The sequence below is a fragment of the Triticum aestivum genome, chromosome 2A, assembly GCF_018294505.1.
Source record: "Triticum aestivum cultivar Chinese Spring chromosome 2A, IWGSC CS RefSeq v2.1, whole genome shotgun sequence".
In the NCBI taxonomy this organism is placed as follows: Eukaryota; Viridiplantae; Streptophyta; class Magnoliopsida; order Poales; family Poaceae; genus Triticum; species Triticum aestivum.
In genome coordinates, this window is record NC_057797.1 from 540,835,691 (window position 1) to 540,907,779 (window position 72,089).

Below are 72,089 nucleotides of genomic sequence, written 5' to 3' on the forward strand. Positions count from 1 at the left end.
GGGGAATCAATCACGGAGGGCTCTTACATCAACACCATAGCCTCTCCGATGATGTGTGAGTAGTTTACCTCAGACCTTCTAGTCCATAGTTATTAGCTAGATGGCTTATTTTCTCTCTTTGGATCTCAATACAAAGTTCTCCTCGATCTTCTTGGAGATCTATTCGATGTAACTCTTTTTGCGGTGTGTTTGTCGAGATCCGATTAATTGTGGGTTTATGATCAAGATTATCTATGAACAATATTTGGTTCTTCTCTGAATTCTTATATGTATGATTTAATTATCTTTGCAAGTCTCTTCGAATTATTAGTTTGGTTTGGCCTACTAGATTGATCTTTCTTGCAATGGGAGAAGTGCTTAGCTTTGGGTTCAATCTTACGGTGTCCTTTCCCAGTGACAGCAGGGGCAGCAATGCACGTATTGTATTGTTGTCGTCGAGGATAAAATGATGGGGTTTATATCATATTTCATGAGTTTATCCCCCTACATCATGTCATCTTGCTTAATGCGTTACTCTATTCTTATGAACTTAATACTCTAGATGCATGTTGGATAGCGGTCGATGTGTGGAATAATAGTAGTAGATGCAGAATCGTTTTGGTCTACTTGTCTCGGACGTGATGCCTATATACATGATCATGCGTAGATATTCTCATAATTATGCACTTTTCTATAAATTGCTCAGCAGTAATTTGTTCACCCACCGTAATACTTATGCTATCTTGAGAGAAGCCACTAGTGAAACCTATGGCCCCCGGGTCTATCTTTTATCATATAAGTTTCCAATCTATTTTATTTCGCAACCTTCACTTTCAATCTGTATCATAAAGATACCAAATATATTTATCTTATTATTATTATCTATATCAGATCTCACTCTCGTAAGTGACCATGAAGGGATTGACAACCCCTTTATCGCGTTGGTTGCAAGGTTCTTATTTGTTTGTGTAGGTACGAGGGACTTGCGTGTAGTCTCCTACTGGATTGATACCTTGGTTCTCAAAAACTGAGGGAAATACTTACGCTACTTTACTGCATCACCCTTTCCTCTTCAAGGGAAAACCAACGTAGTGCTCAAGAGGTAGCAAGAAGGATTTCTGGCACCGTTGCCGGGGAGATCTACGCACAAGTCAAGACATACCAAGTACCCATCACAAACTCTTATCCCTCGCATTACATTACTTGCCATTTGCCTCTCATTTTCCTCTCCCCCACTTCACCTTTGCTTTTGCCTTTTCTTCGCCCTCTTCCCGTATGTATTTTTGTTTGTGTTTCCACGTGCCTTCTATTTTCTTGCATCTTTGCTCGCTAAAAATCTATTGATATGGATCCACTTAAAGTGTTCTACTTGGATCATCTTTGGTCCTTATGCGCTCGTGCTGAAACCCCAACTAGCCTAGTTGATGGGAAATCTTTAGATGAGCATGCTCATTTTGTGCGTCACCGTTTGTTTGAAAAAGGGAAACTCTTATGGGATCAAATAAACAAATTGATGTGTTATGCTTGGAATCTTTGTGAAATTTGTGATTTTACTTGTTGCTCTAGGAACCCTAAAAACACCTTCCCTACCTATGTGAGTTTAATGAAAATGAAATCTTATCTTCTTATGCAAAGGGTGTTTATAGTTACTACGATATCGAATAAATTGAAGAATTTGTTGCTTTTAAGGGTGCTTATTAAGTTGCTTCTTTGATTGAAAAGCATGATGTTACTCTCTACGAATCTGAAAATCTTTACATACTTAAATATTGCTATGAAAATTATGCTCATAATGTCTATGTCAAAGAATTTATTGAAAGAATGACCGCTGCTTTGGAAGAAAATAATGATATGCATGAATCTATAGATAATTATGATTCCAATGATTTGATTGAAATATCCCTTGATGAACATGATGCTTGCTATTCTTGTGGCCATGATGCCAATATTTATGAAGATGAATTTGCTATAGTTCCTTATGTTAAACATGAGATTGTTGCTATTGCACCCATACTTGATAGTTCCTTCGATGAAAAGCATGATTGTAATGATGTTATTATAAATTCTCTTAATGACAATTGTGTTAATGATATGCAAAACCTCAAGCTTGGGTATGCTAGTTTTGCTATGACTACTATTTGTTGCAATGATCATGATTGGGGTGATTCTTCTTTTGATCTTAAAAATTTATTTAATCCCCATGATGAATATGAGATTGATAATAGTGTTTGCAATATTATTGTAAGTGGGTTTGGAAGAGTGACAACTTTAGATCCCACATATTTGGAGAATGTTTAATCTTATGAAGTTTTTGATAAAATGAGAGAAAAAGAGAGAAGGGGCAATGCTACTATCCTTTTACCACACTTGTGCTTCAAAGTAGCACCATGATCTTCATGATAGAGAGTCTCCTATTGTGTCACTTTCATATACTAGTGCGAATTTTCATTATAGAACTTGGCTTGTATATGCCAACAATGGGCTTCCTCAAAATGCCCTAGCTCTTCGTGAGCAAGCAAGTTGGATGTACACCCACTTAGTTTCTTATGATGAGCTTTCATACATTTATAGCTCTAGTGCATCTGTTGCATGGCAATCCCTACTCCTCGCATTGACATCAATTGATGGGCATCTCCATATCCCGTTGATTAGTCGCGTCGATGTGAGACTTTCTCCTTTTTTGTCTTCTCCACACAACCTCCATCATCATATTCTATTCCACCCATAGTGCTATGTCCATGGCTCGCGCTCATTTATTGCGTGAAAGTTGAAAAAGTTTGAGAATACTAAAGTATGGAACAATTGCTTGGCTTGTCATCGGGGTTGTGCATGGTGGGAGCATTGTGTGTGACAAAAATGAAGCATGGCCAGACTATATGATTTTGTAGGGATGATCTTTCTTTGGCTATGTTATTTTGAGAGGACATAATTGCTTGGTTAGTATGCTTGAAGTATTATTGTTTTATGTCAATATTAAACTTTTGTCTTGAATCTTGCGGATCGGAAAGTTCATGCCACAATAAAGAAAATTACATTGAAAAATATGTTAGGTAGCATTCCACATCAAAAATTCTGTTTTTATCATTTACCTACTCGAGGACGAGCAGGAATTAAGCTTGGGGATGCTTGATACGTCTCCAACGTATCTATAATTTTTGATTGTTCCATGCTATTATATTATCAATCTTGGATGATTTATATGCTATTTTATATGATTTTTGGGACTAACCTATTAACCTAGAGCCCAGTGCCAGTTTCTGTTTTTTCCTTGTTTTTGAGTTTTACAGAAAAGGAATACCAAACGGAGTCCAATTGACGTGCCAATTTTTGATGATTTTTTATGGACCAAAAGAAGCCCCCGGAGTAAAAGAGTTGGGCCAGAAGAGTCACGGGCCGTCCACGAGGGTGGGGGCGCCCTACCCCCCGGGCGTGCCGCCCTATCTCGTGGACGACTCGGGCACCTCCCTGACTTCTTCCCGACGCCAAAAATTCCTATAAATACAGAAACCTCCAGAAAATAACTTAAATCAGGAGTTCCGCCGTCGCAAGCCTCTGTAGCCACCAAAAACCAATCTAGACCCGTTCCGGCACCCTGCCGGAGGGGGGAATCCCTCCCCGGTGGCCATATTCATTATCCCGGTGCTCTCCATGACAAGGAGGGAGTAGTTCACCCTCGGGGCTGAGGGTATGTACCAGTAGCTATGTGTTTGATCTCTCTCTCTCTCTCCTGTTCTTGATTCGGCACGATCTTGATGTATCACGAGCTTTGCTATTATAGTTGGATCTTATGATGTTTCTCCCCCTCTATCTCTTGTGATGAATTGAGTTTTCCCTTTGAAGTTATCTTATCGGATTGAGTCTTTAAGGATTTGAGAACACTTGATATATGTCTTGCATGTGCTTATCTATGGTGACAATGGGATATTCACGTGATCTACTTGATGTATGTTTTGGTGATCAACTTGCGGGTTCCGTGACCTTGTGAACTTATGCATAGGGGTTGGCACACGTTTTCGTCTTGACTCTCCGGTAGAAACTTTGGGGCACGCTTTGAAGTTCTTTGTGTTGGTTGACTAGATGAATCTGAGATTGTGTGATGCATATCGTATAATCATACCCACGGATACTTGAGGTGACATTGGAGTATCTAGGTGACATTAGGGTTTTGGTTGATTTGTGTCTTAAGGTGTTATTCTAGTACGAACTCTAGGATAGATCAAACGGAAAGAATAGCTTCGTGTTATTTTACTACAGACTCTTGAATAGATCGATCAGAAAGAATAACTTTGAGGTGGTTTCGTACCCTACACTAATCTCTTCGTTTGTTCTCCGCTATTAGTGACTTTGGAGTGACTCTTTGTTGCATGTTCAGGGATAGTTATATAATCCAATTATGTTATCCTTGTTGAGAGAACTTGCACTAGTGAAAGTATGAAGCCTAGGCCTTGTTTCAACGCATTGCAATACCGTTTTCGCTCACTTTTATCATTAGTTACCTTGCTGTTTTTATATTTTCAGATTACAAAAACCTATATCTACCATCCATATTACACTCATATCACCATCTCTTCCCCAAACTAGTGCACCTATATAATTTACCATTGTATAGGGTGTGTTGGGGACACAAGAGACTCTTTGTTATTTGGTTGCAGGGTTGTTTGAGAGAGACCATCTTCATCCTACGCCTCCCACGGATTGATAAACCTTAGGTCATCCACTTGAGGGGAATTTGCTATTGTCCTACAAACCTCTGCACTTGGAGGCCCAACAACGTTTACAAGAAGAAGGCTGTCTAGTAGACATCACACGACGGCGTGATGATGGTGATGATGAAGTTACTGACGCAGGGCTTCGCCTAAGCACTACAACAATATGACTAAGGTGGAAATCTATGGAGGGTGGCACCGCACACGGCTAAACAATTAACTTGTGTGTCTATGGGGTGCCCCCTGGCCACGTATATAAGGAAGCGAGGGAAGAGGTGGCCGACCCTAAGGGGGGCGCCAGGTGTGGGGAATCCTACTAGGACTCCCCAGTCCAAGTAGTCTTCCCCTCCTCTTTCCTATTCGGAGTAGGAGAGAAGGAAAGAGAGGGAGAGGGAGAAGGAAAGGGGGGCTGCACCCCCACCCCTTATCCAATTCGGTTTGGGCAGGGGGGGCACGCGCCGCCTCTTGGCCCTTCTCCCCTCTCTCCACTAAAGCCCAATAAGGCCCATTACTTCTCCCGGTGAATTCCCGTAACTCCCCGGTACTCTGAAAAATACCCTAATCACTTGGAACCTTTCCGATGTCCGAATATAGCCTTCCAATATATCGATCTTTATGTCTCGTCCATTCCAAGACTCCTCGTCATGTCTGTGATCTCATCCGGGACTCCGAACAACCTTCCGTACATCAAATCACATAACTCATAATACCAATCGTCATCGAACGTTAAGCATGCGGACCCTACGGGTTCAAGAACTATGTAGACATGACCGAGACTCATCTCCGGTCAATAACCAATAGCAAAACCTAGATGCTCATATTGGTTCCTACATATTCTATGAAGATCTTTATCGGTCAAACCGCATAACAACATACGTTGTTCCCTTTGTCATCGGTATGTTACTTGCCCGAGATTCGATTGTTGGTATCATCATACCTAGTTCAATCTCGTTACCGGCAAGTTTCTTTACTCGTTCCGTAATACTTCATCCCGCAAATAACTCATTAGTCACATTGCTTGCAAGGCTTATAGTGATGAGCATTATCGAGAGGGCCCAGAGATACTCTCCGATACACAGAGTGACAAATCCTAATCTCGATCGATGTCAACCCAACAAACACCATCGGAGACACCTGTAGAGCATCTTTATAATCACCCAGTTACGTTGTGATGTTTGATAGCACACTAAGTGTTCCTCCGGTATTCGGGAGTTGCATAATCTCATAGTCACAGGAATATGTATAAGTCATGAAGAAAGCAATAGCAATAAACTAAACGATCATTATGCTAAGCTAACGGATGAATCTTGTCCATCACATCATTCTATAATGATGTGATCCCATTCATCAAATGAAAACACATGTCCATGGCTAGGAAACTTAACCATCTTTGATTAATGAGCAAGTCAAGTAGAGGCATACTAGGGACACTCTGTTTGTCTATGTATTCACACATGTACTAAGTTTCCGGTTAATACAATTCTAGCATGAATAATAAACATTTATCATGATATAAGGAAATATAAATAACAACTTTATTATTGCCTCGATGGCATATTTCCTTCAGTCTCCCACTTGCACTAGAGTCAATAATCTAGTTCACATCGTCATGTGATTTAACACCAACAGTTCACATCTTTATGCGATTAGTTCACATCTCCATGTGACTAATACCCAAAGGGTTTACTAGAGTCAATAATCTAGTTCACATCGCCATGTGATTAACACCCAAAGAGTGATCGTGTTTTGCTTGTGAGAGAAATTTAGTCAACGGGTCTACCACATCCAGAGCCGTATGTATTTTGCAAATTTTCTATGTCTACAATGCTTTGTACGGAGCTACTCTAGCTAATTGCTCCCACTTTCAATATGTATCTAGATCGAGACTTAGAGTCATCCAGATCGGTGTCAAAACTTGCATCAACGTAACTCTTTATGATGAACTCTTTGTCACCTCCATAACCGAGAAACATTTCCTTATTCCACTAAGGATATTTTTGACCGTTGTCCAATGATCCATTCCTGGATCACTATTGTACCCCCTTGCCAAACTCATGGTGAGGTACACAATAGGTCTGGTACATGGCATAGCATACTTTACAGAACCTATGGCTGAGGCATAGGGAATGACTTTTCATTCTTCTTTCTATTTTATGCCATGGTCGGGTTTTGAGTCTTTACTCAACTTCATACCTTGCAACACAGGAAAGAAATCCTTCTTTGACTGTTCCATTTTGAACTACTTCAAAATATTGTCAACGTATGCACTCATTGAAAATATATCAAGCGTCTTGATCTATCTCTATAGATCTTGATGATCAATATGTAAGTAGCTTCACCGAGGTCTTTCTTTGAAAAACTCCTTTCAAACACTCCTTTATGCTTTCCAGAAAATTATACATTATTTCTGATCAACAATATGTCATTCACATATACTTATCAGAAATGTTGTAGTGCTCCCACTCACTTTCTTGTAAATACAGGCTTCACTGCAAGTCTGTATAAAACCATATGCTTTGATTACACTATCAAAGTGTATATTCCAACTCGAGAGGCTTGTACCAGTCCATAAATGGATCGCTGGAGCTTGCTCACTTTGTTAGCACCTTTAGGATCGACAAAACCTTCTGGTTGCATCATATACAACTCTTCTTTAAGAAATCCATTAAGGAACGCAGTTTTGACATCCATTTGTCAGATTTCATAAAATGCGACAACTGCTAACATGATTCGGACAGACTTTTAAGCATCGATATGAGTGAGAAAATCTCATCGTAATCAACACCTTGAACTTGTCGAAAACATTTTGCGATAATTCGAGCTTTGTAGATAGTAACACTACTATCAGCGTCCATCTTCCTCTTGAAGATCCATTTATTCTAAATGGCTCACCAATCATCGGGCAAGTCAATCAAAGTCCATACTTTGTTCTCATACATGGATCCCATCTCAGATTTCATGGCCTTAAGCCATTTCGTGAAATCTGGGCTCATCATCGCTTCCTCATAGTTCGTAGGTTCGTCATGGTCTAGTAACATGACTTCCAGAACAGGATTGCCGTACCACTCTGGTGCAGAACGTACTCTGGTTGACCTACGAGGTTCGATAGTAACTTGATCTAAAGTTTCATGATCATCATCATTAACTTCCTCACTAATTGGTGTAGGCATCACTGGAACCAATTTATGTGATGAACTACTTTCCAATTCGAGAGAAGGTACAATTACCTCATCAAGTTCTACTTTCCTCCCACTCACTTCTTTCGAGAGAAACTCCTTCTCTAGAAAGGATCCACTCTTAGCAACAAAGATCTTGCCTTCGGATCTGTGATAGAAGGTGTACCCAATAGTTTCTTTTGGGTATCCTATGAAGATGCACTACTCCGATTTGGGTTTGAGCTTACCAGGCTGAAACTTTTTCACATAAGCATCGCAAACCCAAACTTTAAGAAATGACAGCTTAGGTTTCTTGCTAAACCACAATTCATATGGTGTCATCTCAATGGCTTTTTAGATGGTGCCTTATTTAATGTGAATGCAGCTGTCTCTAATGCATAACCCCAAAACGATAGTGGTAAATAAGTAAGATACATCATAGATCGCACCATATCTAATAAAGTACGGTTATGACGTTCGGACACACCATTACGCTGTGGTGTTCCAGGTGGCATGAGTTGCGAAACTATTTGACATTGTTTCAACTGAAGGACATACTCGTAATTCAGATATTTCGTCTCCGTGATCAGATCGTCAAAACTTTTTTTTCTTGTTACGATGATTCTCCACTTCACTCTGAAATTATTTAAACTTTTCAAATGTTTCAGACTTGTGTTTCATTAAGTAGATATACTCATATCTGCTCAAATCATCTATGAAGGCCAAAAAATAAATATACCTGCCGCGAGCCTCAACACTCATCGGACCGCATACATCGGTATGTATTATTTCCAATAAGTCAGTGGCTCACTCCATTGTTCCGAAGAACGGAGTCATGGTCATCTTGCCCATGAGGCATGGTTCGCAAGCATCAAATGATTCATAATCAAGTGATTCCAAAAGTCCATTAGCATGGAGTTTCTTCATGCGCTTTACACCAACATGACCTAAACGGCGGTGCCACATATAAGTTGCATTATCATTATTAACTTTGCATCTTTTGGCTTCAATATTATGAATATGTGTATCACTACGATCGAGATTCAATAGACCATTTATATTGAGTGTATGACCATAGAAGGTTTTATTCATGTAAATAGAACAACAATTATTCTTTGACTTAAATGAATAATTGTATTGCAATAAACATGATCCAATCATATTTATGCTCAACGCAAACACCAAATAACATTTATTTTAGGTTCAACACTAATCCCGAAGGTAAAGGGAGTGTGCGATGGTGATCTTATCAATGTTGGAATCACTTCCAACACACATCGTCACCTTGCTCTCAACTAGTCTTTGTTCATTTTGTAACTCTTGTTTCAAGTTACTAATCATAGCAACTGAACCAGTATCACATATATACTTTTGTTCACTTTGCCATCCTTCTTGTCCGCCAAATATTTGGAGCAGCTCCGCTTCCAATGACCATTTCCTTTGCAGTAGAAGCACTCAGTTTGAGGCTTGGGTCTAGCTTTGGGCTTCTTCATGGGAGTGACAACTCGCTTGTCATTCTCTTTGAAGTTCCCTTTCTTTCCCTTGCCCTTTTACTTGAAACTAGTGGTCTTGTCAACCATCAACATTTGATGCTTTTCTTGCTTTCTACCTTCGTTGATTTCAGCATCACGAAGAGCTCAGAATCGTTTTCGTCATCCCTTGCATATTATAGTTCATCACGAAGTTCTAGTAACTTGGTGACAGTGACTAGAGAACTCTGTCAATCGCTATCTTATCTGGAAGATTAACTCCCACTTGATTCAAGCGATTGCAGTACTCAGACATTCTGAGCACATGCTCACTGGTCGAGCTATTCTCCTCCATCTTGTAGGCAAAATATTTGTCAGGGGTCTCATGCCTCTTGACTCGGGCATGAGTCTGAAATACCAATTTCAGCTCTTGGAACATCTTATATGCTCCGTGGTGTTCAAAACATTTTTGAAGTCCCGGTTCTAAGCCGTAAAGCATGGCGCACTAAACTATCAACAGTCATCATACCGAGCTTGACAAACATTCATAACGTCTGCATCTGCTCATGCAATAGGTCCATCACCTAGTGGTGCATCAAGGACATAATTCTTCTGTGCAGCAATGAGGACAATCCTCATATCACAGAGCTAGTCCGCATCATTTCTACTAACATCTTTCAACATAGTTTTCTCTAGGAACATATCAAAAATAAAACACGGGAGCTATACGCGAGCTATTGATCTACAACATAGATATGCAAATACTATCAGGACTAAGTTCATGATAAATTAAAGTTCAATTAATCATATTACTTAAGAACTCCCACTTAAATAGACGTCCCTCTAATCATCTAAGTGATCACGTGATCCATATCAACTAAACCATGTCCGATCATCACGTGAGATGGAGTAGTTTTTAATGGTGAACATCACTATGTTGATCATATCTACTATATAATTCACGCTCGACCTTTTGGTCTCAGTGTTCCGAGGCCATATATGCATATGCTAGGCTCGTCAAGTTTAACCCGAGTATTCTGCGTGTGCAAAACTGGCTTGCACCTGTTGTATGTGAACGTAGAGCTTATCACACCCGATCATCACATGGTGTCTCGGCACAACGAAATGTCGCAATGGTGCATACTCAGGGAGAACACTTATACCTTAAAATTTTAGTAAGGGATCATCTCATAATGCTATCGTCGTACTAAGCAAAATAAGATGCATAAAAGATAAACACCACATGCAATCAAAATATGTGACATGATATGGCCATCATCATCTTGTGCCTTTGATCTCCATCTCCAAAGTGCCGTCATGATCTCCATCGTCACCGGCATGACACCATGATCTCCATCATCTTGATATTTATCAACGTGTCATCACATGGTCGTCTCGCCAACTATTGCTTTTGCAACTATTGCTATCGCATAGCGATAAAGTAAAGCAATTATATGGCGTTTGCATCTTATGCAATAAAGAGACAACCATAAGGCTCCTGCCAGTTGCCGATAAATTTAACAAAACATGATCATCTTATACAACAATTTATATTTCATCACATCTTGACCATATCACATCAGAACATGCCCTGCAAAAACAAGTTAGACATCCTCTACTTTGTTGTTGCAAGTTTTACGTGGCTGCTACGGGCTTAGCAAGAACTGTTCTTACCTACGGCATAAAAACCATAACGTAGTATAGTGATTGCTTTTTGATCTTCAGAAAGAACCATGTTCATTGAAACCGATTCAACTAAAGTTGGAGAAACAGACACCCACTAGCCACCTGTGTGCGAAGCATGTCGGTAGAACCAGTCTCGCGTAAGCGTATGCGTAATGTCGGTCTGAGAAGCTTCATCCAACAATGTCGCCAAATCAAGAAACAACTAGTGACGGCAAGCAATATGTATATACTCACGCCCACAACTCCTTTGTGTTCTACTCATACATATAACATCTACGCATAGATCTGGCTCGGATGCCACTGTTGGGGAGTGCAGTAATTTCAAAAAAAATCACGCAAGATCCATCTAGGTGATGCATAGCAACGAGAGGGGAGAGTGTTGTACATGTACCCTCGTAGGCTGAAAGCGGAAGCGTTATGACAACACGGTTGATGTAGTCATGCGTCTTCACGATCCGACCGATCCTAGCACCAAAGATACGGCACCTCCGCGATCTGCACACGTTCAGCTCGGTGACGTCCCACAATATCTAGATCCAGTTGAGCTCGAGGGAGAGCTTCGTCTGCAGGACGGCGTGATGACAGTGATGATGAAGTTACCGATGCAGGGCTTCGCCTAAGCATACAATGATATGGACGAGGTGGAAATCTATGGAGGGGGGCACCGCACACGGCTAAACAATCAACTTGTGTGTCTATGGGGTGCCCCTGGCCACATATATAAAGGAGGGGAGGGAAGAGGTGGACGGCCCTAAGGGGGCGCGCCAGGTGTGGGGAATCCTACTAGGACTCCCCGGTCCAAGTAGGATTCCCCTCCTCTTTCCTATTCGGAGTAGGAGAGAAGGAAAGAGAGGGAGAGGGAGAAGGAAAGGGGGGTTGCGCCCCCACCCCTTGTCCAATTCGGTTTGGGCAGGGGGAGGCGCGCGCCACCTCTTGGCCCTTCTCCCCTCTCTCCACTAAAGCCCAACAAGGCCCATTACTTCTCTCGGTGAATTCCTGTAACTCCCCGGTACTCCAAAAAATACCCTAATCACTCGGAACCTTTCCGATGTCCGAATATAGCCTTCCAATATATCGATCTTTACGTCTTGGCCATAACAAGACTCCTTGTCATGTCTATGATCTCATCCGGGACTCCGAACAACCTTCGGTACATCAAATCACATAACTCATAATACCAATCGTCATCGAACATTAAGCGTGCGGACCCTACGGGTTCGAGAACTATGTAGAAATGACCGAGACTCATCTTCGGTCAATAACCAATAGCAAAACCTAGATGCTCATATTGGTTCCTACATATTCTAGGAAGATCTTTATCCGTCAAACCACATAACAACATACGTTGTTCCCTTTGTCATCGGTATGTTACTTGCCCGAGATTCGATCATCGGTATCATCATACCTAGTTCAATCTCGTTACTGGAAAGTCTCTTTACTCGTTCCATAATACTTCATCCTGCAACTAACTCATTAGTCACATTGCTTGCAAGGCTTATAGTGATGAGCATTACCGAGAGGGCCCAGAGATACCTCTCCGATACACAGAGTGACAAATCCTAATCTCGATCTATGCCAACCCAACAAACACCATCGGAGACACCTGTAGAGCATCTTTATAATCACCCAGTTATGTTGTGACGTTTGATAGCACACTAAGTGTTCCTCTGGTATTCGGGAGTTGCATAATCTCATAGTCATAGGAATATGTATAAGTCATGAAGAAAGCAATAGCAATAAACTAAACAATCATTATGCTAAGCTAACGAATGAGTCTTTTCCATCACATAATTCTCTAATGATGTGATCATGTTCATCAAATAACAACACATGTCCATGGCTAGGAAACTTAACCATCTTTGATTAACGAGCTAGTCAAGTAGAGGCATAGGGACACTCTGTTTGTCTATGTATTCACACGTGTACTAAGTTTCCGATTAATACAATTCTAGCATGAATAATAAACATTTATCATGATATAAGGAAATATAAATAACAACTTTATTATTACCTCTAGGGCATATTTCCTTCATATTGCTAGGTTGCACTACTTACTTTTCTTACTTGATACAACATAGGAGGGCTAGAAAACATCAATAGTGTTGTGTGACCTTTCAAAAAATAAGCTATGCACACAAGGTGCAGGCCTGTAACCCTTTTATTTCATTTATTAAGGGGAGGATTGGACATACATTTGTGGTGGCGGGTGCTCGCTAACACATCATGATGGCTCGGAGGATTTTTGTTGAGGTGGTTCTGCTGGACCTTGCAAGAGGAAATGTGACGGGAAAGCTTTTGCAATGTGGAGATCAGATGTCGGTGTTGGATAAGAGGATGTTGCAGCCGATGTGAGATCCTGCTTTGCTCATTGCAGGATTATACACAAGGGCCAAGATTGATGCGAGGATGATGGTTGGTGCCTCGCAAAAAAAGGATGATGGTTCGTGACGAGCATCAATCAAATATGTTGGAGGAATTCCAGCTACCATCACATGAACTTCTTTGGGGCCAAGCAGCAAGACTATGATTAAGGGGTCTATGCTTTGCTGCCTCCATTGTGGATTCTCTACATTCTGAGCATTTCACATTTATTGGGTCTTTTGTTGTGCAACACGGTAAGTATTGCCTGTCTCAGGCTAGTCATAGTGGGGAGTAACTTAGACTAGTAACATACATATGTTACTAGTCCATGTTACCACCCTTTGATAACCCACAAGTATAGGGGATCGCAACAGTTGTCGAGGGTAGAGTATTCAACCCAAAATTATTGATTCGACACAAGGGGAGCCAAAGAATATTCTCAAGTATTAGCAGCTGAGTTGTCAATTCAACCACACCTGGAAACTTAATATATGCAACAAAGTGTTTAGTAGCAAAGTAATATGATAGTAGTGGTAACGGTAGCAAAAGTAATATTTTTGGTTTTATATTGATTGTAAAAGTAGCAATGGAAAAGTAAATAAGCGAAGATCAATATATGAAAAGCTCGTAGGCAATGGATCAGTGATGGATAATTATGTCAGATGCGATCAATCATGCAACAGTTGTAACATAGGGTGACATAGAACTAGCTCCAGTTCATCAATGTAATGTAGGCATGTGTTCCGAATACAGTCATACGTGCTTATGGAAAAGAACTTGCATGACATATTTTATCCTACCCTCCCGTGGTAGCGGGGTCCTATTGGAAACTAAGGGATATTAAGGCCTCCTTTTAATAGAGTACCGGACCAAAGCATTAACACATAGTGAATACATGAACTCCTCAAACTACGGTCATCACCAGTAAGTATCCCAATTATTGTCACTTCGGGGTTAACGGATCATAACACATAATAGGTGACTATAGACTTGCAAGATAGGATCAAGAACTCACATATATTCATGAAAACATAATAGGTTCACATCTGAAATCATGGCACTCGGACCCTAGTGACAAGCATTAAGCATAGCAAAGTCATAGCAACATCAATCTCAGAACATAGTGGATACTAGGGATCAAACCCTAACAAAACTAACTCGATTACATGATAAATCTCATCCAACCCATCACCGTCCGACAAGCCTACGATGATTACTCATGCACGGCGGTGAGCATCATGAAATTGGTGATGGAGGAAGGTTGATGATGACGGTGGCGACGGATTCCGCTCTCCGGAGCCCCGAACGGACTCCAGATCAGCCCTCCCAAGAGAGTTTAGGGCTTGGCGGCGGCTCCGTATCGTAAAACGCGATGAATCCTTCCCCCCTATTTTTTTTCTCCCCGAACACGAATATATAGAGTTGGAGTTGAGGTCGGGGAGCACCAGGGTGCCCACGAGGCAGGGGAGCGCCCCCCACCCTCGTGGACAGGGTATGGGCCCCCTGGCCTTGATTCTTTTGCCAGTATTTTTTATATATTCCAAAAATAATCTCTGTTGTTTTTTAGGTCATTCGAAGAACTTTTATTTCTGCACAAAAATAACACCATGGCAATTCTGCTGAAAACAGCGTCAGTCCGGGTTAGTTCCATTCAAATCATGCAAGTTAGAGTCCAAAACAAGGGCAAAAGTGTTTGGGAAAGTAGATACGACGGAGACGTATCAACTCCCCCAAGCTTAAACATTTGCTTGTCCTCAAGCAATTCAGTTGATAACTGGAAGTGATAAAGAAAAACTTTTACAAACTCTGTTTGCTCTTGTTGTTGTAAATATGTAAAGCCAGCATTCAAGTTTTCAGCAAAGATTATGAACTAACCATATTCACAATAACATTTAGGTCTCATATTTACTCATATCAATGGCATAATCAACTAGCGAGCAATAATAATAAATCTCAGATGACAACACTTTCTCAAAACAATCATAATATGATATAATAAGATGGTATCTCGCTTGCCCTTTCTGAGACCACAAAACATAAATGTAGAGCACCTTTAAAGATCAAGGACTGACTAGACATTGTAATTCATGGTAAAAGAGATCCAGTCAAGTCATACTCAATGTAAACTAACGATAATACATGCAAATGACAGTGGTGCTCTCCAACTGGTGCTTTTTAATAAGAGGATGATGACTCAACATAAAAGTAAATAGATAGGCCCTTCGTAGAGGGAAGCAGGGATTTGTAGAGGTGCCAGAGCTCGGTTTGAAATAGAGATGAATAATATTTTGAGCGGTATACTTTCATTGTCAACATAACAACCGAGAGATCTCGATATCTTCCATGCTACACACATTATAGGCGGTTCCCAAGCAGAACGGTAAAAGTTTATACTCCCCCGCCACCAACAAGCATCAATCCATGGCTTGCCCGAAACAACGGGTGCCTCCAACTAACAACAATCCTGGGGGAGTTTTGTTTGCAATTATTTTGATTTGATTTGAGCATGGGACTAGGCATCCCGTTGACTAGCCATTTTCTCGTGAGTGAGGAGCAGAATCCACTCCTCTTGAGAATAACCCGCCTAGCATGGAAGATACAGACAACCCTAGTTGATACATGAGCTATTCGAGCATATAAAACAGAATGTTTATTTGAAGGTTTAGAGTTTGGCACATACAAATTTACTTGGAACGGCAGGTAGAGACCGTATATAGGAAGGTATGGTGGACTCATATGGAATAACTTTGGGATTTATGGAGTTGGATGCACAAGCAGTATTCCCGCTTAGTACAAGTGAAGGCTAGAAAGAGACTGGGAAGCGACCAGCTAGAGAGCGACAACAGTCATGAACATGCATTAAAATTAATCAACACTGAATGCAAGCATGAGTAGGATATAATTCACCATGAACATAAATATCGTAGAGGTTATGTTGATTTTGTTTCAACTACATGCGTGAACATGTCCCAAGTCAAGCCACTCGAATCGTTCAAAGGAGGATACTACCCTATCATACCACATCACAACCATTTTAATAGCATGTTGGCACGCAAGGTAAACCATTATAAACTCCTAGCAAATTAAGCATGGCATGAGCAACTATAATCTCTAATTGTCATTGCAAACATCTTTCATTCATAATAGGCTGGACCAGGAACGATGAACTAATCATATTTACAAAAACAAGAGAGGTTGAGTTCATACCAGCTCTTCTCATCTCAATCAGTTCATCATATATCATCATTATTGTCTTTCACTTGCACGACCGAATAGTGTGGATAATAATAATAGTGCATGTGCATTGGACTAAGCTGGAATCTGCAAGCATTCAATCAAGGGAGAAGACAAGGTAATATGGGCTCTTTGTTAGATAAAAAATAATGCATATGAGATCCACTCAACATTTTCATTAAGGTCTTCTCCTCTCGACCCCCAAAGAAAAGAAAAGAAACAAAACTATTTACACGGGAAAGCTCCCAGCAAGCAAAAGAAGAACGAGAAATCTTTTTGGGTTTTCTTTTTAATTACTACTACTACAGGCATGGAAAGTAAACTAACTAAAAGCTACAACTATTTTTTGGTTCTTCTTAAAGTTTTTCAAACACACAAGAAGAAAGCTTAAAAAGAAAAATAAACTAGCATGGATGATACAATGAAAAAGTATGAGCGCCGACAATCGGCATGAGTGTGTGAACATGAATGTAATGTCGGTGAGAAATACATACTCCCCCAAGCTTAGGCTTTTGGCCTAAGTTGGTCTATGCCCATGGATGGCCTAGTGGATATCCGAAGTTGAAGCTGGGGTCGTACTGAGATGCATCATCTACTGCATGAAGAGCTGTAGCTTGGAGGCGAGCTGCCTCCGTCCTCCTCTCATACTCGTTTGCCTCCTCCCTGGTTATAACATATCTCCTTTTTGCCTGAAAGTCAAAGAAAGTAGGAGCAGGGAGAGCGACGTGATAGGTGCATCGTCTGTCAAAGATTAGTCGGTAATGGAGGAATTGATCGTTCCTCTCAACAAACTGATGACGAACCATAGCATTATAATCTAAATAAGCAGGAGGAAACTCAATATCATCTCCGCGGTATCTCAAGAAAATCAGCTAAACGGGTTGCATAAATTCCACCGAAGAAATCTCCATTAATACTACTATTATGCAACCTACGTGCAACAATGGACCCCAAGTTATATTGTCTATCTCCTAATACAACACTCTTGAGAACACTTGGGTCGGGAACACACATGTGACATGCTTCATCCTTACCATTAATGCATCTACCTATAAAGAGAGCAAAATAATGCATGGCGGGAAAATGAATGCTCCCTATGGTAGCTTGTGTTATTTATCTAGATTCCCCCACATTGATACTAGCAAGAAAATCTTTATATTCAGATTTGCGAGGTTCACTAACATTACCCCACTATGGGAGTTTATAGGTAGTATTAAAATCTTCTAAGTCCATGGTATAAGATTTATCATAAAGATCAAACAGGACGGTTTGAGAATTGCGTAATGATGTAAATTTAAATCTTCTCACAAAGAAATCAGTGAGGTAGTAGTACTGAGGGCACTTATCTGCCACGAAGCCCTCAAGTTCAGCGTTACGCACATACGCTTCAAATTCCTCCTTAATTCCTGCCTGGACCATGAAATTTTCTGACGGCCACTCACAAGGCCGCACTTGAGCTTCTCTTCGTAGTTCATGGTCCGACTCGCGTATCGCGGGCCTGGGTCCTTGATTCCTTGAGAAACCACCTTGGTACATTTTCCTAAACATATTTCTTCCTCTGAAAAATTTCTGAAATTTTTAGTAACTTGAAATAAAAGTGAACCAAACTCAACAAGATTGGTAGCAACTACTCCTACAAGTGTCTAGAGGCTACATCATGCATTGAAATTACTTTTGACCACATAAAATTGACATGCAAGCTCAAGAACAGGGTCACCTAAGCAGCAAAATTTTGCAATAAATAAAGCACGAGAACAAAAACTAATTGGACCATTGGAGGAGTCACATACCAAAGAACAATCCCCCAAAGCAGTTTTGCTAATGGAGCTTTGAGCAAGGGGATCGAAAATGGCAGCAAGATGGGCAAGAACTCGGGTTTGAGCTGGTGGATGGTTTTTTCTGAGCAAGACGAAGTGTGTGGGTGCAAGAATAAGTGGAGGGGACCCACGTGGGGTCCACGAGGCAGGGGGCACGCCCAGGGGGTGGGCGCACCCTCCACCCTCGTGGGAACATGGTGGGTCCCCCTTGTGTGTTCTCAGTGCCAATAATTATTAAATATTCTGGAAAAATCGTATTTCATTTTCCGGGCATTTGGAGAACTTTTATTTTCGGGGTATTTTTTTATTGCAAGGATAATTCAAAAAACAGATAGGAAAATACTTTTTTGGTTTATTTAATATAAATAACAGAAAGTAAAAGGAGAGTACAGAAAGTTGTGCCTTCTAACTTCATCCATCTCATGCTCATCAAAAGGAATCCACTAGCAAGGTTGATCAAGTCTTATTAACAAACTCATTCCGAATCGCATGAAACCGGAGAAATTTTGAATAACACTAGGTTACCTCAACGGGGATATGCACGTCCCCAACAATAAGAATATCACATTTCTTCTTGACAGTAGGAAGAGGAAATTCAAAACCTCCAATAGTAATTGTTGAAATTTTTCCAATAGAATTGATACTGTGGACTTGAGGTTGTTTCCTCGAAAAGTGTACCGTATGCTCATTACCATTAACATGAAAAGTGACATTGCCTTTGTTGCAATCAATAACAGCCCCTGCAGTATTCAAAAAGGGTCTTCCAAGAATAATAGACATAATATCGTCCTCGGGAATATCAAGAATAACAAAGTCCGTTAAAATAGTAACGTTTGCAACCACAACATGCACATCCTCATAAATACCGACAGGTATAGCAGTTGATTTATCAGCCATTTGCTAAGATATTTCAGTAGGTGTTAACTTATAAAATCAAGTCTACGATATAAAGAGAGAGGCATAACACTAACACGGGCTCCAAGATCACATAAAGCAGTTTTAACATAGTTTCTTTTAATGGAGCATGGTATAGTTGGTACTCCTCGATCTCCAAGTTTCTTTGGTATTCCACCCTTAAAAGTGTAATTAGCAAGCATGGTGGAAATTTCAGCTTTCAGTATCTTTCTTTTATTAGTAACAATATCCTTCATGTATTTAGCATAAGGGTTCATTTTAAGCATATCAGTCAAACGCATACGCAAAAAGATAGGTCTAATCATTTCAGCAAAGTGCTCAAAATCCTCATCATCCTTTTTCTTGGATGGTTTAGGAGGAAAAGGCATGGGTTTCTGAACCCATGGTTCTCTTTCCTTACCGTGCTTCCTAGCAAACAAAGTCTCTCTTATCATAAAGTTGATTCTTTGATTGTGGGTTATCAAGATCAACAGCAGGTTCAGTCTCTACATCATTATCATTGCTAGGTTGAGCATCAACATGAACATCATCATTAACATTATTACTAGGTTCATGTTCATTACCAGATTGTGTTTCAGCATCAGAAATAGAAATATCGTTGGGATTCTCAGGTGTGTCTACAACAAGTTCACTAGAAGCATGCAAAGTCCTATCATTTTCTTCTTCTTCCTCTTAGAAGAACTGGGTGCATCAATAGTAGTTCTCTGAGAATCTTGCTCAATTCTCTTAGGGTGGCCCTCAGGATACAAAGGTTCCTGAGTCATTTTATGTGACAGCCTGGTTTTTGCCCTCTCTCTTTTGCTTGATTTTCTTTTGGATTCAATTTGAAACTTGGAGTTTTTGAATCTTTTCATATGGATTTAAACACTTGGGTACCCTTGGCTTTCACCCAAGTGCTTCATTTCCCTCCCTTATCATCATTTCCCTTCTGATCCACCCCAAAATAATCTTTGCAATATTTTTCTTAAATGAAAAATATTCATTTCTCTCTCAAAAACCCTAGCTAGATCACTATGCTCCAAAGCAACCCTAATTTTTATGGCTCAGAAAAATCTGAGATAATTCTCAAATATTCTTTGAACCCTAGAGCACCTTCCTGAGCAAAAATATTTCACCACTTTTTGGAACATTTTTGCTATAGAAAATATTTTCCTATTCTGGACAGAAATGGTGGTTTCTACATCAACTACCATTTTACTTGCTCCATTGTGCCTAGTTTTTCTTGTGCATCTTCACCTTAGTAACTCATGGCTAACCTCTAAAGCACAGCCTCCAACTCCCAACCATTTGACCTCAGTAACCTCTCAAAGTTATTGACCAGAAACTTACCTGGCATGTAAAAACTTCTCTACTGCACCTGGATCCAAACCAAAGCATGGTAACCTCTCAATCTACCACGAACAACACACCAGACATGAAGTTTAGGCTTAGCTCAGCCTGATGTCATAGTCCACGCGGTAACCGCGTTCGTCCAGGGGTGCTGGCATGCGTGTCGATGCGCTCTCAGTGCCGCCCAACGCTCTATTCGCGCGTGCTCGCTTCCCCCGCCTGCTGTAGCGCGCCAAACTTCGCCACCATCTTTGTCTCAACGTCCTTAACTCCTCCCTGGCGCTCGCCGACGCCGGAGCTCGCCGCAGTGAGCACGGGCGTGGTCCGACCAACCCAGCAGTGCGGTGCGCATTGTGCTCGTCGCCTTCCCCTCGCTCCTGTGCCCGTCCCCGCTCGCCCACAGTTCGGGCGCGAGCTGCGTTGCCTTCTCCCCCTCTCACTGTCGCCGCTCGTCGCCGGGCGCCGTGGACAGGTGTCCACCAGCGGAGCCCGAACCCCCCTCTCCGCTCGCTTATAAATGGAGCCGCCCCCAGCCTCCTCGAGCACCATCCACCACTCCCACACAACCCACAAGCGAGTAGGAAGCCGTAGCCCGGCCGGGCAGGCCGCGGGCCGCCGTCCTCGAGCTCGAGCTCACCGGCGATCCCCTCTGCTCGCCACGGTAGCTCCAACCCATCCCAGGCAAGGGCAACACTTCCAGGGCCTCCGCCTCTCTCCGGTGAAGCCATCCCGTCCACCTGGAGCCCCTGGAGTTGCCTCTGCTCGCCGTCTTCTTCATCTCCGGCGACCATCGTGTTCTGCCTCCGCTTGTGAGGTTGATTTTGACGCCGTCCGACCACCCCTAGCCATGCTACGGGTACGGGCAGGTGCGCCACCGTCCCCTCTCTCTATCCCTCCCTCTCGTTTTGGCCAAGGAGTCCTCGTCGCTGACGAGAGGTCCGGCGGAGCTGCAACTCCCTCTGTTTCCTTCTTCCCCTCCTTCTCACCTGACTAGCGGGGCCCGCTAGTCAGCCACTCTGTACACGCGTGAAGCGGTACGAGTGGTGGCGCCCTGAGGCTTTACGCCTTCGACATAACCCCCCATTCTGTTTATTTAAATTCAAACTTAATTCAATTCCAGAGAGCTTCAAACAGCCATAACTTTTCAACCATAAGTCCAAATGAATTGATTCTTTTTGCATATTGTTCTTTGCAAAGAAATCTAACAGATCACCAAAAATGAGATTTTTCTGAGCTGTTTAGAATTTCTGGTGATTTTCAGAAGAGTTCTTGATATTTTCTTCTTGTGTTTAAAATTATTTTTAGAGGGTGAGGCTTGTCTTGAGGATCACCAGAAGGCTTGTGAACCTCATCTACACTAAGGCAAGTCACAGCAACATTTTCATGGTGCCATTTTCAATATTGATGATTTTCTTACTTGAATGATATGCTTAATCCATGCATTTAAATAACTATTATGTTATTTATATTCTGTTAAGTGTGTGTTGGTATTATGCTTGATTTACAGAACCTTGAAACTAGCTTAGTTGGTAAAGAAGCTAAGAGATCATTGTGGTAATGATAAAATGATTTGTTATGCATGTGGATAATGGATTAAAGTTATTTTCTTACATAAATAAAAATGGTTAAATTTGCTACAAAATATCCTGTTAAGTGCTTGTTTAGCCAACTTACCTAATTTACAGAATGTTTGAACCTAACTTGATTGGTAAAGAAATTAGGACTTGCTTGCTATGATGATAGTAGAAGCTTTGCTATGCATGTGAGAAATTAATAGGAGTTATTTTCTTGCATGAGAAAATAATATTGCTTGCTGCAAAATAATGGTTAAAGTAAGACCAGAAAAGTAATATAAGTTGTTGATGCTTATGTTTAGTGTGAATATGGTTGACATCAGTCATTTTCGTATTATGTGATGCATGTGTAGTATTGCATTTCATGGCATGCTATGACACCGGTCATTCTCCTTTTAAGATGAACCTGAATATAACTCAACCTAAATATATCGTTGACTGGATCATGGTGCCGCTGAATCGAGATTTTCCCAATGCAGCCACATTTGCCTTCATGGGAAGGCCTTGATTTGGTCCATTGACATGCTTCTGGTCGGTGCCTCCAACTAGGGAAGGTTATGGGTGTGCTTACCCTGGCCCGGTAAGCAGGCATAACCTTGTGTGCCCCTGGTTGAGATTTTTGGTACCGGTCCCCGTGAGGGAAGTTTTGGACACGACGGTGGTTGGTGTGTCTTTGGTAGACACGGGGCCACCCAGGACTAGCCCGTTGGGGATTGGGTCGGAGTGGCCGGGAGAGTGTCATGGCAATGGATTGGTTTCATCGAAATGTCGTTGGTCCACCTGAATGGGAGTGCGAGGCCATGGGTTCCGAGGTGTGGGTACAGTGTGCTACCTCTGCAGAGTGTATAATCTATCGATAGCCGAGTCCATGGTTACGGACAACTCGTAGTAGGTCCCACCATGAGTCAACGTTTAATAAACCTGCACACTAAAGTTATGATCATTGCACTGATAATGATGGCTGAAAGACCATCGGGATGTTCGAGACCATGATGGTGGTTTGGTGGGGATCGCCGTAAGGATCACGAGTTACTTTGGTGGTGATCGCCGTAAGGATCACGAGTTACTTTGGTGGTGATCGCCGTAAGGATCACGAGTTACTTTGGTGGTGATCGCCGTAAGGATCACAAGTTACTCTGGTTAAAACCGCGATGGTGGTTTGGTGGTGATCCGAGAATGATCACGATTGGTAAGGCGGTACCGAGGGATGTTTATCCCAGGAGCATGAGCACAGCATGTTGGAATATTATTGCATTATTAATTGGTTAAATATCATGATATTGTTTGTCATTATGATTATGCATGTTGTGAGCTTGCAAGTACATTCAATGTACTGACCTGGCGTGTCATGCCAGATTTCAGGAAAGTCGCGTTGGAAAGGAGCACTGCTCGAGTCTAGATCGTGTCCACATTGGTGTCCCTGTGATATGGAGTTTCCACTACGACGTTGTTCTGCGCCGCGTAGTTGTTATGATCGAGGCCCCTTTATGTTCACTAAATAATGTACATAATGTTCAGCCGCACCATGCATGCCGCTCGGCCTCGACATCTGTTGTAATATAAACTCTAAGCCGCTAGCATCAATAAAGCGGTTGTCTTTCTGTACCAAGATGTTGTGTGTTGCCAGAAGACATGGTCTCTGGGCTAGCAATGCAGGGTAAACCGGTCGCTCTGAGCCGGGGTGCCACAACGCTTGGTATCAAAGCCACGCTGCTTGTAGGCCACGCTAGACTATGACGTGTAACTAGACATTAGATACGAGTTTAAGTTGAGTGTCGGTAGCAATTGTAGCTGGTTGTTGCATTGCATGCACTAGATTTATATTTTTATGCTAACATGTTAATGGTTGTGAGTGTAGATGGCTCCGGTGCCGTATCCGTGCCAGCTGCAGCTGATGCCGTACACGTCACCGCACCTTCTTCGCAACGTGTGGCATCGGCTGTACCCCCTCGGAGACGATCCAGTCTATCGTGTGTATCGGGAGCGTCTAGGAATGCAAAACCATCTAGTCTATCGTGTGTATCGTTGTAGCTGATTCAGTGTATGAGTATCACGCAGTGGTTACTCTGCGCACTAGTTCCGATTCCGGCTCTACCGCTTCTCAGGCTGTCCAGTTTGCTGCATTCGAGGTCCTTGTTGAGCTTTGCTACAACGAGATCTGAATGCAAAACCATCCAGGTTTCTTTTACTACCCTTCTCTGCATGATAATGGTAATGTCCGTTTCCAGATCATTGATCCGGAGTCTAATAGCGTTGCTAGACACCTTGCTCGTTATGTCACTGCTAGCTATCTTATGATCCACGAGCTGTCTCAAGAGCTGACTCGTGTTCGTAATGCTTTAGCCGCTGCTTTGGTCACTACTAGATCTACCACTACTCCATCTTCTCTAGGATTTACTCCCTATATTCCCGCCAGTTCTAGTCCCCCTGTTTCACCGGTTACTCCCCCGAGTAGCTCAGGCACTTCGACGGTGAGCCCTCTCCGTACTCTTGCCGAGTGGGTTTCACTTATATCTACTCCTGTAGCCCCGATGCTTCATCCTGCCCCTGCCCCGGAGGGAGAGCCCTCGAGGCAGCGTCGTCGTGTTACCTTTAACCCGGAGGTTACCGTTAACCACGTCAGTTCAGGATCCGAGTCCGCTTCAGGGGAGGACACCGCAGCACCAGCAGAGTAGTAGTACCTTGGAGTATTCGCAGTCGTCAGAATAATGTACGGATGTAGCCATACGAGTCATGATGTTTCGTTGCATGTATGAGAGTAGTTGAACCTGTCATGTTGTTTATCTTTCATGTACGAGTCTATGTATAATTATGTTGGGGCTTTATTCGCCGTATTTTCTTCGCTCTTTTGTTTTCTTATGGGATTTGTCGCTGGCTTTTCCCCAAATTTACTCTTGGATGTTTCTCATCTCGATTGCATTGTCTTGGGAAAATCCAAAATAGGATGACAAAGGGAGGTAGTAATAGAAACGTCCATGAGGGAACTCATGTTCGTCGTTCCGCACGACAGGCAGGACATTCTCCCGAGCCGTACGTCCCGCCACCGCCTCCACCGCCAAATCCACCCTCCACCGAGCAAAATCTGCGTATGTTTGAAGAAAGAAGGAACAATGATCTGCTTGAAATATTAAGAAGTGTGCAAACTATGGTTGGACGGAATGGAAATCAGAATGGTCGTTACTCCAAGCTATCAGACTTTCAAAGGACCAAGCCACCCAGTTTCAGTCAGATTGTTGACCCATTGGATGCCGACGATTGGTTGCGTACCATTGAGAAAAAGCTTGAGATTGCTCGCACTGAAGAAAACGATAAAGTTCCATTTGCAACTCATTACCTTGAAGGCACTGCTGCCATATGGTGGGAAAATGCAAAGGTCATGTGGCCTGCTGATGAAGAAATCACCTGGGAAAAATTTAAGGATCAGTTTCGGAAATATCATATCCCTACTGGAGTTATGAAGGTTAATCAGCGTGAATTCCTCACACTGTCCAAGGAAATCAGTCTATCGGGGAATATTTGCAAAAATTTAATCATCTAGCCCGTTACTCCCTTTATGATGTGGCCACCGAGGAAAGGAAGATTGACAGATTTCTTGGAGGCTTAAATCCGCAACTCCGGTGTACTCTCAGTATGTTTGATTTCCCAGATTTCCAAAGTCTGGTGAACAAGGAGCGGGAGCACAAGCTTGTATCAGATAATAGGCCTGCCACAACAACGACAACAAGCGTAAGTTTGAGCCAAAGAAGGATGGGCAACCAGTGAAAAAGGCTCAAACCTGGCAACAGACTTAGGTGGAATACAAGCCCAATTGGCAACAAAATGTTAACAAGACCACCACTCAAGTCAAGAATGTCGTGACCAACCGAATACGTGAGGAGCGTCAGCGCAATAATTCGTGCTTCAATTGTGGGGAGAACGGGCATTATGCCAAATAGTGCCCCAAGAACAACAAGGCGAATGCCCCATTCAGGCCACAAGTCAACTTTATAGAGTCATGCCCGACCCAGCATAACATTACTGGGTACGTGCATCATCTCTCAGCCGACGAAGCACAAGAGAACCCCGAGGTCGTCATTGGTATGTTTTCTGTTAATGACATACATGTCGTAATTTTATTTGACTCTGGGGCTTCCCATTCTTTTATCTTTCGGAGTTTTGCTGCCCAAAACAAATTTCCTTGTACACTTTTGGGCAAAAATATGTTGGTACAAACCCCGGGATCTCTAATCAAGAGCAACATGGTCTGCCGTGATCTGGAAATCAATATCAACGGAGTCTACTTTCCAACCTCTCTGATAATTATTGAGTCTGAAAAGTTGGATATTATATTGGGTATGAATTGGTTGACCCAATATCAAGTTTGTATAAACTGCGCAACATGAGAAGTCACTTTGACCAGTCTGAACGGCCAAACTACCAAATTCTATGCTCACAAGAAAATACCCAAGCAAGAATTGGTTTTCATCGTTGTGGCTGAGTTGGAACTAATTCCTATGGTCAGCGAGTACCCTGATGTATTTCCAGAAGAACTGCCAGGCATGCCACCAAATCGAAACTGGAATTTGCAATAGATCTTGTGCCCGAAACTGCACCGTTATACAAGAAGTATTACCGTATTCCCTCACCAGAATTAGTGGAGCTAAAGAAACAGCTTGATGAACTGCTCCAGAAAGGATATATTCATCCCAGCTCCTCACCATGGGATTACCCGCTATTTTTGTGGACAAAAAGGATGGCAGTCTCCGCATATGCGTAGATTACCGCCAGCTGAATGAGGTCACCATCAAAAATAAATACCCGCTGCCAAGGATTGATGATTTGTTTGATCAGCTCAGTGGGGCTAAAGTATTCTCTAAGATCGATTTACGGACCGGATATCATCAGCTCAAGATTAAAAAGGAAGATATTCCTAAGATCGCATTCACTACTTGGTACGGTCTTTATGAATATACCGTGATGTCCTTTGGTCTCACCAATGCCCCTGCTTTCTTCATGCATATGATGAACAAAGTATTCATGGACTTCCTCGACAAATTCGTGGTAGTCTTCATCGATGACATCCTCATTTACTCCAAGGGTGAAGACAAGCACAAGGATCACCTTCGAGCAGTGCTACAATGACTCCGCGACAATGAGCTTTACGCCAAATTTAGTAAATGTGAGTCTTGGCTCAAGCAAGTTGGGTTTCTCGGACATGTACTATCCGTCGAAGGTATAGCCGTGGACCCGAGTAAAGTAAAGGATGTGCTCGACTGGTTGCCGCCCACGACAGTGACACAGATCCAGAGTTTTCTCGGATTAGCTGGATGTCACCATCGTTTCATCAAAGGGTTTTCCAAGATTGCTAAACCCATGACAGAGTTGCTCAAAAAGGACAAGAAGTTTGAATGGACGGAGGACTGTGAGAAAAGTTTCAATGAGCTAAAGATACGGCTGACAACCGCACCTGTGTTGACTCTCCCAGACATTTATCGCAGCTTTGATGTGTATTGTGACGCCTCCAGGCATGGCCTTGGCTGCGTACTTATGCAAGACAGCAAGGTAGTAGCATATGCATCGCGATAGCTATGACCTCACGAGGGAAATTATCCTACTCATGATTGGAATTGGCTGCGGTGGTTCATGCGCTAAAAATTTGGAGACACTACCTCATTGGAAAAAGGTTCCAAATTTTTACCGATCACAAGAGCCTTAAATACACATTTACTCAGCCGGATTTAAATCTCCGTCAACAAAGATGGCTAGAGTTGGTCAAGGATTATGATCTTGAAATAAATTATCACCCGGGTAAGGCCAACGTAGTTGCCGATGCCCTCAGTCGAAAGCCTGTCAGCTTAAATGCCATATTGAAATCCTTGCCTCTCAAACTCCAAGAGGAGATCGCTCAGCTCAACCTGGTCATAGTGGATGCTGGCCTCGCTAATACTTTGGAAGTTACCCCCACACTCGAGGAAGAGATCCGTAAGGCGTAGATAGCTGACATCAAACTATAGAAGCATGCCAAAAGCCCGATGGTAGGGCAGACCCCAAATTTCTCCAAGGACAAATTTGGTACCCTCCGATTCCGTGGACGGATTTGTGTACCCAATCAGCCGGACTTAAAGAAGAAAATCCTGTCGGAAGCACACGAATCCTCATATTCCATTCACCCGGGAGGTACAAAAATGTATGAGGACCTTGGACAAATATTCTGGTGGTAGGGAATGAAGAAAGATATTGCCTATTTTGTGGCCTGTTGCGACATATGCAACAAGGTGAATGCAGAGCATCAGAAGCCAGGCAGACTCCTCCAACCGTTGTCGGTTTCACAATGGAAATGGGATGACATTTGTATGGATTTTATTACATGATTGCCTAAGACTCAGCGAGGAAATGATGCAATCTGGGTCATAGTGGACACCTTAACCAAGGTGGCTCACTTCATTCCGATCAGCACCAGATATCGAGCAGATCAACTTGCACAGCTGTATGTATCCAGAATCGCCAGTTTGCATGGAGTACCCCGACCTATCACTTCCGACCGAGGTTCCCTGTTCACCTTCCCTTTTTGGTCCCGTCTCCATCAAGCCTTGGGGACCGTGCTGAAATATAGTACTGCTTATCATCCTCGGACCGATGGACAGACATAACAGGTAAATCAAATAATCGAAGATATGTTGCGAGCCTATGCTTTAGCTCAAGGACCTAAATGGGAAGACTGCTTGCCATATGCCGAGTTTTCCTATAACAACAGCTTTCAGACCAGTCTAAAGATGTCACCGTATGAAGCTATGTATGGCCGTAAGTGCCGCACTCCTTTAAATTGGTCTCAAACTGGAGATATCCGTATCTTCGGAATAGACCTCATGATGGAAGCTGAGAAGCAAGTTAAGGAAATCAGAGACAGATTGCAATTGGCCAAATCTCGACAGAAAAGTTATTATGATGCAAAGCACCGGCAGGTCAGTTTTGAACCCAGAGAACACGTATACCTCCGAGTCACTCTTATGAAAGGAGTCAAGAGATTTCAGACCCGTGGAAAGTTGGCACCCAGATTTATTGGTACATTCCCGATTATGTCTCGAGTGGGCACTGTTGCATATCAATTGGAACTACCCGCTGAATTGGCACACGTGCACAACGTGTTTCATGTTTCACAATTGAGACGATGCATATCCCCACCTGAGAAAAGGACCGCTATGGCTGAGGTAGAGTTGGAAAATGATTTAACTTATGAAGAGAGACCGTTTAGAATTTTGGATCAGATGGAAAGGGTCACTCGCAGTAAAGTAAGAAAATTTTATAACGTTCAGTGGGAGCATCACACCGAGTCAGAATCAACTTGGGAGCGGGAAGAATTCCTAAGGACTCATTATCCAAAGTGGTTTTCCCAAGCAACCAAATCTCGAGGACGAGATTCATTCTAAGTGGGGGAGGTTTGTGACAGCCTGGTTTTTGCCCTCTCTCTTTTCCTTGATTTTCTTTTGGATTCAATTTGAAACTTGGAGTTTTTGAATCTTTTCATATGGACTTAAACACTTGGGTACCCTTGGCTTTCACCCAAGTGCTTCATTTCCCTCCCTTATCATCATTTCCCTTCTGATCCACCCCAAAATAATCTTTGGAATATTTTCTTAAATGAAAATATTCATTTCTCTCTCAAAACCCTAGCTAGATCACTATGCTCCAAAGCAACCCTAATTTTTATGCCTCAGAAAAATCTAAGATAATTCTCAAATATTCTTTGAACCCTAGAGCACCTTCCTGAGCAAAAATATTTTACCACTTTTTGGAACATTTTTGCTACAGAAAATATTTTCTGTTCTGGACAGAAATGGTGGTTTCTACAGCAACTACCAATTTAGTTGCTCCATTGTGCCTGGTTTTTCTTATGCATCTTCACCTTAGTAACTCATGGCTAACCTCCAAAGCACAGCCTCCAACTCCCAGCCATTTGACCTCAGTAACCTCTCAAAGTTACTGACCAGAAACTTACCTAGCATGTAAAAACTTCTCTACTGCACCTGGATCCAAACCAAATCATGGTAACCTCTCAATCTACCAGGAACAACACGCCAGACATGAAGTTTAGGCTTAGCTCGGCCTAATGTCATAGTCCATGCGGTGACCGTGTTCGTCCAGGGGTGCTGGCATGTGTGTCGACGTGCTCCGAGTGCCGCCAAACGCTCTGTTCGCGCGTGCTCGCTTCCCCCGCCTGCCGTAGCGCGCCAAACTTCGCCACCATCTTCGTCTCAACGTCCTTAACTCCTCCCTGGCGCTCGCCGACGCCGGAGCTCACCGCAGCGAGCACGGGCGTAGTCCGGCCAACCCAAAAGTGTGGTGCGCATTGTGCTCGTTGCCTTTCCCTCGCTCTTGTGCTCGTCCCCGCTCGCCCATAGTTCCCGCGTGAGCTGCGTCGCCTTCTCCCCCTCTCACTGGCGCCACTCGTCACTGGGCGCCATGGACGGGTGTCCACCGGCGGAGCTCGAACCCCCCTCTCCACTCGCCTATAAATGGAGCCGCCCCCAGCCTCCTCAAACACCATCCACCACTCCCACACAACCCACAAGCAAGTAGGAAGCCGTAGCCCGGCCGGGCAGGCCGCGGGCCGCCGTCCTCGAGCTCGAGCTCGCCGGCGATCCCCTCTGGTCGCCGCGGTAGCTCCAACCCATCCCAGGCCAGGGCAACACTTCCAGGGCCTCCGCCTCTCTCCGGTGAAGCCATCCCGTCCACCTGGAGCCCCTGGAGTTGCCTCCGCTCGCTGTCTTCTTCATCTCCGGCGACCACCGTGTTCTGCCTCCGCTTGTGAGGTTGATCATGATGCCGTCTGACCACCCCTAGCCATGCTACGGGTACGGGCAGGTGCGCCACCGTCCCCTCTCTCTATCCCTCCCTCTCGTTTTGGCCAAGGAGTCCTCGTCGCTGACGAGAGCTCCGGCGGAGCTGCAACTCCCTCTGTTTCCTTCTTCCCCTCCTTCTCACCTGACTAGCAGGGCCCGCTAGTCAGCCACTCTGTACACGCATGAAGCGGTACGAGTGGTGGCGCCCTGAGGCTTTACGCCTTCGACGTAACCCCCCATTCTGTTTATTTAAATTCAAACTTAATTCAATTCCAGAGAGCTTCAAACAGCCATAACTTTTCAACCATAAGTCCAAATGAATTGATTCTTTTGCATATTGTTCTTTGCAAAGAAATCTAACAGATCACCAAAAATGAGATTTTTCTGAGCTGTTTAGAATTTCTGGTGATTTTCAGAAGAGTTCTTGATATTTTCTTCTTGTGTTTAAAATTATTTTCAGAGGGTGAGGCTTGTCTTCGGGATCACCAGAAGGCTTGTGAACCTCATCTGCACTAAGGCAAGCCACAACAACATTTTCATGGTGCCATTTTCAATATTGATGATTTTCTTACTTGAATGATATGATTAATCCATGCATTTAAATAACTATTATGTTATTTATATTCTGTTAAGTGTGTGTTGGTATTATGCTTGATTTACAGAACCTTGAAACTAGCTTAGTTGGTAAAGAAGCTAAGAGATCATTGTGGTAATGATAAAATGATTTGTTATGCATGTGGATAATGGATTAAAGTTATTTTCTTACATAAATAAAAATGGTTAAATTTGCTACAAAATATCCTGTTAAGTGCTTGTTTAGCCAACTTACCTAATTTACAGAATGTTTGAACCTAACTTGATTGGTAAAGAAATTAGGACTTGCTTGCTATGATGATAGTAGAAGCTTTGCTATGCATGTGAGAAATTAATCGGAGTTATTTTCTTGCATGAGAAAATAATATTGCTTGCTGCAAAATAAGTGGTTAAAGTAAGACCAGAAAAGTAATATAAGTTGTTGATGCTTATGTTTAGTGTGAATATGGTTGACATCTGTAATTTTCGTATTGTGTGATGCATGTGTAGTATTGCATTCCATGGCATGCTATGACAGCGGTCATTCTCCTTTTAAGATGAACCTGAATATAACTCAACCTAAATATATCGTTGACTGGATCATGGTGCCGCTGAATCGAGATTTTCCCAATGCAACCACATTTGCCTTTGTGGGAAGGCCTTGATTTGGCCCACATGCTTCTGGTCGGTGCCTCCAACTAGGGAAGGTTATGGGTGTGCTTACCCTGGCCCGGTAAGCAGGCATAACCTTGTGTGCCCCTGGTTGAGATTTTTGGTACCGGTCCCCGTGAGGGAAGTTTTGGACACGACGGTGGTTGGTGTGTCTTTGGTAGACACGGGGCCACCCAGGACTAGCCCGTTGGGGATTGGGTCGGAGTGGCCGGGAGAGTGTCGTGGCAATGGAAGGGTTTCGTCGAAATGTCGTTGGTCCACCTGAATGGGAGTGCGAGGCCATGGGTTCCGAGGTGTGGGTACAGTGTGCTACCTCTGCAGAGTGTATAATCTATCGATAGCCGAGTCCATGGTTATGGACAACTCGTAGTAGGTCCCACCATGAGTCAATGTTTAATAAACCTGCACACTGAAGTTATGATCATTGCACTGATAATGATGGCTGAAAGACCATCGGGATGTTCGAGACCATGATGGTGGTTTGGTGGTGATCGCCGTAAGGATCACGAGTTACTTTTGTGGTTTCGCCGTAAGGATCACGAGTTACTTTTGTGGTGATCGGCGTAAGGATCACGAGTTACTTTGGTGGTGATCGCCATAAGGATCACAAGTTACTCTGGTTAAAACCACGATGGTGGTTTGGTGGTGATCCGAGAACGATCACGATTGGTAAGGCGGTACCGAGGGATGTTTATCCCAGGAGCATGAGCACAACATGTTGGAATATTATTGCATTATTAATTGGTTAAATATCATGATATTGTTTGTCATTATGATTATGCCTGTTGTGAGCTTGCAAGTACATTCAATGTACTGACCTGGCGTGTCATGCCAGATTTTAGGAAAGTCGCGTTGGAAAGGAGCACTGCTCGAGTCTAGATCGTGTCCACATCGGTGTCCCTGTGATATGGAGTTTCCACTACGACGTTGTTCCGCGTCGCATAGTTGTTATGATCGAGGCCCCTTTATGTTCATTAAATAATGTACATATTGTTCAGCCGCACCATGCGTGCCGCTCGGCCTCGACATCTGTTGTAATATAAACTCTGTGACGCTAGCATCAATAAAGTGGTTGTCTTTCTGTACCAAGATGTTGTGTGCTGCGAGAAGACATGGTCTCTGGGCTGGCAATGCAGGGTAAATCGGTCACTCTGAGCCGGGGTGCCACATTTTACCCCCTCTAGTCATAACTCTAACAGCATTATCATTTTTTCTTATTATTTAATTCATTGAGCAAATCATTCTGAGCCTTAAGTACTTGTTCTACTTGAGTGGTAACCATAGAAGCATGTTTACTAATAAGTTTAAATTCACCTTTAACTCTAGACATATAATCACTCAAGTGTTCAAGCATATCAGCATTGCGTTTCAATTATCTACTAACATAAGTATTGAAGTTTTCTTGTTTAACAATAAAATTATCAAACTCATCTAAGCATTGGCTAGCAGACTTATAACAAGGAATATCACCCTCATCACATCTATAGAGAGAATTTACCTATACTACCTATGCCAGGTTATCAAGACCATGTATTTCTTCAATAGGTGGTAAATTCTTAATATCTTTAGATTTAATACATTTTTCTTTCATAGATTTCGTTGCCTCTTGCATATCTTCAGGACTGAGAAATAGAATACCCCTTTTCTTCGGAGCGGACTTAGGAGTTGGTTCAGGAAGTATCCAATCATTTTCATTACTCAACATATTATTCAATAGCAATTCAACTTGATCAATAGTTCTTTCCCTAAAAACACAACCAACACAACTATCCAGGTGGTCTCTGGAAGCATCGGTTAGTCCATTATAAAGGATATCAAGTATTTCATTTTTTCTTGAGAGGATGATCAGGAAAACATTAGGTAATCAAAGAAGCCTCCCCCAAGCTTGTGGGAGACTCTCTTCTTCAATTTGCACAAAATTATATATTTCCCTTAAGGCAACTTGTTTCTTATGAGCAGGGAAATATTTAGTAGAGAAGTAATAAATCATATCCTGGGGACTAAGCACACAACTAGGATCAAGAGAATTAAACCATGTTTTAGCATCACCCTTTAATGAGAACGGAAACAACTTACGGATAAAGTAATAGCGGGTTTTCTCATCATGAGTAAACAGGGTGGCTATATCATTTAGTTTAGTAAGATGTGCCACAACAATTTCTGATTCATAGCCATAAAAAGGATCATATTCAACCAAAGTAATTAACTCAGGATCGACAGAGAAATCATAATCCTTATCAGTAATAAAGATAGGTGAAGTAGCAAAAGCATGGTCATGTTTCATTTTAGCATTCAAGGACTTTTCTTTAAGCTTAGATAATAATTTCTTAAAATCAGATCTATCATTGCAAGCTAAGAAGTCTCTAGCAGTTTCTTCATCTATAACATAACCCTCAGGCACAACAGGCAATTCATACCTAGGGGGAGAATCTTCATCATCTCTTTCATCAATATTATCAATTTCAAAAATTTCATTCTCTCTAACCCTAGCCAGTTGTTCATCAAGAAATTCACCTAATGGCACAGTATTATCAAGCATAGAAGTAGTTTCATCATAATCATGCAAAGCAGAAGTGGCACCATCAATAATATGCGACATATCAGAATGAATAGCAGGTGTAGTTGTCGCAAATTTACTCAAAACAGAAGGTGAATCAAGTGCAGAGCTAGATGACAGTTTCTTACATCCCCTCGTAGTTGAGGGAAAATCTTGGGTCTTTGATCTTTTAAGTTCTTCATAATGATCAGCAGATATAAATCCCAAGTGACTCGAAGAATAGAGCTATGCTCCCTGGCAAAGGCGCCAAAAAATAGTCTTGATAACCCACGAGTATAGGGGATCACAACAATTTTCGAGAGTAGAGTATTCAACATAAATTTATTGATTCGACACAAGGGGAGCCAAAGAATATCTCAAGTATTAGCAGCTGAGTTGTCAATTCAACCACACCTGGAAACTTAATATCCGCAACAAAGTGTTTAGTATCAAAGTAATAAGATAGTAGTGGTAACGGTAGCAAAAGTAATATTTTTGATTTATAGTGATTATAACAGTAGCAACGAAAAAGTAAATAAGCGAAGATCAATATATGAAAAGCTCGTAGGCAATGGATCAGTGATGGATAATTATGTCGGATGCCCGGTCCTCCCCGCGAACGATGAGCGGCGGCGACGGCTCGCTCCGGTCGACCTCGCGCATGCCCGTCGCCTCGCCTCCTCGCCCAGTGGGGCGAGTCGGATGTGTAGGCGGGCTCGCGGCGCTGCTCCGGCATCAGCAGCGCCCGCCGGCGCCTCACCTCCTCCGTGTGAGCCCTAGCCGTCCGCGGCGCCGCCGGCACTGGGATCCTATATGGATCCAGATGCCAGTCGTGCGGCAGGGTCACGCCATGGTACGGCAGAGGCTGGCGGTGCCGCCAGTGCCACTCCGCCTGGTGCACTGGCACGTTCACGCGCCGCCTCTGCCGGCGAGGCGCCGGCGGAGGCGGGAGGAACTCTGCGGGGAAAGGGGTGGCGGGGGCCTTGCCATTGGCCTTGCTGCTGCCGGCGCCGGAGAAGAGCCCCATCTCGCTGTGGTTCTGGTGGCTAGGGTTTGTCGGTGACGGGGAAGCAGAGCTGGCTAGATGTGGACGGCGAGTTTGGATGAGGACGGCCCCGCCGCACGGTTGGCTTAAAAAAGGACGAGCGCCGTCGCTGACGCGTGGGCCCGTGGTCATAAATTAAGCTGATCGCGTGATGTATTGAATTGGTATTAATGTAAATAAATTTTGTCAAATGTAGGAGGCCGACAAGGACGGACGTTTGATGGCTCCGGTTGAATGGCCTCTGCCATGTCCATTATCCATCTTCCGACTGTTTCTGTGAATATTTGAATATTTGATGATGTTCATTAGGTGATCCGTGTTGGAGTTTTCATTCCCAGTTACTATGTTATTTTTTTAATTTATAGTACTCCCGGACACAGCCATGGGTCCCAGTGCCAAAATTAACCGCGAAATGGATCTCTCTCAAAAGCGCGAAATCGGAAAACATTCTCGCCGTCCGCGCTCCAAAATTGACCCGCTCTTCTCGTCTTCCCGGTCCCGCTCTTTCCAAAATGGCACTACCGCGCCCCACGCCCGCGATCCGCGCCGAAACGCATCCCGGACGTCCAGGTCCAATAGCGCCGAACGCATCCGACCGTTCAACATCACCGATCCGGGAGACACACCCCTCCACCAATCAGCGCTCACCTCTCCACCTCTATAAGTCCATCACCCCCGCTCTGCTTTCCCCAACATCTCCTCCCGCTCCAAGTCCCAAACCCCTTCCGGCGGCGAAGCAACACACCCTCCCTTCTCCCCCTCCCGAAGCAGCGATGGCCCCCAAGGCGGAGAAGAAGCCGGCGGCGAAGAAGCCTGCGGAGGAGGAGCCCGCGGCGGAGAAGGCCGAGAAGGCCCCTGCTGGGAAGAAGCCGAGGGCCGAGAAGCGGGTTCCGGCGGGCAAGACCGCCTCCAAGGAGGGCGGCGAGAAGAGGGGCAGGAAGAAGGGCAAGAAGAGCGTCGAGACCTACAAGATCTACATCTTCAAGGTGCTGAAGCAGGTGCACCCTGACATCGGCATCTCCTCCAAGGCCATGTCCATCATGAACTCCTTCATCAACGACATCTTCGAGAAGCTCGCCGGGGAGGCTGCCAAGCTCGCCCGCTACAACAAGAAGCCCACCATCACCTCCAGGGAGATCCAGACCTCCGTACGCCTCGTCCTCCCTGGGGAGCTCGCCAAGCACGCCGTCTCCGAGGGCACCAAGGCCGTCACCAAGTTTACCTCCTCTTAGATCGCGTCGCCTGTATCTAGTAGCAAATGTAGTTCCTTGCTGTTGGCTTAGTGCTTGTCTGTGGACTCTGGTTATCTGCAAGTAATATTAGTCCTACTGTTGGATGAAAATTGCTGAATCATTGCAAATGGTTTGTTGGCTCGTTGGCCACCTGCAAGAAGTGAGTTATGTCCGCTGGTCTATTGGCCAATGAAGATTTCGGAAACAATGTTGTGTTGCTGGTTCTATTTACTGATTTCGGCGGTGATTTACTTAATGCCTAACATGTTCTAATTTTTATTCAATCTCAGACATGAGATTCTGCTTACAATTCCTGCCCCTCGCATATAGGTTTTCAGGTTTTTGTTTCTTCAGTTTGTGCAGAACCCAGTGTTTTACAGGTCGGTCTTAATTGCCTCGTCGCTGTCCACTGCTGGCCATGAATAAGAACAAACCGTCTGATTTGTTTGCCATGACTTGTTCTTGTTACGTATGGTACTCCTAACATTGCCTTGGCACTTGTTTGTTGCAAGAACAAGTGATGATTTGTTTCAGACTGAGCTTTCGTACTGATGCAATGTTTCAGATTTCTGAATCACCCAGATGTGTTCTTGTAGTTGCAGGTGCAGAAGCAAGTGCTCCTGTGTGCTAATCGTAACTGCTCGGTGGAAATGCTCTCGTGTTCAGGTCTGTGAATGTGTTAAGTCAGCGGTGTCCATACCGAAAAAGGCTTTCGCCCCGCTTTATATTATAAAGCAAACCGTCCAAGACAGTATCCAACAAAGTTCACACACACGCACACAAGTCTCGCACAACCACAAGTACATAAAAGGGTTAATGCTGAGGGCACAACTCAACAAGTCCTGGAAACAGAAAAAATAGCACCCACACGCCTACACCCAGCAACACGAACTCAATCGGGCTCCGGAGAAGGGGGTGGCGGCGGGGGCGCCATGCGGACGGCAATCGAGCGAAGGTCGGTGATGAGGGTGTTGATGGCGTCCCGGTCCTGGGGGCGGCTAAGCGACCGCCATAGCTGCAAGAAACCACACATTTTGAAGATTGCGTCAGTCGCCTGTCGGAGAGGCACTTACTGAATAACAAGCTTGTTGCGGATGGTCCAAAGCGTCCAGGCGAGGACCCCGACACACAGCCACCGAGTGTGGTGGTATCGAGGGGGGGGAGGCGAGGATCTCAACAAGCAAGTCGGGGAAGTTGGTGTTGCACCACTGTCCATCAACCGTCTTGTGGAAATAGGACCATAGGAATTGGGCTGTGGAGCAAGAGAAGATGTGGTTATCATCCTCGACCATGCCACACAGTGGACAAATCCCATCTCCTGGTCCATTACGCTTGAGGACCTCGACCCCAGAGGGAAGGCGTCCCCGGATCCACTGCCAAAGGAAGATCTGAATCTTCAGGGGGAGGCGAATGTCCCAGATCAGGCTAAAGGGCTCAGGAGCCGATGAGGAAGCGATGGCCGCATATAAGGATTTAGTGGTGAAGCGGCCAGAGGGCTCCAGGCGCCAAGAGATGGAGTCAAGAGCATCTTCAACGTCCATCGGGAGGAGAGCGATGTCTTGAAGGAGGGAGTCCCAAGCGACCACCTCAAGAGGGCCGAAGGGACGCCGGAAGGCGAGACGCCCTAAGTCAATAAGGGCCGTCTCGACAGAGATCCGAGGGTCAACCGCTATGGCGAATAATTCTGGGAAGTGAGCGGCCAGGGGGGAGTCCCCTAGCCAACGATCGAACCAGAACAAGGTCGAGGACCCGGAGCCAACCGAGATGGAGGTGCCAATGCGGAGCACTGGAAGAAGCTGGATCACAACCTGCCAGAACTGGGAGCCACCAGACCGCTGGCAAAAAGCAAAGGGTTGGCCCCGAAGGTACTTATTCCTAATGATGGTAAGCCAGAGGCCACCCTCCCCATTGGCGATTCACCAGAGCCAACGGGTCAAGAGGGCGATGTTCATGCGCCGAGAAGACAAGATCCCCAGACCCCCTGGTCCTTGGGTTTGCAAATGTCGGGCCAGCTCACCATATGGTACTTCTGCTTGTCTCCCTCGCCTGCCCAGAAAAACCTGGACTGGTATTTGACGACCTCCTGATGGAGCGTCTCATGGAGGCTATAGAAACTCATGAGGAACCATAGGAGACTGGCAAGCGAGGAGTTGATTATGATTACCCTGGCGGCCTTCGAGAGCCACCTCCCCTTCCACGGCTCCACCCGGTGCTGCATCCGGGTCATAGTCGGGCGGAGGTCAGCCATGGTGAGTCGTGAGTCACTAATGGGTATCCCCAGATAAGTCATGGGGAAAGTACCCAGACGACAGTTTAACCGATCAACAATGGTCTAGGTCTCCTCCGGAGGATAACCGAGGATCATCACTTCGCTTTTATCGAAGTTGATAGTGAGCCCAGACATCAGCTGGAAGCACATGAGGAGCAACTTCAGGTTGGCAATGTCGGAAGCGGAACCCTCCACCATTATTATGGTATCGTCAGCATATTGTAGGAGGGAGACCCCTCCCCCTCCTACCAGATGAGGGACTAAGCCGTGGATATGGCCAGCAGACTTGGCCCTATCCAGGATAATAACAAGAGCATCGACCACCATGTTAAACAGGAACGGGGAGAACGGGTCGCCCTGACGAACCCCACAAAGAGTGGGGAAGTATGACCCGATCTCGCCATTAATGTTAACCACGGTCCGACCGCAGGAGACGAGTTGCATCACTCTGGTCACCCACTGGTCATCGAACCCTTTGCGAAGCAGGACTTCCCGAAGGAAGGGCCAGTGAACCGTATCATAGGCCTTGTGGAAGTCAAGTTTCAAGAAGACCGCCCGTTGGTGTTTGGCTCGAACTTCATGAAGGACTTCGTGGAAGACTAAGACCCCATCCAAAATAAACCGCCCTTGAATGAAGGCGGATTGGTTGTGGTGAGTGACAGTGTCCGCCAAAAGGGTCACCCTTTTGGCATACCTTTTGGCCAGGATCCGAAATATCACATTGATCACGGTGATAGGCCTGAATTGGCGAATATCCGAAGCACCCGGAACTCTATGGATGAGGGTGATGACCCCATAGTTCATGCGCCCAAGGTCCATGGTTCCCGAGAAGAATTCGTCAAAGAAGGCCATGACCTCCGGCTTGATGGTTTGCCAGAAAGCTTTGAAAAACATCACTGGCAATCCATCTGACCCCGGAGCCGAGGAGAGGTTCATCCCCTTTATGGCCGCGAGGACCTCGTCCTCCGAGAAAGGTGCCACCAATGCGGCATTAGCTTCGGCGGACACTAACTGGCGACCTGACCAAGTGTCGGGGGCCAGTGCTGCCCCACCCCTTGAGAAAAGGGCTTTATAGAAGCCGTCTACATGGACCCGGATGTCCGAAGGGCGGACTAGTTGGGAATCTCCATCCCACAAGCAATGGATGGAGTTCCGTCTACATCGCCCATTCGCAATCGCCTGAAAGTACGTTGCATTAGCGTCTCCACGAAGCACCCATTTTTGGGTACCCCGGAGCCTCCAGTATGCCTCTTCGTCCGTGTAGATGGTCGAGAGCTGATCCACGAGATCATATCTCAACATCCACTCATCGGGGGAGATCCCAGAAGTGTCAGCGCGGGCATCCAGGGCCTGGATGGCCGCCAGGAGGGCTTTTTTACGTTCGCGAAGGTCTCGCCCAAGGTTCACGCCCCATCCCTTCATAAATTGGCGGGCGAGCTTGGCGCAAAACTGCCACGAGTCAACGGCGGACATGGAGCGGTGAGGGGATGAACGCGCATCGATCCACTTAGCCGCAACCGCCTCGCGGAAGCCCGCCTGGTGGAGCCAGAAGAGCTCAAACCGAAATCGTGGCGGCACCGGGGGGGGGGGGGGGGTCGTCGGCGGTGGAGAGGAGGAGAGGCACATGGTCAAAGCCGATCCGGGTGATCGCCCACAGCGAAGCCAGGGGCACCTAAGCTCCCATTCCGGAGAAACTAGGACGCGATCCAGGACGGATCGCGTCGGGTCCGCCTGACGGTTGGTCCAGGTGAACCTAGCACCTTCCTCTCAAGCTCGCGGAGGCCGAGTTCCGCGATGCAGTCATTGAACATCTGCATCCGGGGGAGGTTGATCCGGTCATTGTTCTTCTCATCCGGGGAGCGAATCAGGTTAAAGTCGCCTCCCACAACGACCTGGAGGAGGTAAGCGGAGATCTTTTGTTGCAACTCAACGAGGAAGGCTGGGGAACGGCGGTGGTCCGCCGGTCCATAAACGATTACGACCTCCCATTTTAAGTTGAGTGCCCGTTCAAAGATCTCCATACTAACGAAGAATTCGCCCGGTCCATTCCGCCCACCTCGAAGGTGGCATCCTTCACCCCTAAAAGGATGCCACCCGAATGCCCCATGGTCCCACTAGAAGGGAGCCAATGCCAGGCAAAAAGGTGAGGGCTAAGACTATCGAGCTCAGGGAGGGAGAATTCCGTGCGCATGGTTTCCTTAATGGCAATGATGTCAATGTGTTCGTCACGCATGTACTCGACGAGTTGGCGGCGGCGGCCATCATGGCCGAAGCCGCGGATGTTTCAAAAGAGGACGCGCATTAAGCCGCCATCGGGGGGCTGCTTGACCCCAAGACACGGGAAGCACTCTACGCCCGGAGGGCCGCAGTGCGGGAGCGAGTGCGCCCACAGATCAACTCACCGGGCACCGCCGGGACCGCCGATGGGGTGGCGGCAAGATCCGCGGGTTGGCGGCGGAGGCGCGCCCGAGTTTCAGCTAGTTTGCCATCCAAAATCTCGCGAGCCTGAATGGCCGCGATCTGCTCTAAGGGGGGACCGATTTCCTCCTGAAAACGATAGCCGAGTCCGTGGCCACCCGGGCGAGGTGGCCAAGGGGAACGACTTCTAAGGCGGAAAAGGAACAACCGAAAGAACTGGGGGGGGGGGATGGAATCCGCACCTGGCTCGAGGTTCCTGGCCGCCGCCCGAAGCTCAGCACGCTCGGGGATGGACGGGGCTGGGAAATCCGTCGGGCGGGCCGCATCCTCAGCAAGTGGACGGGCAGCAGTGTCGCGGCGAGCTGGCCCCCACCGTCGCCGCCCGTGGGGGCCGAGGGTAACAGTCCAAGGGGAGGTGAGGGCGGCGGGCTCAGGAGAGTCTGGGTCTGGGCGGAGTCGGCGGACGGGGAGCGGGGTGACGAAGGCGGAAGAACGAGCAGGCCCACGCTGGAGATGTCACTGGCCTCCTCCGACGAGGCAGGAGAAGCCGGAAGAGGGGCGGCCAGCCTCAGAGCCGCCACGAGGGCAGAGGACATCACCCGGGTGCGCCCGACTCCCGAACCACCACGACCCGCAGGGGGGTTGGAAGGCTCGCGGGAGGGGGAGCGAGAGTGCTCTGACAGGTCGTCGTCGTCCTCCGGGTTGTCGTGGCGAGATGGGCGAGGGCGCCGATGGTGGGAGTCGTTGGCATCACCCGGCCCACCCCCTGGTGGCCGTCATCGGAGAAGCGGGGGCGGCTGACGTGGTTCAGCGGCTCGGGGCAGATCTTGAGGTCGAAACCCTCGTCGTTGAACAACACGCGGACAGTGGCACGGAGCTTGGAGGAGTCCAGGCATTTCACCTTCACCCGGACCTCCTCCTCCTTACGGAGAGAGAGCTCGTCGACCACCACCACCTTGCCGAGAATCTTGGGCATACTGCGGATGACACGCTCCGACCGGGCAACATCAGGTAGGCCGGTGACGAGGATCCACGCTGTGTCCAGAACCACCACCGCCTTGGGGTCCCACTTCGGCTCGGAGATGTTCACCACCAACTGGTTGAGAACCAAGGTGATGTTGCCACTGCGGGTGCAGTAGCCCATGCTGATGGCGTCCAGGAAGACCACCGTGAAGGCGTTCGCGGAAGTGGGGGCCACCTGCCAGTCCCACTTGCACCTACACAGGTGGTTGAGCTCGGCCTCGATCATCGCGGGGGAGGCGGCACCCTCGCCCACGACAGAGACAACCGCCAGGAGCGAGGGGGAGGGCGGAGTAGCGTCAAGCACCTCGATATGGAAGAAGCCCATGCCCTCGATGCCGTGGCCGTACATCATAATCTCCTCGGTCACCGGCCAGTCCGGGCAGAGGACCGCGGGGTGACCAGAGTCCTTGCAGAGGTAACACACCGGCTGGTTAGGGCATGCCACCTGGAAGTGTCCAGAGAGCCCGCAGTTGAAGCACGAAGGAGAGTCACGCGGGGCACCAGAGTCCGTCGGGGGGGGGGGGGGGGGGAGCGGTGGACGAAGCCGGGACGGGAGGGCGAGCCGACCCTTTCTTCTTCTTCTTCTTAGCCCCTTGATGGCCACGATTACCATTGCCACCATTAGCCGGAGGAAAGGAGGGCTGATTTTGAGGCGGTTGGTACCGACGCATGGCTTGGGAGTTGCCGGACTGCTGCTGTTGGAGCCTTGGAGGGGAGGCGGAGCGGTCCCGGAACCGAGCGGGGGACGGCGAACGCCGCCGGGGGGAGCGCCGTTGCTCATCTGCAGGCGAGCGAGGGCGGTCCCGAGGAGAGGCGCGGCGGACAGGCGGGCGGCGGTTGCGGTCCGGGGAGCGGCGCTCTGAGCGAGCCGGCGACCGGCGGGCGGGAGGCTGGGAGGAGAGCTGCTATCGGAGGTCGGACTCACGGCGCAGTCCATCCGGGGAGGAGCGGGGAGCGTCCCGACGCTCATCGTGGCCGCGTTTGGGCCGACCAGCATCCTCGCCCCAGTCCCGAGGCATGGCCGCAAGGGAAGGAGGGGGGACGCCGCCGACGCCGGAGACGGGGGGGGGGGGGGGCGCTAGCGAGGCAAGGAGGGGATGAGTCGGGGCGGCGGGGAGGGGGGGTGGAGCAGGAGGGGAGACCGGCTGGAGGGGAAACCCTAAGGGTGGCCAAATGTGTGGCCTGGCTGGACCCGCAGCCACAGAGGGCCGCGGCCCATTACCGCCCGACCCTGCAGAGGGCCATGCAGGTCGGCCCGGGGGGAGGCCCAGGAGCGGCTGGCGGCCCAGCACCAGCGTCGCAGCTGCGCGGGGAGGCAGGGTTTCCCCCGACACCGCCGCCATGGCCGAAGCAGGGCTGAGAGGGCGCGGCCGGAGAAGATCACGGGCAGGACCAGTCGAGCGGGGGGGGGGGGGGGGGGGGGGGGACTTCGAAAGCGGAGATGAATGGGCGAAAAGGCGATCGCCGAGACATGACCGAGGACACCGCCGGCCATGCCATGGCCGCACCCACGACCGGACCCGAGGGAGGAGGGGTGCCAGCGCGCCAGGTCAGCCGAGCGGCACCGCGGTCGGCGCGGCCCGCGACCCCCCAGCCTTGCGGCCAGCGGCGACGGCGGCGTCCCAAGCCCAAGGTCCATAAGCAAATAGTATCAGTCAACTAGTCAGCCGTCTTGATTAACTTTGTGTGATGTATACATCCTGTCACTAGATTAAACGAAGTTCCAGAGTTGCTGTTCATTTCTTATCGTCAGTTGTTTCATAAACAACGGTGGAGATCTGGACTACTTGCCTGCCTCCTGTTTATCGACGACAAGTTACAAGTCTGATTTCTGTGCACTTTTGGTGAAGCAATGGTCCTCTCGCTGTAGTTTCTTGGCGGTATCACGCAGACGCATTTGTCAACTGGCTCCTGTGTTTGTGGGTTTTGGACTTAAAATTGAATGAAAAATATCTGCACTGAATTGAAGGATTCGAATTTTCCATGATGAAAAAGCAAAATTTACCTGTTCAAGTTTTAGCCCTTTCCTAGTTGATTCCTTAGCAACACCTAGACATGCAATTCCACTCAAAATAAGAGTGCAGAAACAGACGTGGATGTTTTCTTGACGCAGCCCACTCAATTTACGGCACCGTGCCATGTAGAAGGGCGAACAACAGTTTAAATCTCAAAGTCTAGACAAACGTTGGCAAAAATCACATTCACAATATCAAGTCGCGAGAACTAGACCAACAACAGCATAGGAAGCCAACATGCAGGCTGGTGGTGATATGTTCAGAAATTTACACCATCGTTTCTGTTTAAGTCAAGGCCACTGCCCCTGTTGGATCTCTCGGGCCAAGCAGCATTGTGTGCTGGATGTCTCTTAAGAACTAGAAACCTGAAAGTGCTGTGCTGACAAGCAAGTGATGGAGCAAGAGGCCGAATCGGCGCGCGAACATTGTTCAGGATATATGTCCAAGGGAACAAGAGTCCTTGTACATGTTACGGGATCTCTCAGAACAAAACAGAGGCAATAATAAGTAGTGGCCCAGAAATTTTATTGTTTAATGCTAGAGGCTCTTTTTTCTTTAGTAAACAGGCACAAGGGGCGCCCGACTTTAACATAAATAAATAAAGCCAACGTCGGCCTCTCTTCTTCGTTCTCCTTGCCATGACCGTCACTGGAACAGACATCAGCGACTGATATACCCTGCCAAAAGTGAATATGGGTCAGGATATATCAAATACAAGAAGTGTTGGCAACTTTCATTCCCATGTGCCAACAGGAAACATTTACAATTCTGATAAAAAATAAGAAATACTCCCCCCGTCCCAAAATAAGTGTCGTGGCTAATTTGAACTAAAGCCATGACACTTATTTTGGGACTAAGGGAGTATCAAATATCCTCGCTCTTCTCTAATACAGTAGGAAACAAGGGGCACAATGGTGTTAAATTTCAAGATGAGAGCACAAGCCAGAAGAATACAGGTACAAATTAAAATAACATAACAGATGATAACAATAATCTGCCTGCCTACTCACAAAACTCTTTGTTTTAGAACCCCATGCTTGTTACTTAGGCCCTGTTTGGTAATGGTCTACTTCCGAAATCTGCGGAGTGGGTTAATGGCAACTCCACCATTTTAAACTACAGCTCCGCCAACTCCGCTTCGGGAGTTGTAGAGTAGAGCATTGCCGAAGAGCCCCTTAGTCTGCTGTTCATAGGTATACGGAATAGAGCAAGCTATCCTCCCTCTCTTATAGTTACTTATGCATTTCTTTTTTGAAATAGTCCAGTGCTCAATCAGCACAACTATGCTCATTGCTCAGCATGTACAGAGTACAACAGCAAACTTGAAACTGGAAATGCATGCAAGAAAATAGTATTCACAGATATGCCCACCAGGAAACTAGATAAGGTCTATATATGCATGTTGGGTTTGCAACATTAAATAAGAGAACATAACTTATATTTTAGGATGCTGAATATACTCGTTAAAATGAAAAACATGACATAAACTTTTTCTATTGCATGTACTCAAACCGTAATAAAGAATAAAATTAAATTTCCATGTAATGTAAAATATGTGAACTGCTAGATTAAGAGAGCAGTGAGTTTCAATAAGTAGACAACTTACATTAAGCAAAGCTGCACAACTAGCAAAAAGTTACAAAGCACAAGCAGATGATTATGTTTGGCGTGGAAAATAATCACATTTTAGTTGGGAAGTCATTCATTTATATGAATAGCGAGAACACAAGCAAGTTGCTTATTTATGAAAGTAAGTTAACAGGCTGCATTATTACATCAAATGAGACGAGTAGGCCACAACAGAAACGAGAAAAGAAAACTGGCAGGTTGTTGCAAAAAACATGGCTGATAATTTAGAAGTTAGAATCCATGCAAGAGTTCACCTGATCCCACATATACTTTCTCATAATACTAGAGATGTTATCTTGCGCCTGCTTCACGGCCTATAGGAAGCTCATTTTTGTCAAATATGACATATTTTAACAACAGTGGTAAATAATGTTAGGGTAGCATTCAACACTAATTTTTTTCTTTGTTACCATCCTACATGCTTTAGGACAAGCATAATTTAAGCTCAAGGAAGTTGATATGTCCTAAATGTATCTATAATATTGTAATTTTCATGCAGGAGACCAAACTTGCGATGCTCGACGCTCTTAAGGCCCGGTCTTTCCTCCCTGGTCCTCTCTCTGATTTCGTCGCTAAGGATGCCAATGGGTCGCGAGGGGGTGTCGTCATTGCTTGGGACCCCCGTCTCCTGACCCTGGTCAGCTCTTCCGTGTCTCATTTTTCCCTCACTATATCTCTCGTGTCGACCGTTTCCGACTTGGCCTTCTCTATCACCAATGTTTACGCCCCCGCTGATCACTCGCTCACTGCGGCGTTCGTTGACGATATGCTGGCCCTGGCCCCATCCGTCCACGGGCCATGGCTTGTGGTTGGCGATTTTAACCCCATCCGCCTCCCACGCGATAAGAACAATGACCGCTTCGACGTGGGGCGCGCGAACACGTTCAATTCCATGATCAACGCTTTGGCCTGGCATGAGCGCCCTCTCTCTGACTGTTTGTTCACATGGTCTAGTAAGCGCGCCCCCACTCTCGCGCAGCTTGATCGTGCGTTCTTTAACGCCGCCTGGGATGTGCTGTTCCCAGACTCGTCCCTCGTGTCCCGTCCCTGCACCACCTCGGATCACTTCCCCCTTATGGTTTCCGTCTCGACTCGCCTCCCTCCTGCCGGTCGTTTCTTCTTTGAAATGTCATGGCTGCTGGATCCTGGGTTCCTCCCCGCGGTTTTGCCATCCTGGTCCCTTGCCCCTCGTTCCCCCTGCGCCGCGACCCGTCTTGCTCGCCAGAAGAAACGCCTTAGGTTTGCTGCCAAGGTTTGGAAACGACAACACCAATTCGTTCCTGTTTTTGATAACAACTGCAAGTTTCTGATTGACCTGATAGACTTTTGGGAGGAATGTCGACGGCTCTCCATGGCCGAAGTGGAGCTGCGGCGTGACGCTCGGCTCCAGTTGGCGGGCTCTGTTGCGCGGCAGGCGGCTTATTGGCGACATCGGGGGAAGTGCCGTGCCGTGGCGGAGGGGGACGAGAACACCGGCTACTTCCACGCCCGCGCATACCATCGTCGCCATTGCAACGCCATCCGGATGCTTGCGGTGGACGGCGTCGAGCTCGTGGCGCACCAGGCTAAGGAGGCAGCTCTGCATTGCTGCTCTGTACGCTGCTGCGCCCCGGGTCGACGACGCTCCCCTGGTGGCTCCTTTCTCTCGGGCGGAATTAGAGCTGCCGTGTTCGCTCTGGACCGGACGAGCGTGCCTGGGCCGGACGGGCTCGGCCCCGCCTTCTACCAGGCCGCCTGGCCGGCAGTTGTGGATGACCCGCAACGCTTCTTCGACGATGTCTACAACGGCTCTGCGTGCCTGGATGGGATCAACCGTGCCCTCATTGCCCTGCTCCTAAGAAGGAGGGGGTGCCAGGCCCGGGAGACTCCCGCCCCATTTCGCTTCAGAACGGCGATGTGAAGATCCTCTGCCGGGGGCTGACCTCTCGGCTTCAGCTGCAGATTGGTGACGTCGTTGATGAAGACCAGTCCGGGTTCCTGTCCGGTCGCAGCATCTCGGAGAACTTTGTCTACGCTGCGGAGTTGGTGCAATGCTGTCACTGGCGGGGGGCACCGACGCTTGTCTTCAAGCTGGATTTGCTAAGGCTTTTGACTCCATTGCATGGCCAAGCCTTCGCCAGATCATGGAGGTCCGGGGGTTACCGTCGCTCTGGTGCGACTGGATGGACCTCATCCTCCGTTCCTCCAAGGCCACATTTCTTCTCAACGGCGTGCCCGACGCTGGTTTGCGGTGCGGAAAGGGCTGCACCAGGGTGACCCCATTTCCCTGTACCTGTTCCTCCTGGTCGCTGATGTTCTCCAGCGCATGATCAGGGGCTATGGGGCTCTCCGTCACCCTCTGGTGGAGGACGCGCTAGCGGTGGTCCTCCACTACGCTGACGACACGCTGATCATCATGCATGCTGCCCCCGCGGCTGCGTGTCATCCCCGACCTCTTTGTTGCGGCGACCGGCCTCGTCATCGACTTCTCCAAAAGCACGCTTGTCCCCATGCATGTCAAACAGGAGGTGCTCGCCTCTGTCCTGGCGTCCTTCGAGTGCATGGTGGGATCTTCCCCCCAGTCGTACATGGGCTTGCCTCTCTCGTGCGACAAGCTCAAGCTCGACGATTTCGCTCCCATGATTGCTAAGGTGGACTGCTACCTGGCCGGGTGGTGGGCGCGACTGCTTTCTCCTGCGGGGCGGCTGGTGCTTATCAACGCCGTGATCGACGCCATCCTCACGTACACCATGGCGGCCATGCGTCTCCCGCCGATGGTCCTGGCTCGCCTGGACGGGTTGCGCCGGGCGTTTCTCTGGAACGTGGTGGACCGGGCCTCGGGAGCTCAGTGCCTGGTCGCGTGGGAGCGGGTCTGTCGATCCAAGGCCGAAGGGGGGCTCGGAGTCCGGTCTCTCCCCGATCAGAACGATTGCCTCCTGCTCAAACTGCTCCACCGCCTGCACTCCTGCTCACCGTCCCGCTGGGCCTCCTGGATCTGGGGCCTGACGGGAGGGGAGTCTCTCTTGGCTCCCGGCCGTTCCCCCCTTCTGGGTGAGCACTGGCAGTCCCTCCTCGAGCTGATGCCGGCCTACTGGGCCCTTACAAGGGTGGATGTGGGAGATGGGAGAACGACATTGTTCTGGCAAGATCGGTGGCTCCCCTGTGGGCCGCTCCGCGTGGCCTTCCCCACTTTGTTCACTCATGTGGTTCGTCAGGAGGCATCGGTCTCGGAGGCTCGACGTTGCGGTGTCCATGCCCTCCTCGTTCCCAGGCTCACCCCCTGGCGGTGCGAGAGTGCGCTACCGTGCAGCGGCTCATGGAGGGGGAGCCGCTCCTGGATGAGCCCGATTCCCGGATTGCTGTCCTCTGCACGACCCCCAATCCTCTTTGCGGGATGCATACGCCCTCACGCGCTTCGGGGGGGGGGTCGCGTTGGCAGGGGCGTCCTTCCTTTGGTCGTCACATGCTCCGTCGCACGTCAAGTTCTTCGATTGACTGCTGTCGCTGGCGCGCATCCATACACGGGACGTGCTCCTCCGCAAAACCATCCTCATGGCGGCGGAGGTGGGGTGTCTGTGTTGCACGACCGAGCTGGAGACCACGAACCAGCTCATCTTCGGCTGCCATTTCGCGATCCAGTTCTGGCGGTGCCTTGGTGTGTCGACGGAAGGGGGGCGGTGGAGTCTCTCTGCCGTCGGTGCGGCATCGCGTGCTGCCTTTGTCCTCCTATATTTTTGGAGGCTGTGGAAGCAACGGAACATTGCCGTCTTCAGAAATGATTCGCAGTCCCTCGCGGCAACCTTCAAAGCTTGACGCGACGACGCCGTGCTCTGGCGCGCTAGGCTGGCTCAGGGTGACCGTGCCCACATTGATGTCTGGCTGTCTGTTCTTAGGTGTGAGTAGTCAGGCCTCTCTCTCCCTCTTCCTTGTAAATCTGACCACTCTGGCCTTGGTCCATTTTTTGGGTAATATATTCAGGTGGCGGAGGGCCCCCCGGTGAGAATTATTATTTTTTAGAAAATTTCATGCTATATCCTTGTTAAACTTGCATGTTTTATTATCTATCGGATTAACATATTGACAAAGTGCCAAAAAGACTAGTTTCTGGCTACCGATTTGTGTTTCCAGTGTGAACATGTATTTCGTAAATCATAGAGTTCCTGGAAAATCTGGATCGAGCTTTTACGTTTGAACATGACTCACTATAAGCAGATAGGGGCACACTCAGTGCCCACATGTCCTGGCCAGGCACGCCGGGCCTAGGACACCCGGGTCGAATGTGTGGGCCCCACAAGGCTCCTCCCCCCGAGGGTTTCGTCCACGTATGTGTGTGCGTGTGTGTGTACCCCGAAGACACTCCTAGAATTAGATCACAAATTTCTCGCCGCCTCCCTTCCTGACCCGGGGCAAAAAATCATGTACATCCATGCTTCGGTACTCTAGCAGGGGGGAGGGGGTCATCGCCTTCTTGACCAACATCGATCCCCGCTGCTCCCATGATGATGTGTGAGTAGTCCACTTCCTGGGCTATGAGTTTGTAGCAGAAGCTATGTAACATCTTCGCTTCCACACTTCAATACAAAGATCACATGAGCTATCCTACATGATTGTGATTCATCAGATGTAATTCCTTTGTAATGTAATGAACTATTGAGGCTAATTGGTTTGATGCCAACATTTTACATTGCCAATACTTGGCAAGCCAACAATTGGCAATTTCAAAAGTTGCCAAAATTGGCAACTTTTTGGGAGGTTGGCAAGTTAATTTGGTAACCAACCAAGCACTACCCAATATTTGGCATTTGCCAAATGTTGGCATGCCAATTTTTGGCATCAAACCAATTATGCTTATTATTAATTTATGACCACACTATATGGTGCTTCGCATGGTTTATACATGTATTCTTGTGACGCCTGGATAATTAGGTTACATTAATCCCATGTTAATGGTGCCAAGTCATCGCAATTACTGTTGCTAATCTTGCTTTGATTCAAACACGATTCAATTTCAAATTCAAATTATAAGTGAATTAATAAAATTCTCAAACATGAAAACTGAAGTGTTCGAAATGTGGCAAATAATTCATAGTCAATATTAGTGGAGGAGCCAACATTTTGCAAAAGTATTTAAAGGTCCTAAAATAAGTAAAACAACGGTAAAACAATTAATTAAAACCTTTTTAAGAATTGTAAAAATGTAGACTATTTTGAATGTCTACCAAACACTTTGTGGCGGGGACTAGGTTTAAGTTTTATAAAACTAAAGTAAAATAAGAACAAAAAGTAAATAAATAAAACAAAACAAAGGCAAAACAAAACAATAAAATAAAATAAAAAGAAGCCCCCTCCCCGCTGGGCCTTGGCCTAGATGGCCAAGCGGCCCAGCCAAATTGCCCAGCCGGCCACCCCATGGCCTATATGGCCTCACCCACCTAACCCTAACCCGATCCACCCGCTCACTCGATCCCCCATCGTTCCCCTTGTCCCATCACCCGCGCCGCCACACACACGCACACACGCTTAGTGGATCGAGCGCCCTCATGCCCGAACCCCCCCTCTCGCAGCCTTTCTCCCTCGCTCCCCAAATCCACTCCCTCTCGATCTCCTGCGCCCACCTCCGTCACGTCGAAGCCCTCCCCCGTCGGTACCTCGCAGTACACGGCCGCCCGTCGCTGCTCCCGACGGCCCGGGAGCCTCCCCGCGTTGTCACCGCCAGCGCCCCCATGCTGGCTCGCGAGCATCACCACCGGCCGCCGCCCCTGCAACACGCCCTTGTCGCCAGCGCCGCGGCTGCTCCGCGGCTCCCTCGGCCGCGCCCGGCCGGTGCCTGCCAGCGCGCGCTCGCCCAAGCTGTCGACACCGCCACTGTCGCGCCACCATGCCGCTGCTATGGCGCCACGCCGGCCTCCCCGAGCTTCTCGTCGACCCCCCCCCCCCCCCCCCCCGCAGTGAGCTTCGGTCCTCCGTGACCTCTCCCATCTCTCCTTCGCGCCCTTAGCTTGGTTGCCGCCGAGGCCGAGCTCCCCTGCACTGCAGCGCCCTACTTCGCTTTGCCACGTTGCTTGCGGTGTGCTGCTGCTATGCTGCGCTGTTGGCCGTTGTTTTTGTTTGTTGCCCGCTACTGCTTCTTCTACCTGCATCTCCCCACTTCACCAGCGTCGAGGCCGCGCCTGCCGGGGTCACTGCTTCCCCGCCTCCCCTTGCCACTGCGCCGCCGCCCCGCCATGCGCATGCGCGCGCACACACGCCCTTGCACCACGCTAGGTTCGCCTCGGGGTTCCGTTGCCCCGGCGCCCGCTAACCCGCCACGTTCCTCCCCTGTGACGCTGATCGCAGGGGCCCACGCCCCTATTTTAATAATAGTAGAAAAAATTAGAATGAAAAAAATATAAATAATAATTAAATTAATTAATTAACTTAATTATTTAGCTTAACCTAATTAATCTGTTTAGATTAAACTAATTAACTTGGTTAATTAGCTAATAGTCTATGACAACCGGGACCCACACGTTAGTTGACTAAGTCAACCACACCATTGGTTGATGACCTCAGCATTACATCATGTTGACATCAACAGACACTATTCTGGATAATGTTAGAATTAATTAGATAAATAAATTCAGAAAATGATTAAAACTTTAAAAAGACAGAAAATTAACCGTATCTCGGATGAAAATGTTTTCTACATGAAAGTTGCTCAGAACGACGAGACGAATCCGAATACGCAACATGTTCGTCCGCCACACATCCCTAGCATAGAAACACACAACTTTCCCCCTCCGATTCATTTGTTCGAAAACGTGAAACACCAGGGATACTTTCCCGGATGTTTCCCCCCTTCGCCGGTATCACCTCCTACTGTGTTAGGGCACACCTGGCACCGTTACTTGTCATGTCATGCATCGATATGCATCTGTTTGCATTGTATTCATTGTTTCTTCCTCCTCTTCTCTCAGGTAGACTACGAGACCGACGTCGCTGCTGGTGCCCCGATCGACTACATTGTTGATGACCCCTCCTTGCCAGAGCAACCAGGCAAGCCCCCCCTTGATCACCAGATATCCCCTATTCTTCTCTCTACTGCTTGCATTAGAGTAGTGTAGCATGTTACTGCTTTTCATTAATCCTATCCTGATGCATAGCCTGATTTTGCTACTACTGTTGTTACCTTTACCTGCAATCCTAAATGCTTAGTATAGGATGCCAGTATTCCATCAGTGGCCCTACATTCTTGTCCGTCTGCCATGCTATACTATCGGGCCGTGATCACTCGGGAGGTGATCACGGGTATATACTTACATATGTATTATATGATACATGTGGTAACTAAAGTCGGGTCGGCTCGTAGAGTACCCGCAAGTGATTCCGATGTGGGGGCTGAAGGGGCAGGTGGTTCCATCCCGGTAGTGGTGGGCCTGGGTTCTTGACGGCCCCCGTCTGTTACTTTGTGGTGGAGCGACAGGGCAGGTTAAGACCACCTAGGAGAGAGGTGGGCCTGGCCCTGGTCGGCATCCGTGATTACTTTAAAATAACACGCTTACCAAGATCTTGGTATTTGATCTGAGTCTGGCCACTGGCCTATACGCACTAACCAACTACGGGGGAACAGTTATGGGCACTCGGCGTCGTGGTATCAGCCGAAGCCTTCTTGACGTCAGCGACTGAGTGGCGCGCGCCAGGTTGGACCGCGTAACACAACTTCCTTTATAATGGAGGTTGCTAGGTCTGCTCACCGGCCGCGTACGCAGCGTGCACGTGTGCAATGGGCGATGGGCCCAGACCCCTGCGCGCATAGGATTTAGACCGACGTGCTGACCTCTTTGTTGTGCCTAGGTAGGGCTGCGACGTGTTGATCTTCCAAGGCCGGGCATGACCTAGGGAAGTGTGTCCAGCCAAAGGGGATCGAGCATGTTGGGAAATGTGGTGCACCCCTGCAGGGAAGTTTATCTATTCGAATAGCCGCGTCCCTCGGTAAAAGGATGACCCTGAGTTGTACCTTGACCTTATGACAACTAGAACTGGATACTTAATAAAACACACCCTTTCAAGTGCCAGATACAACCCGGTGATCGCTCTCTAACACGGCGACGAGGAGAGGATCGCAGGGTAGGATTATGCTATGCGATGATACTTGGTTAACTTACCATATACTCTCTTCTACTGCTTCAAGATGGAGGCTGCCAGAGGCGTAGTCTTCGATAGGACTAGCTATCCCCCTCTTATTCTGGCATTCTGCAGTTCAGTCCACAAATACTATCCATTTCATTGATATCAATGCATATGTAGTGTAGATCCTTGCTTGCGAGTACTTTGGATGAGTACTCACGGTTGCTTTTCTCCCTCTTTCCCCCTTTTCCATTTTTCTCGGATGTCACTACCAGATGATGGAGTCCAGGGGCTAGAGGATCCCGTAGATGTTTCTACGTGGAGTTCGGCTTCAAGGAGTAGTTAGGAGGTCCCAGGCAGGAGGCCTTGCCTTTTCGATCGTTTCTACTTTTGTGCTAGCCATCTTATGGTACCTTGTTTAACTTATGTCTGTACTCAGATATTATTGCTTCCGCCGACTCTTGTGTATTTCGAGCTTATGTATTCGAGCCCTCGAGGCCCCTGGCTTGTAATATAAAGCTTGTATTATTTTATTTTATGCCTAGAGTTGTGTTGTGATATCTTCCCGCGAGTCCTTGATCTTGATTGTACACATTGGCGTGTATGATTAATGTATGATTGAATTGAGGACGTCACAGTGCTACTCTTCAATCTAGATGTTTATTAATTGGTTAGTAGAATGAAGGATCAATAGATGGAGTAAATCTTTACAAGTGATGTGTTTTGGAGACGGTAAGGGAAAACACTTATAAATGTATCCGCGTCACTGAAGATAAAAACATAGTTGACTCATTGTCCCATGATGAGCTAGGGGTGAGGGAAATATATTATCGGTTGCTTGTCATCTTACTTGATGCTCTGTTTTATTACTTAATATTGTGATGGTGCAGATGTTTCTCAGTTAAACAAAGTGGAGCTCTTACCATTGGAGGCAGATGTATCTCAGTTTATAGACCTGTAGACCCATTTTATATGTAATATCATCGCGACATATCCCATGACTTGTCATATTTGCTTTTGGTCATTCATTACACATGTGTATGCTTATATTTATGCACCCTCCTTACTTGGTGTCGGTGTACAAAAGTAGGGGCCCTTCTATACCCCTTTACTTGTGCACGGGCAGTCGTAGCCACACCTGCGGCCTGGCTCGGCAGGGCAGATGAAGCAAAGATACAAGGCTGCCGAGGTAGCACCCAAGTCAGAAGCATAAAGAGCAAAGGGACAAGATGGGCTCTGCTACCTCTTGAGCATGTGTTGGTTTTCCCTTGAAGAGGAAAGGGTGATGCAGCAAAGTAGCGTAAGTATTTCCCTCAGCTTTTGAGAACCAAGGTATCAATCCAGTAGGAGACTACACGCAAGTCACCTCGCACCTACACAAACAAATAAGAACCTTGCAACCAACGAGATAAAGGGGTTGTCAATCCCTTCAGGCCACTTGCAAAAGTGAGATCTGATAGAGATAATAAGATAAATATTTTTGGTATTTTTGTGGTATAGATTGGAAAATAAAGATTGCAAAATAGATAGTAAACTAGAATTGTAGATTGGAAACTTATATGATGTAAAGTAGACCCGGGGGCCATAGGTTTCACTAGTGGCTTCTCTCAAGATAGCATGTATTAAGGTGGGTGAACAAATTACTACCGAGCAATTGATAGAAAATCGCATAGTTATGATGATATCTAAGGCAATGATCATGAATATAGGCATCATGTCCATGACAAGTAGACCGAAACGATTCTCCATCTACTACTATTACTCCACACATCGACAGCTATCCAGCATGCATCTAGAGTATTAAGTTCATAAGAACAGAGTAACGCATTAGGCAAGATGACATGATGTAGAGGGATAAACTCAAGAAATATGATATAAACCCCATCTTTTTATCCTCGATGGCAACAATACAATACGTGTCGTTTCCCTTTCTGTCACTGGGATCGAGCACTGCAAGATTGAACCCAAAGCTAAGCACTTCTCCCATTGCAAGAAAGATCAATCTAGTAGGCCAAACAAAACCGATAATTAGAAGAGACTTGCAAAGATATCAAATCATGCATATAAGAATTCAGAGAAGAATCAAATAATATTCATAGATAATCAAGTTTATAAACCCACAATTCATCGGATCTCGACAAACACACTGCAAAAAGATTTACATCGAATAGATCTCCAAGAAGATCGAGGAGAACTTTGTATTGAGACCCAAAGAGAGAGAAGAAGCCATCTAGCTAATAACTATGGACCCGAAGGTCTGTGGTAAACTACTCACACATCATCGGAGAGGCTATGGTGTTGATGTAGAATCCCTCCGTGATCGAATCCCCCTCCGACAGATCACCGGAAAAGGCCCCAAGATGGGATCTAATGGGTACAGAAGGTTGTGGCAGTGGAAAAGGTGTTTCATGGCTCTCACCGAAGGTTTCAGGGAATAAGAGTATATATAGGCGAAAGAAGTAGGTCGGTGGAGCTGCGAGGGGCCCACGAGGGTGGGGGGCGCGCCCTCCTACCTCGTGGCCGCCTCGCTGCTTCCTTGACGTCCACTCCAAGTCTCCTGGATCATGTTTGTTCCAAAAACGATCATCGCGAAGACTTCATTCCGTTTGATATTTCTTTTTTGCGAAACACTGAAATAGGCAAAAAAATAGCAATTTGCACTGGGCTTTCGGCTAATATTTGTCCCAAAAATAATATAAAAAGGTATAATAAAGCCCATTAAACATCCAAAACAGATAATATAATAGCATGGAACAGTCAAAAATTATAGATACGTTGGAGACGTATCAAGCATCCCCAAGCTTAATTCCTGCTCGTCCTCGAGTAGGTAAATGATAAAAACAAAATTTTTGATGTGGAATGCTCCCTAACAATATTTTCAATGTAATTCTCTTTATTGTGGCATGAATGTTCAGATCCAAAAGATTCAAGATAAAAGTTTAATATTGACATAAAATAGTAATACTTCAAGCATGCTAACCAAGCAATTATGTCTTATCAAAATAACATAGCCAAAGAAAGCTTATCCCTACAAAATCATATAGTTTGACCATGCTGCATTTTCATCACACAAAATGCTCCCCTCGTGCATAACCCTGATGACAAGCCGAACAATTGGTTCATACTTTTTATCGCGCTTCAGCCTTTTCAACCCTTACGCAATACATGAGCGCAAGCCATGGATATAGCACTATAGGTGGAATAGTATATGATGATGAGGGTTATGTGCGAAAAAAAGAGAAAGTCTCACATTGACACGGCTAATCAACGGGCTATGGAGATGCCCATCAATTGATGTAATTGCGAGGAGTATGGATTGCCATGCAACGGATGCACTAGAGCTATAAGTGTGTGAAAGCTCATCAAAAGAAACTAAGTGGGTGTGCATCCAACTTGCTTGCTCACGAAGACCTAGGGCATTTTGAGGAAGCCCATCATTGGAATATACAAGCCAAGTTCTATAATGAAAAATTCCCACTAGTATATGAAAGTGACAAAGTATGAAATCTCTATCATGAAGACCATGGTGCTATTTTGAAGCACAAGTGTGGAAAAGGCATAGTAACATTGTCCCTTCTCTATTTTTCTCTCATTCTTTTATTTGGGCTTCTTTGGCCTCTTTTTCTTTATTTGGGCTTCTTTGGCCTCTCTTTTTTATTTGACTTTCCTCACATGGGACAATGCTTTAATAATGATGATCATCACACTTTTACTTACTCACAACTCAATGTTACAACTCGATACTAGAACAAAAATATGACTCTATGTGAATGCCTCCGACGGTGTACGGGGATATGCGATGAATCAAGAGCGACATGTATGAAAGAATTATGAAAGTGGCTTTGCCACAAATACGATGTCAACTACATGATCATGCAAAGCAATATGACAATGATGCAGCGTGTCATAATAAACGGAACGGTGGAAAGGTGCATCGCAATATATCTCGGAATGGCTATGGAAATGCCATAATAGGTAGGTATGGTGGCTGTTTTGAGGAAGATATAAGGAGGCTTATGTGTGATAGAGCGTATCGTATCACGGGGTTTGGATGCACCGACGAAGTTTGCACCAACTCTCGAGGTGAGAAAGGGTAATGCACGGTACCGTAGAGGCTAGCAAACCGCGGAAAGGTGAGAGTGCGTATGATCCATGGACTCACATTAGTCATAAAGAACTCATATACTTATTGCAAAAGTTTATTAGCCCTCGAAGCAAAGTACTACAACGCATGCCCCTAGAGGGATAGATTGGTAGGAAAATACCATCGCTCATCCCCGACCGCCACTCATAAGGAAAGCACTCAAAGAACACCCCATGCTTCAAATTTGTCACACAACGTTTACCATTCGTGCATGCTATGGGACTCGCCAAATTTCACAAGTATTTCTCAATTTCACAATTTCCCAACTAGCATGACTCTAACATTACCACCTTTATATCTCAAAACATCTATCAAGAATCATAGTATTCAATGCACTCTTTATGAAAGTTTTTATCGTACCCATCTTGAATGCCTATCATATTAGGACTAATTTTATAGCCAAAGCAAATTACCATGCTGTTCTAAAAGACTCTCAAAATAATATAAGTGAAGCATGAGAGATCAATAATTTCTACAAAATAAAACTACCCCTGTGCTCTAAAAGATATAAGTGAAGCACCAGAGCAAAATTATCTAGCTCAAACGATATAAGTGAAGCACATAGAGTATTCTAATAAATTCTGATTCATGTGTCTCTCTCCCAAAAGGTGTGTACAGCAAGGATGATTGTGGTAAACTAAAAAGCAAAGACTCAAATCATACAAGACGCTCCAAGCAAAACACATATCATGTGGTGAATAAAAATATAGCCTCAAGTAAAGTTACCGATAGACGAAGACGAAAGAGGGAATGCCTTCCGGGGCATCCCCAAACTTAGGCTTTTGGTTGTCCTTGGATTTTACCTTGGGGTGCCTTGGGCATCCCCAAGTTTAGGCTCTTGCCACTCCTTGTTCCAAAATCCATCAAATCTTTACCCAAAAAACTTGAAAACTTCACAACACAAAACTCAACAGAAAATCTCATGAGCTCCGTTAGTATAAGAAAACAAATCATCACTTTAAGATACTGTAATGAACTCATTATTTATTTATATTGGTGTTAAACGTAATGTATTCCAACTTCTCTATGGTTCATACCCCCCGATACAAGCCATAGATTCATCAAAATAAGCAAACAACACACGAAAAACAGAATCTGTCAAAAACAGAATAGTCTGTAGTAATCTATAGGTTTCGAATACTTCTGTAACTCCAAAAATTCTACAAAATTATAACGACCTAAATAATTTGTATAATAATTTACTTAAGTTGGAATCAGTATTTTATCGCTCTATTGTTAAAAATGAAAATTATTCTCGTGAGCGCATACTTTCTATTTTTTCAGCAAGATCAAATAACAATCATCCAAGAAGATCCTAAAAGCTTTACTTGGTACAAACACTAATTAAATCATAAAAAAACACAATCATAATAGAGGATAGATGATTTATTTATTACTAAATAGGAACAAAAAGCAAGGAACAAAAATAAAATTGGGTTGCCCCCCAACAAGCGTTATCGTTTAATGCCCCTAGCTAGGAATAAAAACAAGAATAGATCTAGGTATTGTCATCTTTGGTATGCAATCCATAAGTGGCTCTCATAATATATTCATAACATAATTTAATTTTCTTCCTAGGAAAGTGTCCCATGCCTTTCCTTAATGGAAATTGGAATCTAATATTTCCTTCTTTCATATCAATAATTGGACCAATCGTTCTAAGGAAAGGCCTACCAAGAATAATAGGACAAGTAGGATTGCAATCTATATCAAGAACAATAAAATATACGGGCACACAATTCCTATTTGCAACAGTAAGAACATCATTAATTCTTCCCATAGGTTTCTTAATGGTGGAATCCACAAGATGCAAATATAAAGAACAATCATCAAATTCACGGAAACCTAACACATCATACAAAGTTTTTGGAATCGTGGAAACACTAGCACCCAAATCACATAAAGCATAGCATTCATGATTTTTCATCTGAATTTTAATAGTAGGTTCCCACTCATTATAAAGTTTTCTAGGGATATAAACTTCTAATTCAAGTTTTTCTTCATAAGATTGCATTAAAGCATCAACAATATGTTTAGTGAAAGCTTTGTTTTGATCATAAGCATGAGGAGAATTTAACACGGATTGCAACAAGTAAATACAATCCATCAAAGAGAAATTATCATAATTAAATTCCTTGAAATCCAAAATAGTGGGTTCATTGCTATGTAAAGTTTTGACCTCTTCATTCCCACTTTTATCATTTTTTGCATCAAGATCTAAAAACTCCGAATCATTGGGACGCCTTCTAACTAAAGTTGACTCATCTACAGTCCCATCTTTATCAAGATTCATATTGTCAAACAAAGACTTAATAGGAGACACATCAATTACTTTTAGATCTTCATCATTATTATCGTGAAAACTAGAAGAACATGCTTTTACAAAGCAATCTTTCTTAGCACGCATCCTAGCGGTTTTTTCTTTGCACTCTTCAATGTAAATTCTCATAGCTTTGAGAGTCTCATTGATATCATGCTTAGGTGTAATAGATCTAAGTTTCAAAGAATCAACATCAAGAGAAATTCTATCCACGTTCCTAGCCAACTCATCAATCTTAAGCAATTTTTCTTCAAGCAAAGCATTGAAATTCTATCCACCGTGCTCTAAAAAGATATAAGTGAAGCACCAGAGCAAAATTGTCTAGCTCAAAAGATATAAGTGAAGCACAAAGAGTATTCTAATAAATTCTGATTCATGTGTGTCTCTCCAAAAGGTGTGTACAACAAGGATGATTGTGGTAAACTAAAAAGCAAAGACTCTAATCATATAAGACGCTCCAAGCAAAACACATATCATGTGGTGAATAAAAATATAACATCAAGTAAAGTTACCGATGGACGAAGACGAAAGAGGGGATGCCTTCCTGGGCATCCCCAAGCTTAGGATCTTTCCACTTCTTATTCCATAATCTATCAAATCTTTACCCAAAACTTGAAAACTTCACAACACAAAACTCAACAGAAAATCTCATGAGCTCCGTTAGTATAAGAAAAAAACCCACCACTTAAGGTACTGTAATGAACTCATTATTTATTTATATTGGTGTTAAACCTACTATATTCCAACTTCTCTATGGTTCATACCCCCCGATACTAGCCATAGATTCATCAAAATAAGCAAACAACACATGAAAAACAGAATCTGTCAAAAATAGAACAGTCTGTTGTAATCTGTAGGTTTCGAATACTTCTATAACCCCAAAAATTCTGAAATAAATTTTTGGACGTCAGGAATTTGTCTATTAATCATCTGCAAAGTGAATCAACCTAATTGCACTGTCCAGTAAAAAATGGAAGCAAATCTCGTGAGCGCTAAAGTTTCTGTTTTTTACAGCAAGATCACATAAACTCCCCCCAAGTCTTCCCAAAGGTTCTACTTGGCACAAACACTAATTAAAAACATAAACCACATCTAAAAAGAAGCTAGATGGATTATTTATTACTAAACAGAACCAAAAAGCAAGAAACAAAAATAAAATTGGGTTGCCTCCCAACAAGCGCTATCGTTTAATGCCCCTAGCTAGGCATAAAAACAAGAATAGATCTAGGTATTGTCATGATAATGATAAGGTAAATCGCGAAAACTCATCTCATACTCCCTACGTTCAGCAGCAAGCTTTCTATGTGGCAAGCTAAAGTAATCAAAAGGGCTAAATTTAATGGGAGAAAAGTCCCCAAGATCAAGCTCGGGAGGTATTGATTCCTCCTTTGGCCCCTCATATTGCACAACTGATTCATCATTATAAGCATTCTTTTGAAAAAAAGTCACGAGCCTTTGTTCAACGGAAAAACCCAACCCATTATTTTGGATGGCAAAATTATCATTAAGTTCAGAAATCCTGTCAATAAGAACATTGATAGGAATCTTCTTTCTAAGGTTTTCGTTAAAAGCAACATGATCTAAAGATCGCAAGCGCATTATGTCCTATTGATAAAAAAGGATTGCTTCTATGGGAGGACGGCCGACAACCACCCTATAATGCGTAAAAATTTCATTGGCCTATTTTATTATAAATCTGAACTCATGAGCTAAAAAGATGGTAGCCGCTCGCTTAAAAGAAGAATGCTCAATATTAGAAATTTCTAGAAAGATCCTCCGTATGCAAGGATGCATATGGATAAATTGTCTTTCAAGTTCAACGAGAAGCAACGATATAGCATCCACAAGAATACTAGTTTTATGAAGAATAGACCCGCCCATGGTGGGCAAAGCACCGACATAAGTAAAGAAATCGTGAATAACTCCTTTTCCAATAATATTACCACTACCAATCCGAAACTTTTTAGTCTGTAAAATAGTAGGTTCTTCATGAGGATCAACAAAAGCATCAAAGTTTTCCATGTTATTACCACTATCCTTATCAATGATAACCTCCCCAATTTCAGACATGATGGCAGCAAGAGGCAAGCAAAAAGAGGCGAACGAAAAAGAGGGTGAGTGGAAAAGAGGGCGAATAAAATGACAAGGGTGAAGTGGGGGAGAGGGAAATGGCAAATAATGTAATGCGAGGGATAAGAGTTTGTGATGGATACTTGGTATGTCTTGACATGTGCGTAGATCTCCCCGGCAATGGCGCCAAAAATCCTTCTTGCTACCTCTTGAGCACTGTGTTGGTTTTCCATTGAAGAGGAAAGGGTGATGCAGCAAAGTAGCGTAAATATTTCCCTCAGTTTTTGAGAACCAAGGTATCAATCTAGTAGGAGACTACATGCAAGTCACCTCGCACCTACACAAACAAATAAGAACCTTGCAACCAACGCGATAAAGGGGTTGTCAATCCCTTCACGGCCACTTGCAAAAGTGAAATCTGATAGAGATAATAAGATAAATATTTTTGGTATTTTTATGATATAGATTAGAAGTAAAGATTGCAAAGTAAAATAGATTGGAAACTTATATGATGGAAAATAGACCTGGGGGCCATAGGTTTCACCAGTGGCTTCTCTCAAGATAGCATAAGTATTACGGTGGGTAAACAAATTACTGTCGAGCAATTGATAGAAAAGTGCATAATTATGAGAATATCTAGGCATGATCATGTATATAGGCATCACATCCGCGACAAGTAGACCGAAATGATTATGCATCTACTACTATTACTCCACACATCGACCGCTATCTAGCATGCATCTAGAGTATTAAGTTCATAAGAACATAGAAACACATTAGGAAAGATGACGTGATGTAGAGGGATAAACTCAAGCAATATGATATAAACCCCATCTTTTTATCCTCGATGGCAACAATAAAATACGTGCCTTGCTACCCCTGCTGTCACTGGGAAAGGACACCGCAAGATTGAACCCAAAGCTAAGCACTTCTCCCATTGCAAGAAAGATCAATTTAGTAGGCCAAACCAAACTGGTAATTCGAAGAGACTTGCAAAGATAACAAATCATACATAAAAGATTTCAGAGAAGAATCAAATATTGTTCATAGATAATATTGATCATAAATCCACAATTCATCGGATCTCGACAAACACACCTGCTACCTCTTGAGCACTGCGTTGGTTTTCCCTTGAAGAGGAAAGGGTGATGCAGCAAAGTAGCGTAAGTATTTCCCTCAGTTTTTGAGAACCAAGGTATCAATCTAGTAGGAGACTACACGCAAGTCCCTAGTACCTACACAAACAAATAAGAACCTCGCAACCAACGCGATAAAGGGGTTGTCAATCCCTTCACGGTCACTTACGAGAGTGAGATCTGATAAAGATAATAATGATAAGATAAATATTTTTGGTATTTTTATGGTATAGGTTGAAAGTAAAAATTGCAAAATAAAGAGTGCCAGAAATAACTTGTTGATGGGAGATTAATATAATGGAGAATAGAACCGGGGGCATAGGTTTCACTAGTGCCTTCTCTGAAGATAACATAAGTATTACGGTGAGTGAACAAATTGTTGTCGAGCAATTGATAGAAAAGCGAATAATTATGAGAATATCTAGGTGAGGGAGTCCTGGATTAGGGGGTGTTCGGGTAGCCGGACTATACCTTCAGCCGGACTCCTGGACTATGAAGATACAAAATTGAAGACTTCGTCCCGTGTCCGGATGGGACTTTCCTTGGCGTGGAAGGCAAGCTTGGCAATGCGGATATTCAAGATCTCCTACCCTTGTAACCGACTCTGTGTAACCCTAACCCTATCCGGTGTCTATATAAACCGGAGGGTTGTAGTCCGTAGGCAATCAACTCCACACACAACAATCATACCATAGGCTAGCTTCTAGGGTTTAGCCTCCTTGATCTCGTGGTAGATCTACTCTTGTACTACCCATATCATCAATATTAATCAAGCAGGACATAGGGTTTTACCTCCATCAAGAGGGCCCGAACCTGGGTAAAACATCATGTTCCCTACCTCCTGTTACCATCCGCCCTAGACGCACAGTTCGGGACCCACTACCCGAGATCCGCCGGTTCTGACACCGACATTGGTGCTTTCATTGAGGGTTCCTCTGTGCTGTCACAATCAGGAAGGATGCCTCCTCCCGTCTTTAAAGACGGCGCCGTTGCCAAGGGAGCCTTGGCTGTCGGCCAAACCCTCCGGCTAGGTGGTTTCCTCATGACCGCCTGTTCGGCTGTTGCACCGACGGTGACCTCTCGGGTCATCAAAAGCAACCTACACGTCAGCTCAGAGCTCATCGAGCAGCCAGATCCAATGGAGCTCTCTTCCGTAAACGAGCTCTTGGATCGCATCGCCGCCCTGGGGGTCGCTACGGATTACGACCAGGTTGGGCTTAAACCCGATCTAAGAGAAATTAACTCTCCCCAAGTCACCCACCACGTTGCCATGGTAGAGGCGCAGTGCGGCGACCCTTCATCTATTTTAAGGACTAGCTACGTCCGAATTCCCGACTCCTCCAAGCCGGATACCCGCGGAGAGGAGGATGTAACTCAAGACCTGAGCTTAGGATCAGGCAACGGGCTAGATTCGTTGGACAACATCCAAGAATCCGAACTTCAGAGTTTAGAAACTCTTCGGCCTCTGAATCTTGGATTGGGTGAGGTTTCAGATTCAACGACACCTGCCCACCCGAACATAAGCGATCTCTCCCAAATCAGGCAGAGGCCCGAGGAAACAGTACATCATTACTGGGCCAGATTCCTCCTGGTTATGAACAGGATAAAGGATTGCCGCGAGGGAGACGGAATCTCAATTTTCTACAGTAATTGCACAGACGAGGGAATCCTTAACGCCGTAAGTCGTCATGATATTACAGGCTTCGCTGACTTGGCGTCCATAGTACAAAAATACTGTGCGATGGAAAGCGCCTGGAAAACCGAAATAAAATTTTGGGATAATCCGGCCTTGAATAGTAATCCCGTCCGAACTAAGAGGGTGCATCATCATAGGACACCCGGGATAAACACCAAAAAGCCAAAACCCTCTACAGGGCATGGAACCGTACTGGAAAGATGGCTTGATGGACCCTGTAGAATTCACAGTACAGAGGATGCCACACCAACTCACAGCCTTAGAGCATGTTGGATACTCCGGCAGGTGGCCAAAATTGGCGAGGACCGCTTAATTCTGGAGGCCGCAGAAAGCTAGCCCGAGGACACCAGTACCGTTCTCACAGTCTTCGAGACTTTCGCATCAAATAATATGCGAAAAAGAACACTCCGCAGCCTCGCCAAAGTCTATCAAGTTGCAACAATAAATCCATGGAGCGACACTGCTATTACCTTCAACGCAAGTGATGAACCTAGATTCTGAACAGCCCGAGCACCAACCGCATTGTTCCTCAGTCCCATAGTGGACGGCTTTCGCCTCACCAAGGTGCTCATGGATGGAGGCAGCGGACTGAACCTCATTTATGAGGAAACCCTTCAAAAAATGGAAATAGACTGGAACCGCATCAAGCGAAGCAGCACAACCTTTAGAGGAATAATCCCCAGTCGGGAAGCGCGCTGCACAGGAAAAATCACACTAGATGTGGTGTTCGGCATGCCGGATAATTACAGGTCCGAAGAAGTCACGTTTTAGGTGGCCCCGTTTAAGAGCGGATATCACGCTTTACTAGGGCGGGAAGCATTCACAATCTTCCAAGCAATACCCCATTACGGGTACATGAAGCTTAAGATGCCCGGGCCGAATGGAATTATCACTCTAGCTAGTGATCCGGACATAGCACTCCGCGCCGAAAACAAGACGGCCGCATTAGCCCTTGAGGCGCTATCCGAAGCCTTAGTGGCCGAGGAACTGACTGCGATGCGCTCCACGGTTAACAGGGATGATGTGATACTCGATAAGAGATCCAAATCCACATCCTTCAAGCCAGCCGACGAAATAGTCAAATTCCAGGTCCATCCAACGGACCCCAATAAAACAGCTTCAATCGGGGCACGACTGAACCCTGATGCAGACGCCGCACTACGAGAGTTCCTACGAGAGAACTGGGACATCTTCGCCTGGCACCCTTCAGACATGCCAGGGATCCCACGCAGGCTGGCCGAACACAGGTTAAATATCCTAAAAGGATTTAAACCTGTCAAACAAGCCCTTCGGCGTTTTTCCGAACCCAAGAGACAGGCTATGGGGGAGGAGCTAGCCAAGCTATTGGAGTCCGGATTCATCAGAGACATAAAGCATCCGGACTGGCTAGCAAACCTGGTGATGGTACCAAAGAAGGACAAATCCTGGCGCCTGTGTGTCGACTTTAAAGACCTTAACAAGGCTTGCCCAAAGGATCCCTTCCCCCTCCCCCGCATCGATCAAATTATCGATGCCACCGCAGGACACGATTTGTTGTGTTTCCTCGACGCATACTCCGGTTACCATCAAATCAAGATGGCAGAATCAGACCAAGCTGCAACAGCATTCATCACACCATACGGCCCATTCTGCTTCAACACAATGCCCTTCGGGCTGAAAAACACCGGTGCAACATATTAGCGCATGATCCAGACATGTCTGGCAAACCAGATCGGCAAAACAGTGGAGGCGTATGTGGATGATGTGGTCGTCAAATCAATACATATCGAATCCCTAGTAAACGACTTGAGGCTTACATTCGATAACCTCCGAAAATATGACATCAAGCTCAACCCGGAAAAATGCGTCTTCGGCGTTCCAGCCGGAAAGCTCTTGGTCTTCATTGTATCCGGTAAAGGAATTGAAGCAAACCCAGCCAAGATCCGAGCTTTGTCACAATTGGATATCCCAAAGGACCTCAAACAAATACAAAAATTAACCGGATGCGTGGCGGCTTTAAGCCGCTTCATCTCCCGCTTGGGAGAAAAGGCACTACCCCTCTATCGCCTCCTTCGGCGCACCGAACACTTCGAGTGGACGGAGGCCGCCACGGCCGGACTTGATGAAATAAAAGCCACATTGGCAACAAACCCAGTCCTGGCCGCGCCGAACACCGGCGAACCAATGTTATTGTACATTGCAGCAACACATCAAGTTGTCAGCGCAGTGCTCGTTGTCGAGCGGGAAACGGACGGACACAAATTCCCCCTTCAAAGGCCGGTCTACTACGTATCCACTGTCCTCACTCCATGCAAATCACGGTACCCGCATTATCAAAAGATTGCATACGCGGTATTCATGGCATCCCAGAAGCTACGACACTACTTTCAAGAGTGTTCCATAACAGTAGCCTCGGAAGTACCACTCAACGATATTATCAACAACCGCGATGCAACGGGCCGGATTGCAAAATGGGCCATCGAGCTTCTCCCATTCGATATAACCTATAGGCCACGGCGAGCTATTAAATCGTAAGTTTTGGCCAACTTCGTCGCAGAATGGACGGAGGCCGAGCTCCCTAAAGAGTATGACACATATTCAAACTCGATTATGCATTTCGACGGCTCCAAAATGTTGGCCGGACTGGGGGCTGGCGTCGTCCTGACGTCCCCCACAGGAGACACAGTCCAATATGTGCTCCAGATCATGTACACGGATTCCAACAATGCAACCGAATATGAGGCCCTCCTACATGGTCTCCGGATAGCAGTATCCATGGGTATCCAGCGCCTAGAGGTACGCGGGGATTCAAACCTCGCGATATCCCAAATAAATGGAGACTTCGACGCCAAGGACCCAAAAATGGCAGCTTACTGCAACGCCGTCCTAAAAATGTCAGCTCGGTTTGAAGGGCTGGAGTTTCACCATATAGCCCGAGAAAACAATCAAGCAGCGGACGTCCTGGCACGCATCGGAGCAAAACGCGATGCAGTCCCCCCAACATCTTTTTGGAAAGATTGTTCAAGCCATCCATAGCATGGGAGGGGGAACCCACAAATAACAGCCCGGACCCAGCCACACCACTCGACGCCGAACAATCTGACACAATTGGAGGCTCTGCCAATGAAATTACACCTTCAGCCCACGTAATAATGGCGGTTATCGCCCCGTGGACAGAACCATCCCTAGCCTACCTTACTAGGCAGGAACTCCCGGAGGACCAAAACGAGGCCCGCTGCATAGTGCGGCGATCTAAAGCCTATAGAGTCCATGAGGGAGAGCTTTATAAGAAAAGCACTACCGGAGTCCTTCAAAGGTGCATCTCCGAAGAGGAAGGGCGGAACCTTCTGGCTGAAATTCATGCCGGACTCGGTGGTCACGCTGCTCGGTCCCTTGTTAGCAAGGCTTTCCGTACAGGCTTTTTTTGGTCGACGACCCGGGCAGACGCTCAGGACCTAGTCCAATGATGCGCTGGTTGCCAACTTTTTGCCAACCAAAGCCATATGCCACCCACCGCACTCCAAACTATACCCATCACCTGGCCTTTTGCGGTCTGGGGGCTTGACATGGTTGGACCCCTTAAAGGTGGGACCGATAGGAAAAAATACTTACTGTTCATGGTGGATAAGTTCACCAAATGGATAGAAGCCAAGCCTATTAAAACGGCCGAATCCGGACCTGTGATAGACTTCATATCCGGGGTTGTACACCGTTATGGTGTCCCCCACAACATCATAACCGATAACGGTACAAACTTTACCGCCGACGAGGTAAAACTCTGGTGCAAAAACATGGGCATCAAGCTCGATTATGATTCCGTCTATCACCCACAAACCAACGGCCAGGTCGAATGCGCAAATGGTCTTATCATGAGCAGCATTAAACCCAGACTGGTGCGGTCCCTCAAGGAATCTAACACGCACTGGGTACAGGAGCTCGACTCCGTGCTATGGGGGCTGCGGACCATGCCAAATCGCACCACCGGATACATACCATTTTTATGGTGTACGGCGCAGAGGCGGTTCTGCCCTGCGACATAATTCATGACTCACCTAGAGTGCGCATGTACGAAGAAAGAGAAGCCGAGCTCGATCGGCAGGACAACTTGGACACCCTGGAGGAGGAGCGTGACGTGGAAAAAGCCCGTTCCGCATTTTATCAACAGCAGGCCCGAAGATATCAAAGCAGAGAAGTACGGGCCAAAAATTACAATGTTGGCGAACTAGTTCTACGCCTGCCGGATAAGAAAAAGTACAAACTCAAGCCCAAGTGGGAAGGTCCATTCATAATCGACCAAGTCCTGACTGGTGGGGCGTACCGCCTGCGAGATGCGTCGGATAACCGACTCGAGCCGAACCCGTGGAACGCCACTCGTCTCTGAAGATTCTATGCCTAGCGCCGGACTCTGTGTTCGTCTCCTTCCTCTGTCCATTTTTTTGCATTTTTTTCCTTGTCTTACATTTCTCTCCTGCCCCTCTTTTCTTTTATAGCCCTTAAAGGCTCATCTAGTGACGCGCCACTCGCGCTCATTAAACCTGGGGGCTTCTTTAATAGAAGCTTATTTATACGGGCTTCACGCCCAACACATGCGTCAAACTTCCGCATGTACCTTTTTCTTCACCATTATATGCATCGATATGACTTAAGTTTTGGCCAAGCTGGGTTGCCTGGCTCCTGTGCTTACCCCTACGTTCCCGATTGTTCGGCTAGGCGGTAAAGGGAGCACCTCTGCGATTGTTACTGCCGGGTCAGCCGGATGTGTACCTCAGACTGGGTGAAGCCGAAAGCTAGCGTTCTTAAGAGAATATTCGGTCGGTGAAATAAAAGATGATCTTTTTACTCATTTTATGCGCCCCCAGATGCTTTTTCTGCGTCTTTTCACGCAGTCCGGACATGCACTTTAGGGCATGCCTCCCAGCGAAAGGAACCCTTAACGGAACTATTCTCTCTGGAAGATGTTTCTTACTAACCATGTAATATAACATAACTAGTTGGGCACTTGTCTGATAAAGCACTAATGACCCCTACGCCTGGTCTCCACGCATACCCTGGTTCTTATATAACCGCTACGGTATTCGGACACACTCCGGACCGTCAGGTCCCGAGGTTGAAGCGAAAAGGTCGGCAACGACAAACGATCTACAATCCGGCTAGAAGGCATTACACATGTCAATTCAAAATTACATAGTCATTCTGACTGATTGTATTCCTCTTCTATACCATCTAACAGGCTGTCTAATTTACAGTCCTGCTGGGAATACTTCGCGGCTAACTCTACTTGGCCGTATACTAAGCTTACAAGGATCTCCTTCCCGTCAGGCCCCACTGGTCCGACCTCGGCCATGTGGTTTGTGTCAGACTTCGTAAAACGGGTCTTCACCATGGCCCAGGCCTCCCTAGCGCCTTGTCAGCAGGCCGATATCTTCCACAACCGGAAGCGCCGCCGAGCTCCCTTCAGCTTCTCCGCAAGCTCTCCAAGGCCCTCGGGCATGGAGTGGGCAGGCCATAAGGCTTGGGCAACGCCTCGCATCGCCTGCTGAATTCGCTCGTGCAGTTGCATGAGTTCGGGAAGAAGGTCACCCATAGAACTGGGCATCTCCTCTGCAGGACGACCTGTGAGCATACCTACAGACATTACTCTGTTAGTCGACTTCCTCGCCGAACTCTTTTTTCAAAGTTCGTTCAAGCACTTACTAAATATGCCGCGTCGAAGCCGCTGATTCTCCTTCGTGGAGTCCGACAGCTGGCCACAAACATCTTTAAGTTCGACGTCCAGCCTGGTGTTGGCATCCTGAAGATCATTCTTCTCTCGCCTCACCTTTGCCAACGTACTCTCACCGGCCTTTAGCTGGCGTAAGAGTTGTTGCTTTTCCGGATCGAGTCCGACGCCATCTGCAACATGATTTGTTAGATTTGCACCCACACCGCACAATACTAATCTTTCGAAGTGTATCTTACCTGAGGGGGTCTCTTTGGGCTCCCCTGCTGCGGCTAGTGCGGCCTCTAGTTGGGCCTTGCACTTTTCCAGCTCCTGGGACAGTACAGTATTCTTCTCTGTAAGAACCTGCATATTAAATGATCCTTAAATCAGTCGCTCTAACTGTTTCAAGTCTCGGGGGCTACTGATATATATATATTTGACCAAAATTTTCTTACCCGTATGTCTTTTACATACTGCTCCGTGGCTCTAAACCATTTTGAGC

General features: G+C 46.1%; 1 protein-coding gene across 1 annotated transcript; it reads left to right on the plus strand.

Moving 5' to 3' along the window:
- The first annotated feature begins 36,553 nt into the window (after positions 1-36,553).
- LOC123189316 (histone H2B.1-like) lies at positions 36,554-37,212 on the plus strand. The gene has a single exon (XM_044601710.1). The coding sequence runs from the start codon at positions 36,644-36,646 to the stop codon at positions 37,100-37,102; it is 459 nt and encodes a 152-aa protein (XP_044457645.1). The 5' UTR covers positions 36,554-36,643; the 3' UTR covers positions 37,103-37,212.
- The last annotated feature ends 34,877 nt before the right edge of the window (positions 37,213-72,089 follow it).

Excerpts from the sequence above, each read along its gene's own strand:
- LOC123189316 (XM_044601710.1), top strand. The coding sequence starts at position 36,644 with ATGGCCCCCAAGGCGGAGAAGAAGCCGGCGGCGAAGAAGCCTGCGGAG.